Below are 60,948 nucleotides of genomic sequence, written 5' to 3'. Positions count from 1 at the left end.
TTTGGCTTGTGTTGGGTCCGACTTGGCCCGGGAGGTCAAAATCAACTTTAAACACACAGATCTATCTTCAAATGTGTTTACATCTATAAATTAGTATTAAATCTACCTATATACCACTTTATAATGTCACGGTACATCGTATTTAAAGAAAACAAGGTGCTCAAAGTGAAACATTTTTACTGTATTTTCTTAAGAAAATCTGTGTCAGAAGTGTTCGGTCCGACTTGGCCCAGGCTGTCAAAATCAACTTAAACCTCACAGATGTATCATCAAATGGATTCACATCTATAGATTAGTATTATGTCTACCTAAATACCACTTTATAGTGTCTCAGATCGCTGTACTTAAAGAAAAGAAGGTGCTCAAAGTGAAGCCCTTTTCCCTCTACACTCGGTCCCCATTGATCCGAAAACGTCAATTACGGACATAATGTCTTTAATCCGAAAGTTTGTCGATTCGCCAAGGAACGGAACTGCTCCACGTTTCGCTGTACCGGGTAAAACAAAATGAACATTATCTTGTTTGTGGGGATTCCGGGGCAGAGAAGGCCCCATGTTCCATGTACACGTGACACTGTTTGTCTGAGCCCCCATCATTACATTTTTTGTGCTTCTGTGTGAGAGAGCGGATTTTTTTGGCAGAATAGGCTGTGGGGCAAAGGTGGTGTAAAACGTTAAAAAAAAATTACATAAAACGTCTAAGACCTGCATCACTTCTGGCTTTCCTCGTGATATAATATATGATATATTCACTACTACGATTTGGTCTAAATCTACCCCTGGGGATATTGTTGAAAGCAACGCCAAGCAAACGCACTCAGACACAGCCCTCCCCCAGCAACACATGCTTGTCGTAAGAGCGGATCGAGACTAGATAGATTGGGAGGTCGACTCGGTTGATTGTGTGTCATCGTAAACCCAGGGGGACGTTCATCATGACATCAATCCCTGGTTTGTCTTGCCCAGAATCGATTATTTACAGCCCGCCGTGATGTAACTGTCGGACAAAAAAAAGTATACACCCATGTTGGATGGTGACTTAAAGCAAATAAACAAGAAATGGTAATTCGATGGTGAAGTATTTTACGGAAGCCTTTTAGGGCCATTTGTTTTTTCTTGTTTTTTCGTGAAATTTTATGATGTTATGTTGACGTTTCAAGATACTAACTTGAAATTTCAAGATACATACTAAGTTGAAATTCCAAGATAATGATCTTGAAATATAAAAATACTAACTTGAAATTACAAGATGTAATGTTGAAATTTCAATATACATACTAACTTGAAATTTCAAGATAATAACTTGAAATTGAATATCTTGAATATATGGGGAATCGAACCCATTTCTTTTGCGTGACGAACAAACACTTTAACAATTAAGCTATTTAAGTTACATTATTGGATTAGCTGGTACGTCTCTTTCAACGTTCAAACAGAAAGATGTTATTCCAGAATGAGTCGTCTTGTCTCAGGAATGTATTTAAGGAGATACATACGCGATGAGAGAATCTGTCAACCCGTCTTAAAACCCAGGATAACACAAGCCAAGTATTATGTGTCTCCTCACATCGACACAACACAGTTATAATGATTGGCCCAGCAGTGAGCAGATCTGTCTTGGGGCCAACATGTCTATAAACAGTCATGTGTGGAGTTTAAAGCACATTAACACGTCACAGGTCACCCCAGAAGGCAAAACGATACACAAATCAAGGACAAAGGTCTTTCAGAGAGGGAATGATAAACTATTAGTTATTGTATCACATCAAAGAAACTAACTCTTTCCAAAGAAGAGATTTACTTCATGTAGTTTCTGTTTCTAATCTTACGAACTCGTGACCTAAATTGTGATACTTTATTTTATGTTCGACAAATACACTTATGTAGAATTACGAGTCATTGAAACGTTTTATCAACAGTCACATTTACGAGTCCCGCCATGCATAAGCCTTTTATATGATTAAACGTTCTCCCTGTCTGTGTAGGCTTTGTTAGACTACCTACAGTTTGGCATACAGGGATTTCTATTTCCACGTCAATTGGTCGTCAGAATTAAGCGAATGAAATTATGACTCCCAGTTATGAGACGTGTCCAATACGATGTCAACGTCACTATATATACACAATCAACACGCTGCATCTATACCTTTTATCCAGGGTTGTGTTTTATTGCTTGGGGTGCAGATCAAAATTTAATAAATGTTGAATAGAATTAAATATTTAATATGTTAGCTCACAAGGGCTGGGAGGCCGTGCGTTGTCCGCCTGACTTCTACGAACCGGTGAATAGATGTGAAAATTCAGGAGGAGATGCCACACTTGTTGCTGGCGTCATAGTAAACTTACTAATAACGGGTTTTTTCTACGACTACTACTACTGCTGCTACTACAACTACCACTGACCCGTGAAGATCCGGGACAGAATAAGTCTTCAGCAACCCATGCTTGCCGTAAAAAGCGACTATGCTTGTCGTAAGAGGCGACTTACGGGATCGGGTAGTCAGGCTCGCTGACTTGGTTGATGCATGTCATCGTATCCCAATTGCGTGGATCGATGCTCATGACAGCCATCACTGGCTTGTCTGGTCCAGACTCGACGATTTACAGACCGCCGTCAAATAGCTGGAATATTGCTGAGAACGGCGTTAAACAACAAACAAAACCAAATAAAACTTCCACCTCTACAAGTTTTTCTTCTTCTAATACCACAACACTGTTTTTACTTATACCAATCGTTATTTCTACTACTTCTGATGCTGCTACTACTACTACAACTACTACTACTACTACCACTACCCCCACCACTACCACTACTACTACCAGCACTACCACTACCAATACTACTACCATTTTTGCTAATACCACTACCATTACTACTACTACTACTATTGCTACTACTACCACTACTACTACTACTACTACTACTACTACTACTACTACTACTGCTGCTTCGTCTTCTGCTTCTTCTAATGTCACTACCGCCATCACTATTCTAGTGGTCCCCCACGGAGACATGGGGATTCTGACTCACCTCCTAATTACTGTTGAATATTCCTCAACTCCCAAACATGACATCACTTTTCAAAAATAAAATAATACTTTCCCGTGGTTATAAAAAATAAGGTCAAGGCGTGATGTGGCGACACAAAGAAATGATGTGACCAACGCTTATCCCAAAATAACTCACAACTATTTCGAAAAGAGCTTCCTGGAAGTAGACGTGACTTTAACTCCGCTTTAATGTCACACAAAATCATACAAAGATATCAGTTTCTACCCATAAACCGCTGGCATAATGTTAAGATTACTGCGGGATATACGATAGTACTGTAGACTCGTAAATTTGGGAAGGGTAATAAATATTGCACTGAGATCATTACTCCCTTGAAGGCTTCTCCAGAACTGTTCGTTATATTAATGGGTCCTGTATAACAAAGATATGCTACTTTTCCAGTCAAGGGCATATTTGGGTAATTCAATACTATTTTGATGTATGTTATGAGGTGAAATGGGGTTTAACGTCGCGTTCTAGATTATTGCACTAAAAAAGCGACGTGTGTGTGTATGTGCGTGCGTGCGTGCGTGCGTGCGTGCGTGCGTGCGTGTACTGTTACGGACTCATGCAGGTTTCATAGTGCTAACCCACTGAGATACCACGCAACAGTCTTAACGGCACTCTGACACCATAATTCCTTTATCCCCTTAACTCCAAACGTCAGACAAGTACAATCTTCTACCGTCTTTTGCTGTGACGCGGCCGGGGATCGAACCACCGAACTCCGAACACCTATTCGTGCAGTGTATATAAACGGGGGCGGTGGGGTAGCCTAGTCTTTAAAGCGTTCTTGTTACGATGAAAATCCGGGTTCAATTCCCCATCTGGGTACAATGTGTGAAGCTCATTCTTGGTGGGTGGGGTGCTGGGATTTTGTATCGAGATAGGATATGTTTTCAGCTTCAGTTACAAAACCAGAGGGCGGTCGGAGAGCCTAGTGGTTAAAGCGTTCGCTCGTCACGCCGAAGACCCGGGTTAGATTCCCGACATGGGTACAATATGTGAAGCCCATTTGTGGTGTCCCCCGTCGTGATATTGCTGGAATATTGCTAAAGGCGACGTAAAACCTCACTCGCTCACTCACTCACTCACTCACTCACTACAAAACCAGACATTGTTTTATTTCAAACTACGAGCCTGAATCGTTTTTAAAAAAAGAAAAACACCTTGCAGCAATGATGTAATTTTCGTTTTCAACAGTCTGAAGCATTTTTATTTTTTTCGATAAATCTCACACAAAATATCGTTTACATCTTAACAATAAGTAAAATAATGAAGCCATGTTAAGTTCCGTCAATTCGTGTAAAAATAAAGTGCACGCAAACAAGTGCACTAACTGAACGTTGCCATGGACCAGTACTTGTGCGTTGGGGTTGCGCTTTTGGGATTAATGTTTCATGTTTAATCTATAAGATGTCTTCTCTCGTTTCGTAAATTAGAATCGTGCCTGTATGAAAACATCTTTGAAATATTTCACCCGGCGTGAGAAAAACGTTATCGTTAATAATCGAGGGCGTTAAACATGTAAGCCCAGTTTACCTGTGAAAACTCTGTGTACAAACCACCGACGACCGTTTTGTTACTTTGTAAATATTTATGAAAGTGGTCTTTATCATATTAGCAATGACGCTCCATAAAGTTTTGGTGGAAGCATAATGGTATATGATATCTCTCCAGGACACAGCTCATTACAAATTCTAAATCACGCTTGGCAAGAATAGAATTATTGACCCCAGATGTGTCACTCTGTTTGTTAGCTCATCGTTAACGCAGAGGGCTGCTCCTATACACAATGTATTCTCAGTGGCAATTATTCCTAAATGTTAGTTTAACCCTCCCCTCTCGCTGCTGTTTACCGGGTGGGCAGTATGGGGTGGGTATTATTTGACCCCTATGATGGACATATCACGTTGCAGTTGATTATCTGTAGGACCCCGGGCCTCGTTCCACAAAGCGATCTTAGCTCCACGACTATAGTCAGAGTATGGACTGTGTTAAGGGGTGTCAGGCGTACGCTAACATCCCTTGAAAAAGACCCTGGAGAAGGAAACGTGAGCGTATTGTGATCTTAAAGGGGGAGCCTAGGCTTCGGTTCGACAATTACCAGGCTTTGTTTCCTCACCACGTTAGGTAGTAGTGTCAAGTTTTAACTTTACGGGTCGCGGGTAGCTGAGTCGTCCAGAGTTGCGTCCCTTATGCGTGCCTTGATCGTGTAATAAATTGTTCAAATACTTGATGCACCCGCATGTGATTTCACCAAAGTGGTAAATGTCTAAGACTGCAACACCTCAGGCTTAAAGTTCCCCCAACAATCTGACAGGCCCTGGTTCGCCCTGATTAGCTGAATACTGTTCAAAGAACTCATTCACTCTGAACATTACTGTAAAATTCCTTTTGTGGTCCGATTGTGTTTCTTCAGAGATTCATAAACAGACAATATACTCCTAAGGACGTGTTTTGTATAAGCAAAGGTGTTAAATGGTTTTAGTAGTTATTTGATGTCATGTAATCCTATAATGTGAGAAGAAACTCAAATCTTTTCACTGCGGTGTTACCTACCAGCTCGGCGAGCTCCGCGACAGTCGAATCACACAATCACAATCAGCGGATCCTGTCATTTAAAGGAAGTAACTCTGCACAGAAAACTGAAGTACTATTCTTGTCACAGTGCATAATATTGCTTACGTCATCAATGGCTATTTATATCCACAGTGTATTCCAGGTTTTCTTCTGAATAAGTTATGTGAGATATATACTGACGGAAATAAATAAGGTAACGGATATATAGGTAAGCATGCATTTGACCCGTATGTACCCCAAAGAAAAGAGCTGTGAACAGGGACTATTTGGAAATGATATATGATGGTAGAGTGGCCATCTCTTTACACATTGTGAGTTAGTGAGTATGGTTTTACGCCGCTTTTAGCAATATTCCAGCAATATTACGGCGGGGGACACCAGAAATGGGCTTCACACATTGTACCCATGTCGGGAATCGAACCCGGGTCTTCGGCGTGACGAGCGAACGCTTTAACCACTAGGCTACCCGACCGCCCCTTTACACATTGTGGGGACTCGAACCCGATCCTTCGGCGTGAAGAGCATCCCGTTGCCTACTAAGCTACCCCACCGCCACCTCACTCGGGAAGAGCGAATATTGTAGATAAGAGAATGTGGTGGTTTTTTTCCCCAATGACTGCTCTTTTTGTAAAAAGGAAATCCAGTTTTAAGTTTCCGCTTCACTGATGACCTCGTACAAATTCCGATATCTGACCTCGCCCATTTAAATGCCCTCCTGTGTCGGGTGGGAAAGGTTCCCTTCACGAGGTTCAAAGATTCATCTGGTTTTTTTAACATAGGCACTCAACATCTCCCCTAAACGGTTACGCCATAGCGGGCGACTTTGAAGTTCTTTCATGTCACGTGACATTCCTTGATCTCCATCTAGGTTAAACATTTGGAAGCGTCTAACGGCATATTCCTTGTGGGGACCATAAAGGGATGTCATGATCGCTTGTTCTCAGTGCAGAATGTGTTAGATCATGAAAGAGGGATTGGCAAGTACCCTTGAAGGCCTGTGATAGGCGCGTGGGGGATTTGAATTGAAGCATATACATTGATGGTTTTATATTGTTTATTGAGATGCGTCACCTTGAATACTCAATGTACTGTTTCTCTTACAACAACCCACTGCCATGGAACGTATAGTTGTCAATAGTTTTTTTTCTAGTCTCCCTACTTTTGATGTCTTTCTGTGTGGGAGGAAACGTCGACAGTTTGACATCGCACACCAAGCGGGTTTCCTTGTCTGGTTAAGGACGAGGAATGATAAGTCCATTTTTTTTAAAACTTACGAATCACCCAACTCCAAAAAGAGTGATATGTGAAAAGGGCGTTGCTTTGTTTATTCCGCCGTCCAGAAATAAGTAGTAATATGTTTCTGACAAAATTATTTTTCTAAAAAACTATTACATTATATTTAGAGTACATTTATTACTCTCTGTTAAAAGTTAAAAATGTATCTCAAACGCTTCAAACACAAAATCCGTCCATTCCAACACATTAAGGAGGGCTGACAAAAGTAAAACAAGTGGCCCAGATTGTCATTACGTAGATACAATAAGGAGGGCTGACAAAAGTAAAACCTGTGCCCCAGATTGTCATTACGTAGATACATTAAGGAGGGCTGACAAAAGTAAAACAAGTGGCCCAGATAGTCATTACGTAGATACATTAAGGAGGGCTGACAAAAGTAAAACATGTGCCCCAGATTGTCATTACGTAGATACATTAAGGAGGGCTGACAAAAGTAAAACAAGTGCCCCAGATTGTCATTTCGAATCGTAGATATATAAAGGAGGGCTGACAAAAGTAAAACAAGTGCCCCAGATAGTCATAACGTAGATACATTAAGGAGGGCTGACAAAAGTAAAACAAGTGCCCCAGATAGTCATTACGTAGATACATTAAGGAGGGCTGACAAAAGCAAAACCTGTGCCCCAGATTGTCATTACGTAGATACATTAAGGAGGGCTGACAAAAGTAAAACAAGTGGCCCAGATTGTCATTTCGTAGATACATTAAGGAGGGCTGACAAAAGTAAAAGAAGTGCCCCAAATTGTCATTACGTAGATATATAAAGGAGGGGTGACAAAAGTAAAACAAGTGCCCCAGATTGTCATAACGTAGATACATTAAGGAGGGGTGACAAAAGTAAAACAAGTGGCCCAGATTGTCATTACGTAGATACATTAAGGAGGGCTGACAAAAGTAAAACAAGTGCCCCAGATTGTCATTACGTAGATACATTAAGGAGGGCTGACAAAAGTAAAACAAATGCCCCAGATTATCATTACGTAGATACATTAAGGAGGGCTGACAAAAGTAAAACAAGTGCCCCAGTTTGTCATTACATAGATACATTAAGGAGGGCTGACAAAAGTAAAACAAGTGCCCCAGATAGCAATTTCGTAGATACATAAAGGAGGGCTGTAAAAAGTAAAACATGTGCCCCAGATTGTCATTACGTAGATACATTAAGGAGGGCTGACAAAAGTAAAACAAGTGCCCCAGATAGTCATTACGTAGATACAATAAGGTGGGGTGACAAAAGTAAAACAAGTGGCCCAGATTTTCATTCCGTAGATACATTAAGGAGGACTGACAAAAATAAAAACAAGTGCCCCAGATAGTCATTACGTAGATACATTAAGGAGGGCTGACATAAGTAAAACAAGTGCCCCAGATTGTCATTACGTACATATATTAAGGAGGGCTGACAAAAGTAAAACAAGTGCCCCAGATTGTCATTACGTAGATACATTAAGGAGGGCTGACAAAAGTTAAACAAGTGCCCCAGATTGTCATTACGTTGATATATTAAGGAGGGCTGACAAAAGTAAAACAAGTGCCCCAGATTGTCATAACGTAGATACATTAAGGAGGGCTGACAAAAGTAAAACAAGTGCCCCAGATTGTCATTTTGTAGATACATTAAGGAGGGGTGACGAAAGTAAAACAAGGTCCCCAGATGTCATTTCGTTGATACATTTAGGAGGGGTGACGAAAGTAAAACAAGGTCCCCAGATTGTCATTTCGTTGATACATTTAGGAGGGGGGACAAAAGTAAAACAAGTGGCCCAGATTGTCATTTCGTAGATACATTAAGGAGGGGTGACGAAAGTAAAACAAGATCCCCAGATTGTCATTACGTTGATACATTTAGGAGGGGTGACAAAAGTAAAACAAGTGCCCCAGATTGTCATTACGTAGATACATTAAGGAGGGCTGACAAAAGTAAAACAAGTGCCCAAGATAGTCACTTCTAAAATTCCGGGCAAAAGACGTTTGATACCAATTTTTGATGTTGGTTAAAAATGAAACAAACAAAAAACGGTTGTTCGATGGTGATGTATGTGCTACGGGAATCATAGTTGTTTTTGACCTTACCTTTGCAGTGTTTCGGCGACTGTTTTCGGCCTAGGAAGGTTTTGGTCACGTTCTTTGGTCAAATCCAATTTTCAAGTGTATACTTTCTTTTGCCCGGTAGTTTACATTCCAGTCAGATGACCAGAAAGAATGTAGAGATCATTGAGATATTCCTGTTTCAGACAATGAGAAATGCCAATAGACTTGACAACGCGATCAAGAGGCTAGGATGTTTAAAAGGTCCACAGACCTCACAAGCCTTTTGATTCATTGAGCTAAATGAGACGTAAGACACAAAATGTCCATTAACATCTGGAGAAGACCATGCACATACCTTCTGGTCAGAATATCAAAGGTCGGGATATTTCATGCGTGAAACAGCTTCCATTTAATATGCATCATATACTTCATAGCTGCGCATGGTCAGGCCCAAGAACACTCGGGTTCCCTCGGCTTTTTCCGGGACCTTCACAATCGACCCGTGAAGATCCGGGTAGAGATTAGGTCATCAGCCACCCAGACAGACAGACAGATTGTTTATTACAGTCTCACCTCTGTTTACATATTAAGATAAATGACATAGTTAAATAAACATCACAGAGCCACCTGTCTATGGGGTATGAGAGACTATTAAGATAAATGTGCGAATTGCATAAAACTATTTACTGAAAAGGTGCATAAAACATTACATAAACCAACACACATTCGCAAACAGGCAACAATAATTTACACACCATGATAAAAAATAGATTTGCGTTGTTGTAATAGAAGTTTGCAGGTCTTGGCATCTGGATTGGGCAGCATAAAAGACACTTTTTCAACATCAGAATAATAATTGAAAATATCACAGACTTGAGTACATCTTCTTAATAATGACGCTCTAATTTCATCATAAAGGGGGCAGTGTGACAAGAAATGACATTCATGCTCTACACACTCTTTACAATTAAAACACACTCTTTCTTCCAAAGGTTTTCGTATGTTCCTTTTTTCTACTCTTAAAGGCGCCACACCACAACGCAGTTGAGCCAGTGAATTTCTTTGCGACCAGGGGAAGGAACTCTGCACGTACTACTCAGCTCTATAGGTGAATCTAAAATGTTGATAGATCCTCAGTTTATTTCTAACGTTGCCACGTTGACTCTGCGGCTGCTGCAGTTTAATTTTCCAGTCCTGCACGTAGATTTGCATCAGTTTGACAGCTACTTCGGATACAATAAATTTGAAATTAAAACAGTTGTCCAATGGAATGAAGTGTTCTAATGAGAGGTTTGTCAGCTTGGCATGAACACGGAAATTCCAGTTACGTCTGTTTCTGTTTGCGTGACAGTCCGCCATTTGAAAATTCTGAAGGTGACGGAAGTTGGTTCTTTACCACACAGTTTCTTGTAGAACCTCGTCGCACCTTTCCATTGTCTACAGGCTATTGGTTTCCATCCCATGTCACCGCTGACTGCACTATTAGGAGCAATGTACCCTAATCCTCGAAAATAGCGCATAGCCCGATTATGAACGGTGGTTATGGCTGGGATATGATGAGTTCCCCATATTGGTGCACCGTGTTCTCATGTTAACCAGACCATGGAGTCGTTGAACTTCGTGAATCTTCCACATGGTAGACCTCCTAGCATTTTACTTTTCGATATCAGGAGACCAAGAGCTCTACTGGCCGACCTCGCCGTCGCCTTTCCCATCTTCGCGTAATCCAAGCGTTCTGGAAGCAAACGCCCTAAATCGTCAGCAACGTCGATATTGGTAGCGCCGACAGAAAGGGGTTCTGAAATGAACTACCTTTGATTTGGATGGGTTAACAATCATCTTGTATCTGGAACACCAGCTGTTTAGACAATCCAACAAGATGTTAAGATCCTTCTCATTTTCTGCTAGAAGAATAATATCATCAGCGTAGGTACCATCCATGTGAATTCCATCATTGTGCAGCTTCAATGATTCTATTAAGTCATCAATATACATATTAAATACAATTGGCGACAGCAAACAGCCCTGTCGACGTCCACTCCTGACATCAAACCATGGTGTACACATTCCATTAAGTCTAACACATGACTGGACGGATTTATACAAGGGTACTATGGCGTTGAATATCTTCCCCTTTATTCCCTGACTTTGGAGTTTTTCCCACAGCTGATCTCTATCAATACAATCTTACGCTTTCTTGAAGTCAATATAGGCTGTGAATGTTTGTTTTCTCATGCCTATCCTGGTTTCAATGACAGAAGTAACACTTGAGGTGTGGTCAAGGGTTGATCTCTTCTTTCGATATCCGTTTTGTCCCTTACACAAAAGACGGTTGCTCTCTACATGCTCAGTCAAGTGTAATGTTTAATACAGAACAGAACAGTTTATCGGACGAACTTGCAAGTGTTATTCCCCTGTTGCTCAAAGGGTCACGTGGGTTCTCCTTATTTGATTTTAGAATTGGATTTACGATGCCTTTCGACCAATCACCTGGTATGATTCCACGTTTAAAACACATATTAAACAGTCCGTGCAAAAAGAAAAGACAGTTATCATTCTTTAATACCTCAACTGGTGTACCCTGATTACCAGGTGCTTCACCATTCTTAGCTTGTATTAGTAAGTGAGTGAGTGAGTTTAACGCCGCTTTTAACACTACTCCAGTTATATCGCGGCGTCTTAGCTTGTATTAACACACATCGTACCTTCTCAATAGATAAATGTTCACTTGAGGGAGAGTCCCTTATCGCCTGACTGTCACTATGCACTGTCCTACTTTCTCCAGCGTTGCTGTTCTGCAGAGTTGAATATGCATTTGCCCACGTTTCCATGACAACACCTCTGTCCCTAGAGATAGTTCCATCCTCTTGAAGTTCTTCCATGGGAATCTCTTTTATCCTCTCAACCAACATCTATACTTTTTCCAGAAATCTTTACTTCCGGATTCACATGTGGCTTCTAAATCTACTAGGAGTTTAGCCTTGTCCTGTCGTTTTGCGAACTTGACGTCTTTGTCAAAAGCACAGCACGATGATGAACGTAGACTGATCGTAGACGTACACGTAGAACACCAGGTTGCCTGCATCACTTGCATTCCGCAACACACATATCATTCCACAAAGCTGTCATTTCACCATGGTTTTGTAGTTTTTCGTGTGTTTGTTTTGTGATTTCTGGATGAGTTGTTGACGATTCGCCTTGTTGGTAACGTTGAGTGCATCTCTGTTGTCACTGCATCTTTAAAACACATAAAAGCACTATCGATATCACAATGTCCCTGAGAAGATGTTTCTAGTTTTAAAATGACATCGTTGTGAGCATCACAACATTGAGACGTACTTATGAAATTACCTGGTTTCATCTTTGTATTGCATCTAACATCGTAATGGCCTTGAAGGTGTGGCTGTTCCACATTCGTATTGCTGATATAAGAGTCAAATGTTGTTGACCAGGTAAGTATTGAGTGGTCAAGCTTACTGACTGCTACTGCTTCTTGGACACCGACCATCCAAGCGTTTTCTACAAAGGAGTTAGGACGTAAAACTTGAAATTCTGAAATAATTGCATTTAACGCTTCACAACAACATAAACAATAATCATCAGCCCGTAAGAGGCGACTAACGGGATCGGGTTGTCAGGCTCGCTGACTTGGTTGATGGATGTCATCGTATCCCAATTGCCTAGATCTATGCACGTGATGGCAATCACTGGATTGTCTGGTCCAGACTCAATTATTTGCAGACCTCCGTCATACAGCTGTAATATTGTTGAGTGCGGCGTTAAACAACAAACAAACAAACCTTCACCATGTCGAGTCCAGTGACCCGAGAAGCTCGTGGTATTTCATCAGTTGATGGACACATCCCGGCTTCCACCCAACCCCACATTTGCAAGGTGCTATTCTTATAAAATATTAAGACTCATAGTTTTAATTAAAATAATTTCTGGTCTTGCAGCTGTAACTTAAAAAGTCAGTATACTATGTGTGAGTTATTCATGTTAAACTACGGCATGGCATCTCAGTGGGCTAGCACTATAAATCGGCCTTAGTCAGGACTAGTACATACAGCCATACACACAGATGCATGCACGTTGCTACATAAGGGCAATAATCTTGAATGCGACGTTAAACCCAATATCACCCCCCCCCCCCCCCAAACCCACACACCGAATAGCAAATGGTCAGTCTCTAACACCGCTTTTAAAAGTATTTCAGTTATATCAGCTTGATGTGAGAGTGAGTGAGTATAGTTTTACGCCGCGTTTAGCAATATTCAAGCAATATCAGAAATGGGCTTTACACATTGTAATTGTAAACGGACCCTTGGATTGACGAGCGAGCGCCCTAATCACTAGGCTATCCCTCCGCCCCTCTTGGGAACTTCTGCAGGTTTACCACTTTGGAGAAAAGCAAGACTATGAGTACGGTGCTGACATACTAGAAACGTACTTAGGGCTAACCGGGATTCGAACCCACGAATATGTTTCTTGCAAGACTAAGGCACGCAATTCTGTGCAGTGAATTACGGCGCCTCGGACGATCGCGACTGAGCCACCCGTGCCCCCTTTTACGTTCGGCGTGGTGGATTTAACGCTGTTTGTTCACTGGTGACTCACTGTACTTAAAACATGTATCGCCGTTCATTGCCAGTCAAAATAATAGTGATGTATTACAACCTCAAATCAAAGAGTTACTCAGCAGGTGTGAACGAGTAGCCTCACAATCAGCTTGAAATCTGAAAATGCTCCCATAATCAACAAACCAAGGCTGTCGCAGTCAACCTGTTGCCATGACGTCCATGGTTACATTGTGTCATGTGCCTCGGGGGCTACGAAGGGTCAGTAGGGCTACTCTGAGGGTCACACGCCATAATTCCACTTGTCCCTCCCCCTGTGGTATGTCATTACAGTCACCACAACAAGCCTTAAATCGATGAAACCATATCAAAAATGATAAAGCTCACACCTTGACGCGGCTTGAAGCGATGCCTTACTAAGCGGTGCTCACGTCGACAGTGGGGGCTTATAAGAAGCTAATGAGCTTTTATTAAAGTTATATACCGCCGCAATGACACAAGGTTATATCTTTAAAGAAATTTAAATCGTAAACCAAATAACTCGAACGTGAGTTCTGATTTCCCACGCTCTCCCCGTGCCCCGCTCGTCGAGGTGTTTTGGTGTGTCGGGTATCTGCGTTCCTGGCCACATATATCCCCCAGGTAGAGGGTAGGGGGGACAAGGTGACGTCTACCTGCCCGCGAGGTGGGGGCGGGGTTTTCCCACACTCCTTCTCAAGCCTGGTCGCGTGCCTTCATTACCATATCAACAATTTGCCTGGCCGACGGGCGTGTTCAGGCATGCGCCAAGGCGTGGTGCTGCTCGCGACGTTATTTCAGCCAATGGTTGCACATAACGCCACGAGTTGGGCGGAGCGAATTTGAAACGTGATTGACACGCGAGTTGAGACGGTGTAACGTTCCCGTGTGTCTGTGCCTGTCACACGAAGCGCACGGTGTAGGTATTTTATCGATATACGCGCGTGCTAGGCAACATTCCGCCACAGAAGGGACACGATCTGAACTCGTGGTTCACAACACAGCCATGCGATCTGAGAAGTCAACGTCGGCGAGGGACAATCGCAGGGTATATATAATAACATCTTTCACTGTCAGATTGCTGATATTTATATATATAAATATGTATGTGTAATAACAGAATATTGGTGGAAGAATATATTCTTCTTTTCTTCTTTTCAGACCAACAAACCGATGATGGAAAAACGAAGACGGGCGAGAATTAACGCCAGTTTGTCGGAGTTGAAGTCTTTACTGTTAGATGCCGTCAACAAAGAGGTAAATATTTTGAACGTTTTTTATTACCGGGATATAACTTTAAAATATTGTTGAATAAAACACTGTCTGTCACATCTGTCGCGGCACGGGCTGAGCAGGTCGTAAAGCGTAGTTGATGAGGTTACAATTGTAGCCCAAAATGGGCAGTACTTGAGGGATACATCGTTGTTTTGTGTCGTCACTGATGTCGTGGGTCAAGCAATGGAACGATGCAGGCTGTTGTATGACTAATCACTGTCATCGACAACAGGTCACTCACTCACTCACTCACTCACGCACTCTCACTCAACCAATGTGATATCATGAAGCTTTGTGGGAATAGCGGTTACCCCTGAAGTTGTTCGTCAGAATCAGCATGTGTTGTCCTTAGCATACAGTAGACATCAATACAGAGCTTGTACAAGAGAGTGCTACACAAATGCTCACAAGTACTAACCTCGTGGTTTGCGAAACATTTACAAACTGTTTGTGATGCCACACTCGTACGGTACGATAATTCCACGAACATATTCCGCTTTTATTCTACAATAGTACCCTTTTTCCGCAAACGGAGGGCATTAAATCCTCAAAGGCAGCGCGTTAGTTGCACGATTGGTGTTATTTTCGCATGAGTACCGTGTTACTTCCGCAAACATACCGCGGTACCTCTGCAGAACGCTTTGTGGAATTACCGCGGAACGTTTCCGGAACTGCACCATGATAAAGAGGTGAGTAATTGTGAGCAGTAGTGTAGTGTCGGTTCGCAGTAGTGTAGTGTCGGTTCGCAGTAGTGTAGTGTCGGTTCGCAGTAGAGTAGTGTCGGTTCGCAGTAGTGTAGTGTCGGTTCGCAGTAGTGTAGTGTCGGTTCGCAGTAGTGTAGTGTAGTGTCGGTTCGCAGTAGTGTAGTGTAGTGTCGGTTCGCAGTAGAGTAGTGTCGGTTCGCAGTAGTGTAGTGTCGGTTCGCAGTAGTGTAGTGTCGGTTCGCAGTAGTGTAGTGTCGGTTCGCAGTAGAGTAGTGTCGGTTCTTAAAAGAACACGGTGAAAAGGTAACAACACCTCGCGTCCAGGTCGATACATACAACCCAACTTCAGATAGGGACACTGCGTCTGTTTATGTTATTTAAATATACAGGAAGGAAATTACACGTTTGACATATCCCCGAATAACATGAATAACCATTTCAAGGGTTGTGTTGTGTTGTTTTCTCATACGTTTCCATCATGTAACTCGGTAATGTTTAATGCGTTCCTGCTTGTCGTTCACGGACTGTCAAAAGATATGGATGTCTTTGAACTAGGCTATTACAAATCCAGCTAATGGAGATATACCGAGATCACAGGTCAGGCTCGCCGTTTGAACGCGAGGCAACGGGAAAGCTTTCGTTTCGTGTTAAAGCCTTTGCACTCTTTATTTGACACGAGTAGTGCGCTGTGAATTATTGCGAAACAAGTAAACGTTATTGTTGTATTTCATAAATTGGCATTTTTTGCCATTATTGACACATTTGGGTATTTTGAGTGAGTGAGTGAGTATGGTTTTACGCCGCTTTTGGCAATATTCCAGCAATATCACGACGGGGGACACCAGAAATGGGCTTCACACATTGTACCCATGTCGGGAATCGAACCCGGGTCTTCGGCGTGACGATCGAACGTTTTAACCACTAGGCTACCCGACCGCCCCTTTTGGGTATTTTGAAGGGCGGTGGGGTAGCTCGTCGCACCGAAATGCCGGGTTCCGTTCTCGACACGGGACAATGTGTGAAGCCCGATTGTAGTGTCCCTTTTGTGATGTTGCTGGAATATTGCGTAAAGTGTCTCATACCTCACTCACTCACTCGTTATTTGGAGAACCTACATAGACATAGTCATTAATAACAGGTTGGATGAATATTGGTTGATGGATAACAGACTCAATTCCTCATAGGTCATTGGCTCGAATCTGGAGACGACCCACTCTTTGAATAACAGTAGAATCGGTTAATCCTATAATCATCATCCTCAGCATATAAACGTGAAAGATTTTCAGTTTTGAGAAGACACTAACGTACTCGAAGGAACGCAACGAAATTTCGTCACAAAGTTTCCTCGTTGATTTACATTTGTATGACTGAACGTATGACGGCACAGTGTAGATGATAAGGGTGAATACAATTTGGCATGAGAACCATGGTGGGCGACAAACAACCACGACATGGTTGAAATCACACTGCAGGAACAGCCAAATATTACCCCACAGAGAATGTAACATATGGACAACTTTGAACCTCTAAAAATGACAGTGGGGATCACATTAATTCATTTAACCGCGTTACTAATTACAAGTCGAGGTATTTGGCTTCCCAAGGCCAGACCCTGTGTCGGTAGATAATTCCAAAAAGAAAATTCCAATGTCAACTATTGTTAATTTTGATTTCCTCAAAATGTTCATAAGGTGGGGGAAAAGGCTTTTACTCAAAGTATTTAAAACAATTTATTTATATTAGTCACCGTAATGGAGATGTTTTAGCATTTTTTTCCTTTATTTCTGAAAGTAAACCCTCTGCTTTTCATTTCATTCTCTCTTTTGTTTTCACATTCAACGTGTGTGATTCGGATGATAGTAAGTCACAGTTACAGATTTTGTAATGCAGTTAGTGTTCAAGTGATGTGCAGAGTTGCGATCCTTAGATGTGCTGTTCGTGGGTGCGTGTGAGTTGTCACGATCACAGGTCACTGTACCTAACAGTGTATAATCAAAAATGTAACTCAATCTGTGGTTTAACAGAGTGGGCGTCACAACAAGATGGAAAAGGCGGACATTCTTGAGATGACAGTGAAACACATGAGAGAGGTTCAACACTCCAACACACCACACTCGTTAACAGGTGAGACATTGAAACGCCCCATCGCACTAGCATACCTGTCCTGAAGCCACCTGCCAGAGGCCCGACCCTACATGCTTCACATTGTAATGTAAATAACAATATCTTATATAGCATTAGAGTTACAGGTGAGTGACCGAAGTCTCCCCTTACCTGTAGCATATAGCCTTGATTGACAGGTGACATTGTACACCCGACACTGTACCCGCCTTCGTCTATGCAGTAACCTGCACTTGTCACTATCAGCCAGCTACATTCTCTTGCCCTGGATGACTTGGGTTGAGTCTCATGGCGTAGGCGTTCACCACTTTGTTGAAACCCAAGGGTATGAAACCCATTGGCACGGGACTGAAACCCATGGACACGGGTATGAAACCCATCTGCACGGGTATGAAACCCATTGGTATGGGTATGAAACCCATTGGCACGAGAATGAAACCCATGGACACGGGTATGAAACCCATTGGCACGGGACTGAAACCCATGGACACAGGTATGAAACCCATTGGTATGGGTATAAAATACATGGGAATGAAGCCACGGAGAGCGAGTATGTGTGTGTGTGTGTGTGTGGGGGGGGGGGGGGGGGGGGGGCGTTGGAAGGGGTGTTGGTGAAGATGTTTATTACATACATAACTCCGGGATAATCTTGGTTATGTATATACAAGGCAGCGAACTTAGCAGTGAAACTGTCGTATTTCATATTTTATCGTAGACGTTTTACCGTAAGCGCTGTATCCGCTTTATGAAACAGGGTCCTTTTTGAGTAACGAATTTTTCTAAATTTAATTTTTTCAATTATTTCAGATTTAGCATCAGAAGATCTTCCCAGCAACAGTTCAACCAAACACCGCCGCGGTTACAATGAATGTAAACAGGAGGTCAGCAAATACCTCGATACTGTCGCCGGATGTGACGTAGAACTCAAAGCACGTGTTTTGGACCACCTGGCATCTAAGACAATGACGTCGCCTCCAAATGAACCAATGCCTTTTGTCACGGGAGGCAGGGAGATCGCGTCGCCGGTAATATCCCATGACCAGAAACTGCCTTCCAATACAGAGTTACCGAAGAATGCCGTTGCCATAGATATCAACAACAATGTTTCGAGCGTGACGTCATTAGCTCCGACGGAAACTACGAAAGTATTTAGTGCGATGCAAGTCATTCCGACGAAACTCTCTACTGGAGAAGTAGCTTTTGTTGTGCCTACGAACATCGTCAACAATGGTCAGGTGTCGAACTATGCTGTACCGGTCAGTCTTCAGAATACGCCATCTTTGTCTTTCACCAATCAGGTTTTGTCAGGGTCGCCCGTGACGTCAGTAGCTGCAACTCAAATTCTAACTCTTCCGCAATCCTCAACAGTGTATCCGATGACACAAGTCTCGGGGAACATCGCCATCATCCCGTGTTCGGGCATCACTGAGACATGTTTGCTTCCACCAGCCACAGAACATTCCAAACTGCCCCTGCAGCACGTGCAGCATGCGCCTCACGCGTCGCACGCGCAAGCTCATGCACCAAACCTGAATGACAATCGTGGTAGCCATTTTGAAAGCAGAGATCATTTGGAAGGGAGAAAAGGATCTGTCTGGAGGCCTTGGTCGCAGATTTAAGACGTTTCTGTTCAGAGAATGTCGGACGTTTTCCTGTCTTCGATGTGATCTTCATGGGTTATGTTCCTTACCTCTGCCGGATACGCTTATTTGGGGTTCTAAACTCCGATTCGCTCAGATAATGATCCTGAATTTGTCAGCACTTGCTTCAGTTAATGTGCTGGGATAAACAACTAGATCTGAAGTACAGCGATATCTTGAAAGACTGTGATATAGCGAACCTGTTGATTCATAAAAAAACATTATGTATTTTATTCATATTTTTGCATACTTAATCGGTTACAAATATACCATAGTGCTATGCATTTTAGAAGTGTGTTGTTGTTTTTCCTGAACTATTCGCTCATAATTTGCCAGTGGTCCCCTCGGAATCCAAGTTTCCTCCTGATACTGAAGCTTGGTGAGCCAGCACAATGCTCGTGCTAGTTGATTTCACCAAAGTGGTAAATGTCTACGACCTGCCTAAATTTAGGTCTTTGTTCACACATTCAGCTGGAACTTGGGCGGTCGGGTAGCCCAGTGCTTAAAGCGTTCGCTCGTCACGCCAAAGACCCGGGTTCGATTCCCGATATGGGTACAATGTGTGAAGCCCATTTCTGGTGTCCCCCGCCGTGATGTTGCTGGAATATTGCTAAAAGCGGCGTAAAACCATACTCACTCACTCACTCAGCTGGAACTAGCAAAAACACTACTCCTCGTTTGCTCTTCAGCCAGGGTTCCGGGATAGCCAATCCTTTACTGAAGGTACTCTGTGGGTATGTTTTTGACATAACATAGCAAGATCGCTTTTATTTCTCTGAAGTGGTAAACATTTGCGACCTGCGTTTTTCTTCCACATTTCTGTCAAAATTTTAACTGAAATCTGCTGTTCACAGCGGCGATAAAAAAAACATTGTCATGAAATCCAGGGTACGCTTTGACCAAAATAAGAGTTATGTCACGGCGAGTCCACGCCGATAATACTCAGTACACCTCCTTGTGTCGAACTTGGATATGTCGAATTCCCTTCCCTGCTGGGTGTTATATCAAGTATTCAAATAAAGCATAACATTCCCCGGGCGGTCGGGTAGCCTAGTGGTTAAAGCGTGCTGCCGTCACGCCGAAGACCCGGGTTCGATTCCCGACATGGGTTCAATGTATGAAGCCCATTTCTGTTGTCCCCCGCCGTGATATTGCTGGAATATTGCTAAAACGGCGTAAAACCACACTCACCCACTCATAACATTCCCCTGATGTCTCAAACTCCGGATAACTCGAACTCTTCTCAGGTCCACACAACGAGGATTCGACTGCTGCCCAATACGTAACAGTATTATGGGATTTAAACCTACGACCCCTGAAAATTTATTGCAGTAAGTTATCATTTGGTTACCCTTGCCCCAAGGTACTTACACCGGACTCAGCACATATATCTTACTTAAACGTCCCCCCCCCCCCCTTCCTCCCCCTCCAAAGCGATTGTCGTTGGAGGCGACTAAACAGATCGGGTGGTCAGGCTCAGTAATGTTAGTTGATTGATAGCGTGTCATGGTTCCCTAAATAGTTGGGATAATAATATCAAGGACTGGATTGTCCGGTCCAGATTTAATCATATATTTACAGTTTGAATATTACCGAGTGGGGCGTATAATAACGAAATGACATGATCAGGTAACGTCGCTGCCGGAGTTGTCAAAAGTCTTGTGGCTACTTTGAATAACCCCTCTTATTGAGGACCATTAAACCATAATGTCAATTCATGTGAAGTAAATTATACCCGTAGTTGTAACCTGATTATAGACATATATACCATATAGAAATGACAATAGCAGTGCCTTCCAGCACTGCTGCCCTTTTACGTCAATTGCCATAGTGAACGATTTCACAATACATAAAGTATATTGTCATAGTAATGGACCCAAATGGCATGAAAAAAATCGGCCAATAAAAACCCATCATAAGGAATGTTTACTCTGCACTACACAATACAGCAATTGAACATCCGATGAGATTCGTGTACTTGTTTTGCATTGAACCAGTGGAAAATGCTTGCTGCGATGGCCTCCGGGCTAAATAATTCAAAACGTACATTTCAAGTCTCCAGATCGCATGATATGCTTCACCACATACGGACGGTTTGAGTGAGTCAGACTTGCAATAACTTCTACCTGACCCCGGAATTTATAGCACAATGTTCAGTCAAGATGTGACCCATCTCATGATGGATTTGTACACCGTCTGTACATGCATGGACGATGAGAATAGTCTTCATCGCCCTTCAGATCGTGCTAGTCACTGAGGAATGAATACATCAACACGAATACCTAACATGTCGTGTCTAGTCTGTTTATTTGCTGTTGCAAACGCAGAAGTAGGATTATTTTGTGAAGTTTAATATTGCATCTGTACAAAGCACATTGCAGAGCCTAAACGTGAATGTGGGCGCTTCGTGTTTATGTTCAATGGGGACGGTTGCGAAGCTAACTGGTGAAAGCGTTCGCTCGTCACAAGGAAGACCCTGGTTCAATTCCACACATGGGTACAATGTGTGAAGCCCATTTCTGATGTCCCCCCGCCGTAATATTGACAAAATGCGGCATACAACTATACTCATCCATTTAAGTATCAATGGTGAGCATTGGAACGGTAAATAGGCAACCAGCTGCTCGTAGACCAGTCAGCCATGACATCCACCCAAGACTGTTTCCAACATTAATTTTAAATAATGTAATATGTTTCCTCGTTCCTGGTGTGTTCTGAATGTATTTTATACCCTGACAACAGTCTCTAATTAATTTTAACCTTTCAGTAAAAATATTTCTTATTCGCCACGATACTGTTTCAAGGTTTGCCAGCATCGTAGTGGTAAAAGTCTTTGACTGTATGAAGCATCCCTCCGTGCTTCCCCCACATCAAGTTGACACGCCGTGATGTGGGAAATCATTGGTGCAAAGGCGTGCAACCAACTCACTCACTCAACAAGTGATGCCGGACGTAGACGGGTATCACTTACCGGTGAAATCCGCGAGAACGGAGATGGTGTTGGCAAGACAAGGATCATTATCGGAGCGGATGCCGGGTATAACAAAAAGTTTCCTCTCAGTTTATTGCACCTTCAACTCACCGTTTATTATATGAAATATGTATTTTCATAAAAAAATTAATAATTACAATTTTCGTCTTGTTATGACACCCGTGTCCGCGATGGGTATGAGGACGTCCTGCACCTGGTGTGGTCGGGGTCTTTATTTCCTGGTTCGTTCCCTCTCATGTCCCCAGTTAATATAATGAACTACATTATATGTAGGAAGCGGTTGGCAATATACCTGAGATATAAATATCTTCAAAAGAGCTGCTAGCTCGCAAATGTCGAAAATTGTACCTCTGACATAACAAAAGGGGACACCATGGGAGCCTGGTCACTGTGACTGAGTGAGTGAGTGAGTGAGTGAGTGAGTGAGTGGCCTGTAAATAGTCCGAATCAGTTGCTACCCATATTTTGTTTCATATTTAGAAATATTGTTTAAAGTTACCTCTTTATATATGGGCATATTCGCATCACATAATTTGGACAGCGTCTGGTCAGTATTATAGTAGTTAACAATCATACAACCAAAGCATTATAATACCAGTTAACAGCACAACACAATCAACAACACAACAAATAATTATATAGAATCTGATATATTTATGCAAAAGTTTATGAACATCCTTATTGCCCTGTGAAGATCCGGGTTAGAATCGGCGACCTGGTTTATGAATGTCATCGTGTCGCAATTTTTTTTATCGATGCTCATGAATTTATCACTGGATTGTATGGTCCAGGTTGCTGAACGCGACGTCAAACAACAAACAAACAAACAAACACAAAAGAACACGTTACCTCGATAGGGATTACAGGAGGCACGAGGTGTCCAGCAACCTATGCTGATCTTACGAGGCGACTAAATGGATCTGGTGGTCAGTCTCGGTCACTTCTCAGCGTACCGTTGCTCATGATATCAATTCACTGATTTGTGTGGTCCAGAGTCGATATATTTACAACCCGCGTTCATATAGATGGAATATTTCCTTGGATAGTTAATGAAGACGGTAAAGACCTCATAACATACACGAGATGTTAGGCAGTACATGACATGAGAGATTTCATCTGAAGATCCTTTTACAACAGGACTTGGACAAGAAAGGCTTGACGGATGTCTCGGTGTTTCTTCTCGGTGTTTCTTCTCGCTGTTTCTCCTCGGTGTTTCTCCTCGCTGTTTCTTCTCGCTGTTTCTTCTCGCTGTTTCCTGTCGGTGTTAATGTGTCTGAGTGGGGTATTCATGTTAAACTGCGGCATGGTATATCAGTGAGCTAGCACTATAAATCGGCATCAGTCCGGACTAGTACAAGCAGTCACACAAACACACACACGTGCATGCACGTCGCTATATAAGTGCAATAATCTTGGAATCGACGTTAAACCCCATTTCACCCTCATCCTTACTTCAAGTATGAAATACTGTGATCTTTTTGCATGATTTCACCGTAAACCGCGTTACGCCTGATCCCTCCCGATGCAGTTCCTATAACATGGCACCCGTTTTTGAAGACATGTTACTCCTGTGCTACATAGAATTTCGGTAAACTCTTAGAAATGAAGACAAATGAAATGAAATGAAATGGAACAATTTGACGGTTCTCGGTTGTTGTCAGGTGATGTTGTGTCACGTGATAGTCACGTGCACGAAACTAGTTCCAATATGGATTCCTGCCAGTGCGGGCCGAGGTTGAAGTGGACCGAGACAAGCAGAATGCCAAAACCACATGCACATATTTCAACGCCCCTTTACGAACCTGTATGTTACATGCAAACCTTAATAATTGGCCGTCTGACCACTGGTCAGTGTCTGCTGACTGTACAATGGCCAGGCGGGCCAGCCAATTACCCCCACTGTATATCGGGCGTTGAATGAGATACCTCCACAAAGACCGCTGACCACACTAGAGGGGATCTCATCACAACCCTGGTTATAGATCGGCGGGGAACAGACAACATGCGGAGTTAAAAGCAGGTTCACAATGGTTGCGGATTTGGGGACAATATTCTGGAAATTTATCAATCCAACACGGAATGGACGCTAGGAAGGACAATAGGGTGTAAGCATAGCAAGGGCGGAGATAAGTATGTGTTAAATTGGATGGGGAATCATGTTGCGTCTTGAGAAACTGACCTTTAACCTCAGGTCCAGGGCAGGTGCGTGGCATGCGTCCGGTATTTCTTGGACCGACTTTGGTCCGCGAGTGTTTGAAGCCTTTTTAATGTTACTTTGGGTTTGGTTTGATTGTTTGTTGTTTAACGCCGCATTCAGCAATATTCCAGCTATACGACGACAGTCTGTTAATCATCGAGTGTGGACCAAAGTGGTAACCGTCTGAGACCTGAACCTCTTCGGATTTCCCCCCACATTGAGCTGACACACCGTGACATGACCCGATCACTGTTCAAACCGGCGTTTAACCCAACTCACATAACATCTCTATGTACGAAAGTGTGCAAAATAAATATTATGTCAAGAAAAAGATTTCATTAACATTTTATGTACTTCAAATCATACTCCATTATAAACATCTTGCATTTCACAATTTGTTTTATCTTTTCCAACTTCTAAGCAGATGACTGGTATACAACAGTCATAACAGAACTAGTTGATGTAAATTTGTTATAAATTATTAATGGTACCATTTCCACGGAAGTATTCATTATGTATACACTTCATTAACTTCAATGTTTAATATTCACACTATTGTCCATTATATGAAAATGCTTATGGGAAGGGCGTTGTACGTTGGAAAATAAATTTGCCCAATCCATTTGACTTTTTTATGCCAAGAAAATATGTTTAATAAAATTGTTGTTTTGTAGCTACAGGTAATTTATTACAGCCATGGAGCTTGGTATAGGCGCACAATATTCTGTCGTAATAAAATATGGCCAATATTCATAGATCGTTGATTTAGCTATATCTGCATGCCGTGCTTTTGTGTTTCACCAAACGACTAAACCCTGTATCATTTCGGGATTTCCTCCCACATCGGATAGACATCCCGTGATATAACTAGAATAATTTACAAACTCGCTTACTCATGGTCATAAATGACTTTATTGCAGTGTGATTGTATAAGGCAACATAACTAGTTTATCAAATTAAGAAAGTAGACACGGATCAAGTCTACTTTCCCATGAGACACACAGGCTCTTGTCCATTCAGCTGACGACACTGACCATTGTCCAGCGTCCATCATGCAGACGGGCGTGTCGGGTTGGGGCAAGTGTGGCTGACCTCCTGACCACACGCTCCCCCCTACCCCAGAGTGTCGGTCATATTATATTCTCCGGGGCGTAATTCCACAAGGGCTATTGTTACGGTCTGTTGTATGTATGATAACGAAGGGGAATTCTCACCTATTAAGTTCCAATTTGTCTGAATAGGATGGTGGTTTTAGTTATTTGCGCTTCCAATATAGGAGGTGGTGTATGCCTCGTGCAGCATACTGAACTTGACATATACAGGGTTTGCTGAAGGCATTTAGTGTGGCTCGCCCTCCCATAGAGTTAACGTTTATCCTTGGAGTAAACCGTGTTAAAAGTAACTGACAATTATTGGCTGAAGTGTTTGTTTGGTTGTTGTTTAACGCCGCACCCAGCAATGTTCCAGCTACATGAAGGCAGTCTATAAATAATCCAGTCTGGACCAGACAATCTAGCTAGTGATTGACATCATGAGCATCGACCTACGCATCGACCTTTTTCAGCCATTTCATGAAATGAATATTTGTTTCTTAGACAAATTCTTTCTCTAGTCATTTCATGAATTACTGAAATTCATTACCAGACACTTCATGAAATAATTGACCCGCTTCCACAAGGAATAAATCAGTAAATCAATAACAAAATCCCATTCACATATATTTTTACTCATTTATACACGGGTGGACCAGTCGTCTAAGGTGCCGCGATTCGCTGTGCAGAGTTGCGTCCCTTGGGCACACCAGAAACCTATGATTGTGGGTTCGAATCCCGTTTTGCCCCAATTATGTTTCTAGGTTTGTCAGCACCATTCCCGTGCTCGTGGGTTTCACCGAAGTTTAGAAGTCTGAGACCTGCATCACTTCGGCCTTTCCTCTCACATTAAGCTGGAAACTGGAATAATGTTAAAAGCGGTGTTAAACCAAACACACTCACTCACTCATATAACAGGAGTTTTACAGTGATGTTTTCTTGCTTCTTGTCAGTTGGAATGCATAATGAATACACACATATCTCCCAGTTAGACACAATTATGTCACTGGCTGATTGTCTCTCACAAAGCTGATTATGTGTTGTGGTAATTTAAATTATGGTGACAACGGCTGTTTGACTTAGCATACACTAAAAACGCAATTACCTTCTGACATAAAATTATATCAGCACGCAGATTTTTCTATTTTTTATATAATGATGTATTAAATGCGGCGGCCTTTCCATTAAAACAAAGAAGTATGTATGCCTTTGTGGCATAACTTGTGGTTTGAAGTGGAATCCTTTCAGCATGTGGTGGGATGGTGATCTCATGGCCTGGGGTATTTCGGGTAGTGTGCAGAAATTTGGAGATTTTAATATAACAGTCAAATAGAAAGAAAGAAAAGACTTCAAGTGTTCTTCATCTATCAAGTAATTAATGCAAATGTGTACATTAATATTTTTGACTTACGATTCAAACTGAAGTTCCGATTCCATGGTTGAATAAAAGACAAGTGATCCTTTATCTGTCTGGCTAGATATATTTATTTGTATGCTGTATGGACTGATCGTGTTCTAGGGCTACATATATAAAGAATAATAGTATCCATTTTAGATATGAAATTGGATACACTTGGTTAATACAAGTCGTCAGTTATCCACAAATGTTCTTATATGAGTTTAAGTGAGTGAGTATTGTTTTACGCCGCTTTTAGCAATATTCCAGCAATATCAAGGCGGGACACACCAGAAATGGTCTTCACACATTTTACTCACGTCGAGAATCGAACCCGGGTCTTCAGCGTGACGAGCGAACGCTTTAACCACTAGGCTACCCGACCGCTCAATATGAGTTTAATAGGAATGAGGTGCCAGTTTAACGCAAAATCTAAACTTCGATCATACTCACTCCTCATATCGACTTCTTAAAAGCAGGTATACTTCAAGTATATTGATTTAAATCGTTTTTCAGGTCCTTATCCGATTCCGCAGCAGCTGTCGCAGTCTGATGACAGAAACGGAAAGAACTGACGAAGACAGTTTTGTAAATCTATTGTTTTCAAACGCCATGATTAAACTTTCTAAGTATGTGCATTATGCCTTGGCGCTTCGTTAATGTCACGTTATATTTAAATTCTCTGTTTTTATACATATTTAAAATTTTGCATTATTCGTTATATTATGTTGTATGGGCCAATGGCCTTGCACTATGAATAAAATCAGTTCATCAAACTTACTCGGTTGTTTTAGTTCATTATGGTCGCATGTGCCCTGAATGTATTTACTCCGTTGTTTTAGTTCATTATGGTTGTATGTGCCCTGAACGTACTTACTCGGTTGTTTTAGTTCATTATGGTCGCATGTGCCCTGAATGTACTTACTCGGTTGTTTTAGTTCATTATGGTTGCATGTGCCCTGAATGTATTTACTCCGTTGTTTTAGTTCATTATGGTTGTATGTGCCCTGAATGTACTTACTCGGTTGTTTTAGTTCATTATGGTTGTATGTGCCCTGAACGTACTTACTCGGTTGTTTTAGTTCATTATGGTTGTATGTGCCCTGAATGTACTTACTCGGTTGTTTTAGTTCATTATGGTTGTATGTGCCCTGAATGTACTTACTCGGTTGTTTTAGTTCATTATGGTTGTATGTGCCCTGAACGTACTTACTCGGTTGTTTTAGTTCATTATGGTCGCATGTGCCCTGAATGTATTTACTCCGTTGTTTTAGTTCATTATGGTTGTATGTGCCCTGAATGTACTTACTCGGTTGTTTTAGTTCATTATGGTTGTATGTGCCCTGAATGTACTTACTCGGTTGTTTTAGTTCATTATGGTCGCATGTGCCCTGAATGTATTTACTCCGTTGTTTTAGTTCATTATGGTTGTATGTGCCCTGAATGTACTTACTCGGTTGGTTTAGTTCATTATGGTTGTATGTGCCCTGAATGTACGTACTCGGTTGTTTTAGTTCATTATGGTCGCATGTGCCCTGAATGTACTTACTCGGTTGTTTTAGTTCATTATGGTTGTATGTGCCCTGAATGTATTTACTCGGTTGTTTTAGTTCATTATGGTTGTATGTGCCCTGAATGTACGTACTCGGTTGTTTTAGTTCATTATGGTTTTATGTGCCCTGAATGTACGTACTCGGTTGTTTAAGTTCATTATGGTTGTATGTGCCCTGAATGTACGTACTCGGTTGTTTTAGTTCATTATGGTTGTATGTGCCCTGAATGTACGTACTCGGTTGTTTTAGTTCATTATGGTTGCATGTGCCCTGAATGTACGTACTCGGTTGTTTTAGTTCATTATGGTCGCATGTGCCTTGAATGTACGTACTCGGTTGTTTTAGTTCATTATGGTCGCATGTGCCCTGAATGTACGTACTCGGTTGTTTTAGTTCATTATGGTCGCATGTGCCCTGAATGTATTTACTCCGTTGTTTTAGTTCATTATGGTTGTATGTGCCCTGAATGTACGTACTCGGTTGTTTTAGTTCATTATGGTCGCATGTGCCCTGAATGTACGTACTCGGTTGTTTTAGTTCATTATGGTTGTATGTGCCCTGAATGTACGTACTCGGTTGTTTTAGTTCATTATGGTCGCATGTGCCTTGAATGTACGTACTCGGTTGTTTTAGTTCATTATGGTCGCATGTGCCCTGAATGTACGTACTCGGTTGTTTTAGTTCATTATGGTTGCATGTGCCCTGAATGTACGTACTCGGTTGTTTTAGTTCATTATGGTTGTATGTGCCCTGAATGTACGTACTCGGTTGTTTTAGTTCATTATGGTTGTATGTGCCCTGAATGTACGTACTCGGTTGTTTTAGTTCATTATGGTCGCATGTGCCTTGAATATACGTACTCGGTTGTTTTAGTTCATTATGGTCGCATGTGCCCTGAATGTACGTACTCGGTTGTTTTAGTTCATTATGGTCGCATGTGCCCTGAATGTACTTTCTCGGTTGTTTTAGTTCATTATGGTCGCATGTGCCCTGAATGTATTTACTCCGTTGTTTTAGTTCATTATGGTCGCATGTGCCCTGAATGTACGTACTCGGTTGTTTTAGTTCATTATGGTTGCATGTGCCCTGAATGTACGTACTCGGTTGTTTTAGTTCATTATGGTCGCATGTGCCCTGAATGTACTTCCGATTTAAAATATTCGGTCAGTAAAGGTACTTCGGTGCAATAAATATTAATCGTTGCTTTTCAAAAGCTTCGCAGCGGAATTTTTTTCAAGGAATTCGTCAGCAGAGAGATACACAGGGGTCGCAGTCGCAGTCTTTCATCTACCCCTCTCAATAGGGAGGATGTGATTCGAGGATCGGGACCAGACATGTCACGTCCTATGCACGCTGTCGGTCCTGTACGCGAACACCCCCACGTTATCCACTCAGCCGTGAAGTGGACACGTTTATCTGGAATATAATGCAACGTCTTTCGTAAGCAGTAATTTTCATTTAGGAAATTTACCTCTATTGACGAAACCCACCTGTCGCCCGTGCCTCGCCACACCGGGTCTCTGTGATTCTTGGAAGAGCCACCCTCCCCCACCCTCGGCCCCCGTCAATCAGTTCCATCACTCTGGGTAACTGAATACCAAATTGTAATGTATGCTTCTCTTCACAATGGCTTATACGTGTTGATGCTGCATCTACTGTGAAATGGGTGTCATTGAGGTCCGGGGTGTATTGATTCAAAACAATTTGACTTGATTCATAAACATACTTGATGATCTCAACAAGATGTCTTTGGCGCACTGTTAGTTGAGGTGAACTGCGTGTATATGCGTCAAGACATGTACTTCTGAGCGTGCTCTTGAAATCCGTGGGATTTGTTGCATGACGCGGTTTTAGCGTTACAACTATATTCCCGTCACTGTAGAAACCGGCCGTTATCGTAGACCACAAACCCCTTTAAACGATAGAATTGGCACATATGGTTTCAGTATTTGTAATGTCCTTACTGTTGAAGATGAGAGCACTTAATTTCATGGCTTTTTTCACTTAAGAGACAACTTTTTATCAAATGCATGCAATTTTGTTCCCAATTTTAACACCCATAACGAGAGTGAAACGTTAATATATTTATACAGTTTAGTTAACATTTTTTTCTATGTAATTGTTATGCATGTATAAAAAGAAAACTTTCTTTTATGTCATAATTGTATATCGCAACTATTGATTTTTGTCTTCATACACTGATTGTAAGGTTTAATTTATAATACTGTGGCAGTATTTTATTTAAAAGATCACACAGTTGTATAATATTTGTATTGTATTTATGTACTATCTTATTTTGTATTGATGTTGTTACCGTGTCACATTAGTATTAAGCCTGGGCGTTACTTATATATGAAACCAACCCATTGTATTATCAATTAAGAGAACTGTGACGCGCGATACGTAAATCTCTCTCTCTCTCCCTCTCTCTCTGTGTGTGTCTCTCTCTCTCCCCCCCCCCCCCCTCTCTCTCTCTCTCTCTCTCTCTCTCTCTCTCTCTCTCTCTGTATATAATATATTGTTTGCTGATGAACGCCGCAACATTTCAGTACAGTGTAATATGATGCCAGTAAGATAACCCGGATTCCATCATTCATGGAGCCTGACCATCCGATCCATTTTTCGCCCCTTACGACCCGCACAGAATGCAGGGGACCTACTTACACCGGAATCCCAATAGGGCTGTCCACTTTCGTAAAACAGCGTGTATTCTGTTTGATAATAGTGAAGTTCGTAAATCATATATTTTTTTTATTTATTAAGTCATAGACCAATAGATGGGTTATTCCAACAAACACTGCTTACCTAAGCTACAAAACAGCAAACTGTTCAATATTTTGTCATGCCACCTCTTTTCCTCGTACATGCTTTATACTGTTCCAATATCTAATCACATGCATTTTTAATTGTTTTTTATTCCTATTGTCCTTCATGATTCTCCAAATATTTTCAATTGGGGTCCCGACTGTAGCTGGGCCATTCCGGAAGTGTAACATTTTGCTCGTTAAACCATTCCTGAGAATGCTTGGCTCTATGTTTTGGATTAATGTCTTGCCGGAATACCCGCCCGTCACCATACAAAACCTGTTGGAAGGACATGTCCCTGAGAGTATCAGTGGACACTGCACTGGTCATGTTACCTTCAAATACACGACACCCCACCCCACACATAAAATATAGAACTGTACTTTGGCCGCTGGTAAATTGTTTTTTCTCTACCATTGGTCCACATTTTTTTTATGCAGTTTGGATATAGCCACATTGAACAGATCAGAGAACATAACATTACCCCAATTCAAATTTCTCTGCTCCAAACACCAGTTCAAACGTCGTTCTTGATGTTCAGTTGTTAGGAGTCGTGGTGGAATATCACGTGTGCCAATCCATGTTTATCGTCGCATCCAAGATTATTGCACTTATTTTGCGACGTGCATGTGTGTGTGTGTGTGTGTGTGTGTGCTTGTTCTAGTCCGGACTGATATCGATTTATAGTGCTAACTCACCGAGATACCATGCCGCAGTTTAACATGAATACCCCACTCAGACACAGTGTACTGACTCCGAGTCGACCGGTCCTTGTTTTAGCCCCTTATTGCCGAGCGCCAGGGTAACACCAAGAACCACCTTTTAACGTCTTTTGGTATGACGCGGTCGGGGATCGAACCCCGGACCTTCCGCTCTCCGGGCGGACGCTCTACCACTAGACCACGGAGGCGGTTTATATAGAAATGCGTTCTTATTGTCTCTTTAGCAGCGTGAAATCTTCCTTTATTAATCATTTCATGCCTAATATTTTCTATGCTCACGTGCCTAGACGCCAATCTACCAAGTCGCCTTCTGTAACCAACATTCAATTTCTTAAGCCTACCTGCTCCCTTCTTGTGCTCAATTCCATCTCCACACTCGAAACTTTCTACACGGTACACAGTTGATAGTGGAAAGTCTGTTCTCTCTGTAATGACCTGTGCTGATCTGATTCCTTGATTGCATAATTCAGAAATAATCTTTCTTTTCCCCCAAAGCTGTCATTAGCAGAGTGGCCTCGTTTGCGGTCTGCGAGCGTGTTTACCAAGGGAGACAACTCTGATCATGCTTTACAAATATTACACGCGGAGTTGTATCCCTTGAATCAAAATCCTCAGTTCTACATATACTTTGTTATGGTTAACAGTGATGACCAAAATGGTATGAAAAGTGCCCGAGTCAAGAAATTCTGGTCAAACTGTACATGGAGATAAACACACATAAACACACGGGCAAAATAACGTTTATACCCACGACTGGTGGCGGCTAAACATAAAACAAACCAGAAAGTGGTTATTCGATGGCGGTGCATTTACGAGTATCATTTTTTGTGTTTTGGACCTCAAGTTTGCAGTTTTCGGCGGTTGGTTTCAGCCTTGTAACGTTTTGATAACATTTGTTTTCAAGTGAGTACTTTCTTTTGCCCGTCAGTTTTTGTCGACAATCAAGTTGGTCCATTATAAACCTTATTCCAATGCAATAAGATTTACTTATTTTGTCTGTAAAGCATAAATTCCTCAACATCTTACATCAAGCACCTGTTCGGGAGTTCAGAAACAGTTTAGCCGTCACATAACTACACTTCCAGGGCTCCTCTTGACGAGGTACCACGCAATAAGTCTTCTCTTAATAGACACAACACCCATTAAACCCTAATTTAAATCTTAACTGTCCGTTTAAACGATTTTGTTCCTGCATACTCTACTGAAGTGATTCCATGAAATATGTTTTGGTTTTAAAAAAAATAAAAGTTGCACTGAAATTCCTTCGCTATAATAATAAAAGGTTGGCTCTGAATAAGCATTAACATTGGTGATGGAACTATCGAAAACTTGTCTTTCTGACAGTTAACAGTGTATCTTTATTCCACCGGCATATTCGCACACGTGTTCCTGTTTAATTTTACATTTAGCAACGATATAGGCTTAGATACTTTAACTGCAACAGCTTAACGACGCGAACATTAACGTTAAATGGGCTTGAATATAAATATCTCCTCTTTCTTGAAATTTCCCTTTAAACTGTATTCTTCCCAATTTCAATTACACTCCAAGTTAACAGTTGTTGATCTGCTCTAGTTACTAGATACATTTATGAGAGAAAGGCAACAAGTTATGTCCAAGCATATTTGAAATGCTCCTGAATATGTTTTGTTCAAGAACATTAAATACATTTAAGAGAATCACCATCTTCACATCTGTACCACACAGCTGTGTTCGGTAAATGCGCTGACAAATTCCTCCTCATATATGATTAATAGCCAAACCAAACCATGTAATTCTGATTTTTTCAAAAAGATTCACCTAAGTACTTAACGAAAGCGGTTTGAACGGGGTTGCTTTGAAATAAATTTCAAATAAGTGGTTCAAACTCTAAAACCTTTCTCAAGAACGTTTTTGCAATTGTCATCTTCACAAAAATATTTTCTAAGGAAGTCATCCACCGTGTCACCTTGCTTTGCAGAGCGTGAAATTCGTAACACGTGAATGAACCACACTGACAGGAGAGTGACACGTGTGTATTTCATCTATCTGCGAGCGATTCTAGGGTGAGGTGAGGTGAAATGGGGTTTAACGTCGTGTCCAAGATTATTGCACGTATGTAGCGACGTGCATGCACGTGTGTGTGTGGCTGCTTGTACTAGTCCGGACCGATTTATATTGCTAGCCCACTGAGATACCATGCCGCAGTTTAACATAAATACCCCACTCAGACACAGTATACTGACTTCGAGCCGACCAGTCCTTGTTTTAGCCCCGTAATGCCGAGCGCCAGGGTAACAACAAGTGCCATCTTTTAACCTTTTTTGGTGTGACGTGGCCGGGGATCGGACCCCGGACCTTCCGCTCTCCGGGTGGACGGTTGACGGTCGCGATCCGAGGGTCGTTACAGTGTTTGTAGAGTGTCTTTTTTCGCTATATACACGCACATACGAACTCTTGTTATATATTCTACTAGAAATATACATGCGCAGAAGAATGCTTGTTAAAAGGCCTTCGATATCATTCTGTGTGCTTTTCTTTCCGATGCTGTATTGGATGTGCTCACACAAACACATACATACATACATACATACATACATACATACATACATACATACATACATACATACATACAAACATTGTGTTCATTGGTGATTTTTGTGTCGCTACTATCTGATAACAACGAGGGGGGATGAGTTTTGAAAGGCATATATATAATATTATATATATATATCCTTATACTTAATGATTTGAACTAAATCTAAATCATGCACTGAAGCGCTTACGGACACAATCGTTGCAGTGTTTACATCCGACACTCAATAATACGTTCAATATTTCTTACTTTTATATTTCGTGTCATCTGGCGCGATAGCGTCGAAAACAATGTGCAAAACGGCATTATTGCTCCAAACCAGTGCAATTTTGTGTCAGCTTTGGGATTTGTATCAATGTAATGCCCTTGTGTGATGAACATATTCTGAGATGTATCACGAAACACGAGTTGGCTGCATGAACAACTTTAAGGTCGTTGGAATGATACCGTTGATATCATACAGTCCGGGAAGTTGGTATAAGAAGTTACATTGCGTAGGACAGATTTAAACAGCAGTGATATAAACTGATATATTGATGAAAGCATTTTAGGACGTTTTGTTTTAGTGTATGTATTCCCTCATAGTATTTCAACTACCTTGTTTTGGTCGCCAGTAGCTTTAAACGTCCTCGTGTTGCTTTAGGCAATAACGGGGGCGGTCGGGTAGCCGAGTGATTAAAGCATTCGCTCGTCACGCCGAAGACCCGGGTTCGATTTCCGACGTGGGTACAATGTGTGAAGCCCATTTCTGGTGTCCCCCGCCGTGATATTGCGTGATATACGCACTCACTCAAGCAGTAACACATATTCGCTCTCTTGTTGAATAAAAGCGACAAAAAACATCTCTTCTAATTACAGTGTCCATTGTACGATTCCGACTACATGTATATTATATTTGTTTGTTTGTAGGTTGTCTAACGCCGCACTCAGCAATATTCAAGCTGAACATAAGTTCTAAAGTTATTCGTATGTAAATACTATAACAGTTGTGGTCCAGTTATTCCAATATCCCGACCGACTATATTATACGCCTTTGTAAATGAATCACTATCAAATAGGCGAGCATATCCTGTCCCATCGGTGGTACCCGTCGTAAACACATGCAAAGGCACGTCAAGTGTTCACCTGAAATAAATTGCATTGGACATTATTAGGTCTTTGAAAGGAAATTTAGAAGTGGTACACGTAAGGAAGAGAATATATGGATGTCATTTGTGTCACCAATGCGTCAAGTTTGGAAATATCCTCTGCCATAAGATTTTGTGAAAGCTTTGCTGAGGTTTTGAGTGTTGTAACCTTGATCAAACAACTTTAGAGCAAGCGTTGTGTGTCCCTCTTCGTAGAAAGAGCATGCTCGACTGTATGTTCCTCATAAGTTGAATAGTAGACACCAACTGCTGGATCTGCTCGGATAATTGATAAAAGGAGAGTTGAAGCCACCCCTCTTGTCATACAGTCATGGATCAAGGAATGAAGTTTTTTTTCTTAGATTTTCATGTGGGATGTTTAAGTGGGAAAGTTGAAAAATCAAAATGTTTTGACATAATTGAACTTGCTTTTTTCAGTTTTTGAGAATCCACGTGGTACTGATTCCGCTTGGTGGTGTCTCCAGACTCCTGCCTCCGTAAACACACTGGCCTTACCCTAACCAGTACGTGACATAATTTGATGCGTCACTTATACCAAGTTCTTTCAGGCGTCTTCAGGACCAATTTAACATAATTCATTTTCTTTCAGAACCACAGACATCGAGGTAACTGATTCGTCATGTGTGACACTTAACACAGGCCCCTTACCTTTTAACACCCACGTAGAAAAGAAACATATTTAATCTGGGATTTAATCTCATGTCTAAATATGGCCATACTGCATATGAAAAGAATTCACTGAAATCAGTAACAACAATGAACAATGACAACTATCATTTTTAGAATTATAAACACCCAGGACATGGTGTCATTTTTGGCCTGTCGACTGTCTGAGAACTAGGAACAAGGTGTAAACGAGGTTTTGTCAAACTCCAGCTACCGCGACAGTCAGCTTATACAAAACAATCAGCATCAAGACAGTGTTAAACCAACTCGTACAGTTTTTGGTTTTGTTAAAATAGCCCAATAAAGCTAGAATTGACACACAAGTGTGCTGGTATGGGGTAATTATGCCGTTTATACAATGATAAGGACCTTGTTTTCGACTCGTCACTGTCGCGCCAGATGACACCAAAAGTTAAGTAAGAAATATTGAACTTATTATTGAATGTCGTATGTAAATACTGTAACGATTGTGGTCCGGAAGCCCTACGGAGCATGTTATAAGCTAGATTTAGTTCAAATTATTAAGTAAAAGGGTCGAAAACACGCCTAAACCATGCACCATGTCATCGGCTGGAATCAAAAGTTTTACCAGCCAGCGGTTTGGCATGGACAATAACACCCGCAGATCTCTAACACATAATGTTTGTACGTCTCCTGAATGGTTTCGGGAAACACGTAATTCATTGATATACATTGAGTTAGATTGGTGGTGTTATCTTTTCTCTTTTTTAATAGTCGATGAATTCGATCCACAACTGCACTAAATATTTTTTCAGTGGGTTACATGTTCAGTGTGTAGTCAGTTAGACACAGTTTCTGACAATGCGCCAGGAGAAAGACTCATGATTCTTACTGTAACCTTAAGTAAGGTCATTATAAACTCTACCTCAAAGCAATAGGATTTACTTCTTTGTGTTAATAAAATAAATTCGACTGCATGTTTAAACAAGCACCTGCAATCAGTTTGTTCGGGGATTTCGAACCGGTTTGGCTGTTGCTGTCAGATATCAGTGACGGGCCCCCTGTGGTCGAACGTAGATTGTCGATTGATTCTCCCTGCGCGCCTGTCCATCACGCTTGTATATTTCCCCGAGTTGTACAAACGCGTTCGTACATGCCAGCATTCCTAGCTCGCGACAGCTGGTTGGGATGGGGTCAATGGGGTGGGGGTGGTTGTATACTGGTAAGTAATATCGCCACGAGACTGGAGACGCTGTAGACAGAGGCACACGGAGCGGGGGTCTTGATTTGGGTTTAACTGGTTTCGTGTCTAGGCACGCTTCTGACGTGTGCGACTGAAGACTGGGTTGAGAATACTGGCCGGGCTGTATGGCTGTAGTTGGATAGAAAGATCGAGGGATACACAGACAAACCGATGGATGAATGTAATACTGATCCTATGCTTTTAATATAAAAAAAACCACATTTGATTCGACAACCTTAATACGTTTTCGTCGTGAAATAGCATCAAAACACTCGCTGCTTGAAGTACATTTCACTCAAACATTAGAAAGAAAACAGTCCCACCCGGGCGAAACAACTTTCTTTTCGTTTAAAGTAGGTATGTACAATCAACAAATAATTTTGAAAGTTGACAAGAATTGACTGTTTTCCTTCCAAACAAGTTAGGGCAGCTTGATTGTGAGACCTATTTACATAGACAGATAGGCTCAACCTTTTCTAGCTAAATATATTTTGCTCATTTTATTTTCGAAAAAAATTGTTTAATTACATAACCGAGATGGAATCAGTGAGTGTCAAAGGCACTTGTCGTTTCGTCTTCTATCGCAAGCAATGTCCATTAAACTTCAGACTACTTTTAAATGTCTATTTAAATAAAGAAAAAAACACTCTAATTTGCAGTGGAAAGTGGTTGCCTAGACTGTCCTCCGGATAGATTACTTCAAACGTTTATCATATCATTTTATTTGTTGTTTAAAGAAAAATACATCATATGAAATATATATCAACACGAGTTTAGAATATTATTTTGTGATAGACTACAACAGTCTTCCATGCACATTAAATATATGAAAATTCCGAAAAGGAAACTGAATCCAGTCTATGGGTGATAGGGCAGCCAAGGTAGCTGCAGAAAGTTCTCACCCAAACGTTGGACGATTTTATTAGACACACAGGTAGTGAGGGTCGGGGTAGGCCTAGTTGATAAATAACTATCCACCACATAGTGTTGACATTTCCCATGCACCGAGTAGACTGGGGCTACACGAGCTTTCATGGCCTGTCAAGTCGCACAGGGTTGTTTGAAGGAGAAACGATTTAGATATAGTGTACTCGATATGCTCCGTGACATTTTACTTAAATTCTGAGTGCTCGGAGAACGCTTCAGCTGTTATGCAATGTGGCTGTATTTTTTCACCGCGCTAACAAATTAATTCTATTGCATATAACGGTTAAAGTTAATAATATACTTGAAAAAAACAACAGTTTTATTTTATATCGGAAATTTGATTATAGCTGTATTTGCCTTTGCAATCAGTTTGCACTCGTTAACACGTTTTGGTTTTCGGTTCTTATCTCTTTTTTATTATAATTTAAACATGAACAAGTGATTAATTTAAATCATGTTCACGTTGAGTTTGTGATGTTTTTGTTGTTTTTTGTGATCGTAACACTCATTCCAGTCGAGAAAAAAATTGCAACAGCAAGCAGATAATTTTTCAATGAATTTTAATTTGGCATTTCTTGATCAAGTCTTAAAGTAACCGTGCTCCGTACAAAGAGAAACTTTGTCTTGTGTTTGCTAGATCCATGATTTACCGCTGCATAATACCCCCGAGTCACCTGCTATAGATTGTTGGCACTATTTCAAATGCTAGAAATCACATAGGCCACTATAAAGCATTCCCCTCTATCGATTTCTTTTCATTAGGAAAAAAATATCCGATAGCCAAACATGTATGCTCCTTAAACGTGTTCTTTCCTAAATGTGTACGTTTTCGCTTCCTGTTGGAGAGAGACTGCACTTGGGCAGCCTTGTGTGTGATGCGTTTGAGAACAAACATTCCTTTCCAAACATGGGTGAGTATGTACTCACTCACTCAAGTTCTATCCTGTCAGAGAGATAACGCTGACAAAAGCAATTCCATTTTGGAATAAACGTCCTTGAACGTTTTTGGAGGGAACGGGTGGCACAGTCGTCTATGGCGCTGCAATTCGCTGTGGAAAGCTGCGTCCCCAGGTCACGCCAGAAACCTATGTTTTTGGGTTCGAATCCCGGTTAGTCTCGATTGTTTCAAGGTTTGTTATTACCAAACCTGTGCTCATGGTCTCACCAATGTGGTAAACGCCTCATCACTTCGGGTTTCCTCCCACATTAAGCTGCCACGCTGTGATATAACCGGAATACCGTTCAAAGCGGCATTTCACCCAACTCACTATCTCAAGGTTTGAGTTGCCCGTGGAGAGCATTGGCTTTCCACCTCGTAAAAGGATGTTTGTTTCTTTACATGCATACATGAATAATATGTCCAACCATAAAAAAACAGTTCCTGAAGATCCGGGGTAGAATAGGTCTTAAGTAACCCATGCTTGCCATAAAAGGCGACTATGCTTGTTGTAAGAAGCGACTAACGGGATCGGGTGGTCCGGCTCGCTGACTTGGTTGATGCATGTCATCGTATCCCAATTGCGTGGATCGATGCTCATGATGTCAATCACTGGATTGTCTGATCTAGACTCGAATAGTTACAGATCTCCGTCATATTGCTGGAATATTTGTCAGTGCGGCGTTAAACAACAAACAAAACAATAACGAAAATTACAAAAAGAGAGTTTTATTTAACGCCACTTTGAACAGAATATCCGTTACGTCACAGGGGGCACGGGTGGCCAAGTCGTCTAAGGCGCCGCGATTCGCTGTGCAGAGTTGCGTCCCTTGGGCACGCCAAAACCTATGATTGTGGGTTCGAATCCCGGTTCGCCCCGATTATGTTTCTAGGTTTGTCAGCACCATACCCTGCTCGTACAACTTCACCGAAGTGGTAAACGTCTGAGACCTGCATCACTTCGGGCTTTCCTCCCACATGAAGCTGACACGCCGCGATATAACTAGAATACAGCGTGACACCTTGACGTTGAAGTGAGTGAGCATGGTTTTACGCAATATCCCAGCATCATCATAGCGAGGGAAATAGGTTCACACATTGAACCCATGAAGGGAACTGATCCCTGGCCGTCAGCTTGACGAGCGAATGCTTTAACCACAAGGCTACCCAGCACCCCCTTAACTCTGGAATACATCGGACTAATCCCTCAAGCATCGGTCTGGTGCAGACAAACGTAGAAACATAATCAGGGCAAATCTCAGATTCGAACCCACGATTTGGGACGCAACTCTGCACAGCTAATTTCAACGACTTGTCCGGCAACATGCATGCCTTATCATGCTCTTCTTTCCGTAATTCTGATAAACGTCATTACACTTATCGGGTTACTCAAGATAAGAAAAAAGTGATTTATGACATTTAAACTAGTGGTAGAAGGATCACAGACATAAATTCAGGAGCAAATTAGAAATGCAAAATTTAACAGGTTGTGTATTTTATGTCCCCCTTTATCCTGACATCGGTCGTAAATATCACTTCACACTAAGCTGAGTGCAACACGTGGAGAATGTTAGGAATTTGATTTGACCAAAAAACAGTCCGTTCTCATGCAGAAACATATCATAAATCAAATGTATTCAAACATAAAACAGATTTGCTGAAATATAACCATTCTGGGTGTCGGCGCGTTTCTATGAAGGGAGACTACTCTCGTTTTGTCATTTAAAATCCGGAAAGAACGTGTCAGCTGTTGTGATCCGGACCAAGCCTCGCACATCAATAAGGAAGTCGTCAAGGATGTACATGACGTCACTTGTTTTTTAACACGACCAGGCACTATATCACCAAGTACATGTCACAGAGACAGTGGTCGGTGATAAGAAGCAGTTTTTGATATCCTGAAATTACAGTAGAATCACATTAGGCCTAATCTTTGAGTGGCATTTGGAAGTTGAATTTGTAACTAATGACAAGATAATATTTTAGTTAAACATTTTTTACGTTTGTTATGCCATGCCATCTTCTTTTCATTGCCTTCATTCACACCGTTTAGAAATACATCAGAAAACGTGTATTCGAATTGTTAGAATTGAATGAACTATTCAATATGTATCTTGCAATCCCAAATTTCATATTATCATATTAATATTTATCATACCTCCCCCACACCGCACACAAACACTCTCCACATACCACCCCCACACTGCACACATCACCAACACACTCCACATACCACCCCCACACTGCGCACATCACCAACACTCTCTACATACCACCCCCACACTGCACATATCACCAACACACTCCACATACCACACACACACACACACACTGCTCACATCACCAACACTCTCCACATACCACACCCACACTGCACATATCACCAACACACTCCACATACCACACTGCACATCACCCACACTCTCCACATACCACCCCCCCCCCCCCCCCCCCCCCACACACACACACACTGCACACATCACCCCCACTCTCCACATACCACCCCCACACTGCACACATCACCAACACACTCCACATACCACCCCCACACTGCACACATCACCCCCACTCTCCACATACCACCCCCACACTGCACACATCACCAACACACTCCACATACCACCCCCACACTGCACACATCACCAACACTCTCCACATACCACCCCCACACCACATCGCCAACACTCTCCACATACCACCCCCACACTGCTCACATCACCAACGCTCTCCACATACCACCCCACCCCACCCCCCCCACCCCCACACACACACACACACACAAACTGCTCACATCACCAACACTCTCCACATACCACCCCCACACTGCTCACATCACCAACACTCTCCACATACCACCCCCACACTGCACACATCACCAACACTGCCACATACCACACTGCACACATCACCCACACACTCTCCACATACCACCCCCACACTGCACACATCACCAACACACTCAACATACCACCCCCACACTGCACACACCATCCCCACACTCCACATACCACCCCACACTGCACACATCGCCAACACTCTCCACATACCACCCCCACACTGCACACATCACCCACGCTCTCCACATACCACCCCACACTGCACACATCACCAACGCTCTCCACATACCACCCCCACACTGCACACATCACCAACACTCTCCACATACCACCCCCACACTGCACACACCATCCCCACACTCCACATACCACCCCCACACTGCACACATCACAAACACTCTCCACATACCACCCCCACACTGCACACATCACCCACGCTCTCCACATACCACCCCCTCACTGCTCACATCACCCACACTCTCCATAACCACCCACACACTGCACACATCACCAACACTCTCCACATACCACACCCACACTGCACACATCACCAACACTCTCCACATACCACCCCCACACTGCACACATCACCAACACTTTCCACATACAGCCCCACACCACACATCGCCAACACTCTCCACATACTACCCCCACACCGCACACATCACCAACACTCTCCACATACCACCCCCACACTGCACACATCACCCACACTCTCCACATACCACCCCCACACTGCACACATCACCAACACACTCCACGTACCACCCCGACGCTCCACACACCCCTCTAACAATACCAACATGTCCGCTATAGTCTCGCATCTTATCTGAAGCATCACTCCAGTTCTAACATTTTAATTTTGCCAAGACACGGGGAAACTTTGTTGTTCCTGACATGATCTCGTATGTCGAGAGATTTTCCACGGCGTATCTTCTTAATGCTGACGAGTTTGATTACACCAGATCATCTAGCTTAATGTGACTGTCACGCTCCCTCTAGTCGCTGTTTCACTTCCTACAGAGACCTCTACCACATTTCCATCTTTCCAAGGGCATGGTCGATAAAGCAATCAATATAAAAAATGAAACGTTTCCTAATTGCTCAAAAGAAATATTACAGCCGCTTTGCAATGTAGAACTAATCCATCATTATGAACATGCTACACGCACAGACAGACAGACAGACACACACACACACAGACATATAGACACAGACAGACACACAGAAACAGACAGACACACACAGAGACAGACAGACACACACAGACACGCACACAGACACACACAGATACACACATACACCACACAGACACACACACAGAGACACACATACACCACACAGGCAGCAGACACACAAACACACACCTAATCACCGTTATCACCCACCGCTTGCAATCCTGGACCTCCACCCCATTCACGTTATCCCCCCATCCATCACCCGAACCCAACAGCATCCCTTACGTCAATTCCCAAACACATCCACCCCACCCACCCGTCTCGCCACCAGCATTTCTCACTGACACTTCACTGACACCGATACGAGATGGACATCGCGCTGCAATCTCAACTTCACTAACTGACTTTCACAGTGGTGGGTCACCCACAAAAGAACAGTGAGACACCTGATGAAAAGAACCAATTTCTCTCAATATGTACACCCTAAATGCTTCTTCTGTATTTGCCAATCTGGAGGTGACACTTTACCACTTACGTGTAAATACAAGCGACAGTCACTTAAAGATCGCATTGTCAGCCGAAACAGTGAAGAAACCACTCTCTTCTTTTTCACTGTCGTGACGTTATTTTTACCATAAAAAGAGCTCTTACACCGGGTCACACCCAATATAACGCTGTCTAATTTGCTTTCATATTAGCATCTTGCCTTTAGCTCAATATTCATTTCGCTATTTAGGCTTAAGAGCCGTGCCTCCTCTGAACTCATGTCTCGAGTACGTGTCGGCCCTGCGCCAGCACCCGCACCCTCTAATCTATTGGCCTATATTTAACACTTGCCAGTGCAGATATATAGTACACTGTTTACCTTTTCTTTTTATTACTTATTGAAACTGGCTTTCATGTCACGTGGCTAAACTCTCACTTGGTTACTTATATACACTGACCTTGTTTGAAGCACACAAAGACGTACCCAGGAGAGGGATCGACATGAAAAAGAAGATTGTATTTCTAAAAACATCAGTTTATCACTTAATAATATTAATATTTTTATCACAATAATGGACTTCAATAATCAAAAAGAACGAAAGACTGTAATGGCCCTCTTGAGCAAGCTGGAATTGACACATTATAAACTGAGGAAACACTTAAACATGTTTTTTGTGTGCTTGTTTGTTTTATAACGCTGCACTCACCAATATTCTAGCTATATAAATAATAGTGTCTGGACCAGACAATCCAGTGATTGATATCTACACAATTGGGATAGGATGATATGAGACAATCAAAGGAAATATAAACTCACTGACTCACGGAATGAACATGACCTTAAACTTAGAAAAATGTTTTTATCTAAATACACCTAAAAATTCAGATTAGGTCAAAGATATCCTCATGTTCAAATATAAAATAAATGCTCCCTGAAAATATCTAAAATTAGCTCTCAGCCTCAACTACGACTAAAGTGTTGTTATAAGGCACGTATGCAAATTAACAGAAGGCTTGAAAACATAAGTGGTTTATCTTTTCCTAAACGAACGTCAAAACAAATTAATATTTTCATATACCTGTCATGATTTAATGTATGACCCTATGATTTTGTATTGCATGTTAATATTCCAACTTGTCACCTGACTCACGTTTGTCGCCCCGTCGACCTCTCCTCTCACGGGTCTGGCAACAAGTGCCCCATCACGCATGTCAACACGTCATAACGCGTGTGACGCTCGTGGGAACGTGGCCCAAACGTTCCTGGCAGTCCGCCAAAAGACAAAAGATTAAGTCCTCGCCTGCTGCGGGCGTATATACTTGCCCGACGTGTCGCAACAGGCAGAAAGTACGACACTTGTCGGGAACGAAGCGTACGATTATAAATCTGCTGAACAAAGTGTCTTGCAGCACGTTTTGCTTCTAAGTATGAAATAATATGTTTCAAGCCAGATATGTCGACGCTCTCGCGCACACGTACGTTCTTCTGCTTCGTGATGGTAAGCAGATATATTTTGCCAAACAAATGTAGTGAGTATGAATTGTGTTTCTTCACCATACATCACCTTTCGGATCTCTCGTCTGCAGTACATGTAGGACCTCGGCTAGCACTAGCAGGAATCCATATTGGAACTAATCTGTCCACGTGACGATCACATGACATGACATAACCAGAAGACATAAATGCACATAATGTGTATGTTCAGATTTTTTTCCATTAACTTTGCTTTTGTCTTCAAACTGCCCCGAAGTCTTGTAGGTAGAGCGTCTTCCCGGGGAGCAGAAGGTCTGTGATTCGATCCCCGGCGGCGTCATACCAAAAGACGTAAAAAGATAAATACTTGTTGTTACCCAGCGGAGTTAGTATCTGATTTGTCCATGACCACTACACGTACACTACGAAAGGGTTGCACCCCTTAGGCGTGCCAGGATCCTTTGATCATGCTTCAATTCCCGGATATGCCCTGATATGATTTTTGACTGTCAATATCATAACCGTGATCCATCTTCCTGAGGCAAGGGAGTAAACTGACTATAAATAAAAAAGTCCAATTATCACCCTTGCCGAACTAGGCTGGAATTTCGTGGCTAGATCGTAGCGCCACCGGTGGCCATTACAAGTAACGTCCCTCCTTCCGATCAAATAGATTCCACCTTCATATCACTTGCATTTGCTTCAAACAAAATGTCGGCGACCAGTCCAAACGATCTGATCGACAATCCATTGTTCCCGAAAAACATTATGCTTCAGACTGAAGAAAAAAAGAAATTACCTGCCACAAAAATTACACTGTTGCAAGGTATTTTTCTATTATTTAAAGTCAGGATCATAGTTTTAAATTTTTTTAAATCTGGTTTTGTAGCTGTAGCTGAAAACACATCTTATCTCGATACATAATCTCGGGACATAATCTCGGGACATAATCTCGATACATAATCTCGGGACATAATCTCGATTCATAATCTCGATACATAATCTCGGGACATGATGACATGCATCAACCAAGTCGGAGAACCTGAAAACCTAATCCAGCTGGTCGTCTATTGCGACAAGCATAGGTTCTTACCCGGATCTTCACGTGATTTCATAGGTTCTAACCCGGTTCTTCACGGGATTTCATAGGTTCTAACCCGGATCTTCACGGGATTTCATAGGTTCTAACCCGGATCTTCACGAGATTTCATAGGTTCTAACCCGGATCTTCACGGGATTTCATACGTTCTAACCCGGATCTTCACGGGATTTCATACGTTCTAACCTGGATCTTCACGGGATTTCATAGGTTCTAACCTGGATCTTCACGGGATTTCATACGTTCTAACCTGGATCTTCACGGGATTTCGTACGTTCTAACCCGGGTCTTCACGGGATTTCATAGGTTCTAACTTGGATCTTCACGGGATTTCATACGTTCTAACCCGGATCTTCACGGGATTTCATACATTCTAACCCGGATCTTCACGGGATTTCATAGGTCCTAACTTGGATCTTCACGGGATTTCATAGGTTCTAACTTTGATCTTCACGGGATTTCATAGGTTCTAACCTGGATCTTCAAGGGATTTCATAGGTTCTTACCTGGATCTTCACGGGATTTCATACGTTCTAACCTGGATCTTCACGGGATTTCATACGTTCTAACTTGGATCTTCACGGGATTTCGTATGTTCTAACCCGGGTCTTCACGGGATTTCATAGGTTCTAACTTTGATCTTCACGGGATTTCATAGGTTCTAACCTGGATCTTCACGGGATTTCATACGTTCTAACCTGGATCTTCACGGGATTTCATACGTTCTAACCTGGATCTTCACCGGATTTCATACATTCTAACCCGGGTCTTCACGGGATTTCATACGTTCTAACTTGGATCTTCACGGGATTTCATACGTTCTAACTTGGATCTTCACGGGATTTCATAGGTTCTTACCCGGATCTTCACGGGATTTCATAGGTTCTTACCCGGATCTTCACGGGATTTCATAGGTTCTAACCCGGATCTTCACGGGATTTCATAGGTTCTTACCCGGATCTTCACGGGATTTCATAGGTTCTAACTTGGATCTTCACTGGATTTCATAGGTTCTTACCTGGATCTTCACGGGATTTCATACGTTCTAACCCGGATCTTCACGGGATTTCATAGGTTCCAACTTGGATCTTCACGGGATTTCATACGTTCTAACCTGGATCTTCACGGGATTTCATAGGTTCTAACCCGGATCTTCACGGGATTTCATAGGTTCTAACTTGGATCTTCACGGGATTTCATAGGTTCTAACCTGGATCTTCACGGGATTTCATACGTTCTAACCCGGATCTTCACGGGATTTCATAGGTTCCAACTTGGATCTTCACGGGATTTCATACGTTCTAACCTGGATCTTCACGGGATTTCATAGGTTCTAACCCGGATCTTCACGGGATTTCATAGGTTCTAACTTGGATCTTCACGGGATTTCATAGGTTCTAACCTGGATCTTCACGGGATTTCATAGGTTCTAACTTGGATCTTCACGGGATTTCATACGTTCTAACACGGATCTTCACGGGATTTCATAGGTTCTAACCCGGATCTTCACGGGATTTCATAGGTTCTAACTTGGATCTTCACGGGATTTCATACGTTCTAACCCGGATCTTCACGGGATTTCATAGGTTCTAACCCGGATCTTCACGGGATTTCATAGGTTCTAACTTGGATCTCAACGGGATTTCATAGGTTCTTACCCGGATCTTCACGGGATTTCATACGTTCTAACCCGGATCTTCACTGGATTTCATAGGTTCTAACTTGGATCTTCACGGGATTTCATAGGTTCTAACTTTGATCTTCACGGGATTTCATACGTTCTAACCCGGATCTTCACTGGATTTCATAGGTTCTAACTTGGATCTTCACGGGTTTTCATAGGTTCTAACTTTGATCTTCACGGGATTTCATAGGTTCTAACCCGGATCTTCACGGGATTTCCTCGTATAATTTACTGACATGTAGTATACAACTGACCTTCTTACAAGGGTGTTTTAACACAGCTCATTCATAAAGGTCGTGCTCTGGTTTCGCTGGCCAACCCGAAGTACCGACTAAATTCCAACATGCATTTGTATTCTTACAATGTGAGAAACCCAATACCAGGATTGCACGTTTTTAAGCCCCTCGTTATTTTTTATGGGTAAAAAAAGGAAAAATAAAACGCTTTAAAGCCCATGGGCTAAAATTAAATTGAAACATTGATTGATCTTCCATACCAGGTGGTGCAGCACGCTTCTTTTTGGCCAATTAGCACCAATATTGAACCTAGCCTTAGCGCTGTTTGAGGCATAAACATTTACAGGTGAGGTGAGGTGAAATTGGGTTTAACGTCGCGTCCAAGATTATTGCACTTATATAGCGACGTGCATGTACGTGTATGTGTGTGTGGCTGCTTGTACTAGTCCGGACTGATGTCGATTTATAGTGCTAGCTAACTGAGATACCATGCCGCAGTTTAACATGAATACCCCACTCAGACACAGTATACTGACTCCGAGCCGACCAGTCCTTGTTTTGGCCCCTTAATGCCGAGCGCCAGACAGGGTAACAACAAGTACCATCTTTTAACGTCTTTTGGTATGACGCGGCCGGGGATCATAAACATTTACAAGCCACATTCGACCAAACGTAGGTGATATTCTGGATCCTCAGAATGACATTTTAAATGCATAGGGCAGACACGCATAGCTACGACATTGGTTTCTTGTTATTTTTTGACAGCTGTCATTTCAGTTTTGAACGTCTTCACGGCTCATAATTTTCAAATTGAAGAAGAAAATCATGTTTTATGTGAAGGTGTTGATCTCTCATTATATTTGTGAGTATTGTTTCATTAACCTTAGGATAATCATTCTTCCTATCATCCTTTTGTCATTTTCCGTTTTTAAGCCCTGGGCTTAAATTTGGATAAAGTATTAGTCAAACCAAATAGGCAAACTCCGTAATTAAACCCAGGGCTTAAAAACGTGCATTCCCGGAAGTTCTCAGAGCGGCAAAAATCATATTCACTCACTTCATAATATATCAGGGTTAATTTCTCAGAATTCCTGCCAGATCTGGTGGTGGGGCTCTGTGGCTTGGTTTATTGCCTGTCATCGTACCCTGACAATGTTGACCGTTTCTCATAATATCAACCACTGGTTTGTGTTGTCAAGATTCAAATTACACGTCGCCGTCATTTAGATGGAGGGGCGGTCGGGTAGCCTAGTGGTTGAAGCGTTCGCTCGTCACGCCGAAGACCCGGGTTCGATTCCCGACATTGGTACAATGTGTGAAGCCCATTTCTGGTGTCCCCCGCCGTGGTATTGCTGGAATATTGCTAAAAGCGTTAAAAAAGCAAGTGAACGAACGAATAACGCCACGAAGTCATTGTCAGAGATATATTTTGCTCTGTAAGACACGCGGCGATACGGGCACCCAAGCCGCGTTGTCCTGCATCTGTATCAAGTGTGATGCTTCTTTGAACCGATATCACCTTGAATTGTATTGTTCCTTAAACATTTTTAGCAAATATACACATTTTACCTTCATCATAAATCACCACCACAAAAAGGTAATTTTTTTCAGAAATGACTCCGAAGTACAAAGCTCTCTCGAGGACATAGACACGTGTGTTTTTATTTCCGGACGTTATTGTGTCAGGTGAGCGAGGGTTTATAAGCCATCTGTTTATGAGCATTCCAGTAATTTATAAACAACTTCCCTGATCAAACTCCCGGATTAGTTGTGTTGTTATCATGCTTCCCGCTGTGTGATTATCCTCTTATTCACTGTTAGGCTGTTAGTCGACAGGGGGCGATCTTATCTGTCTCCTCCTCCTCTCTGCTTATTGATCCCAACTCGGCCCCACCCCCTCCCCGTGCCTTTAGTGGACCACACAAGACGGTGTAATGCCATCAGTGTGATTACCAGCTTCCCGCGGTCCGGCGGAGTAGCTGGGATACTCTTACAAGCAAACACTTCACCCCACCCCACCCCGCGCCCCTACCCTCCCATAAAATAGCATTTTTCCTACATTCTTAACATTTTGAGAATTGTGAATCAGCAAGGCAATGGTTATAAATGACTTGATTTCCAAAAGAGAGATCATTTTGGATTCGGTTTAAACAACAGACGATTTATTTTCACAGACCTGCACGTTGAATATAAATAATTGTATTTTGTATATACTTTCTGAAAAAAAATAGATTAAAAGATATCAATTATCCAACATCAAAGAAGAAAGATTATATCAATTCAGAATAAGTGACTATGGTTTTACGCCGTTTTTAAGCAATATTCCAGCAATATCACGGCGCGGGACACCAGAAATGGGCTTCACACATTGTACCCATGTCAGGAATCGAACCCGGCTCTTCAGCGTGACGAGCGAACGCTTTAACCACGAGGCTACCCGACCGCCCCAAATTCAGAATAATTATATACATCACTATTTCATTCGGGAGCTGTTCAGGTTTACAGTTGTACGCGTAAAAAATGTTCTGTTGGAGGTTTTTTGGGATTTAATGAGGAATTTCTTTACGCTTGCGAATAAATTGAATCTGTGTCTGCCAATCCGAGAATAGGCAGCTGAAAAATGTTTTTGTTTCTCATCTCCGACCGACCCTATTTTCTAAAAACATATTTTCTGTTCCGGTAATATTCATTTTGAAGTTTCACGACGACCGATGACAGCGATAGAGATATTATAAGGCCCCATTAACATACTCCCTATTCTTTTGCAGTCTTTAATAGGCAAATAGAAGTTGGAAAAACATGAATTGATGACACGTCTTTATGGATAACAACTTCTTTTATTCTTTGTAACTTCAGCTCAACACCAATGTGGTAAACGTCCAATATATGCATCACTTCGGGCTTTCCCCCCACATTAAGATGACCCGCCGTGATATAACTGGAATACCCTAAAGCGGCGTTAAACCCAGCTCGTTCACTCACTCAACACATTGGGAACACAGCAGTATAATCAGTACTAACTATGAACGCATGCCCGTAAACGATCAAAAGTATGAACGGTGAGTGAGTATGTTTTTACGCCGCTTTTAGAAATGGTTCAGGAATATCACGGCTGAAATGGCCTTCACACGTATCAGGGATTCGACTCTGGCGTGACGAGCGAATGCATTAATTAACCACTTGGTAATAAAAGTAGCAATCCAATTAAGTTACTCTAATGAGCGAAACAAAATCTGTGCCGATTTCATGATGGGAGGGATTGAGAAAGTGACGTCACTTCCGAAACGAGGCTATAGTGATGAATTGGTACGAGTTATTTATCGATAGCTATCACGGGCCCTTTTTCCTCTTTCGAGGAACACTTTGTCACCAATATCTTGTGGATGCTCCCAAGAAAGAGAAGTGAGATGATCAGCAGACCAATCATACCAATCAAACAAATTAAATTGATGATAGAATATAATTTTAAAAGTACATAAATAGGTGATCAATGCCACAGTTTCAATATTCCACTATGCAGGAACAGATTTAAGCATTGCAACATTTGTCGTACTTTTGTGCCATACCCTACAGCCTCGAACCATTTGTATGGCTCATTTTTGCACGTGGCAGAATTTCTGCGTCGCAAAGTTTCAGATTCTGGAAATTTGTCAAAAAATAACCGTGAAATGACATGCAGAAAAAATAGATTCTTTGAAACACAATTTTTAGTTCGTATCCTTTATTTGGAATCAAAGTGAAAATATACCCCGTCGTACCACAGTACCATGTGAGCGATTTCAACATTATATTTCTAAACGAAGAAAGAAAGAAATCGATATTATTTCCTTGTTGTCTTTTGTAATGGACATTCCGTAGTATTTCATAAATCAACAACTGAATTGTTCATGCGAATGATGAATATAACAGGGCTGAAACGGGGTGGTTTAGACTAAAGAACATTTTGACTACCTAAAAAAGATAGCCATCGAGTCATGCTAATAGCCTGGAAGACCTAAAATACCACATGGTTTAACTTCGCCACGGCATCGGTATAACATCTTGACTTAACCTATTCCGGAAAACTTTATTCGCATAAATAGAGAAGGGCGGTTCGATGGTCCACAGTGAACAATGCGTGAAGCCCAGTTCTGTTGTCAACGACGTGACATTGCTGGAATATTGCTGACAGTGGCATAAAACCAAATCGGTTTTTGAAATGACCGATCGATGACTACCTTAAAGAAGTCCGATGGTTAGCCCACATGTGCTTCTCGGGGACGAATCTATGGTTCGAATCCATATCCAATTTGAAGACTGAAAGAATTAAAAGCAGCATTTTGTCAGATTTTAAACAATTTACGATTGGGAGACTTGTAGTGGCCATATATTTGGCTTAGGCAGCGATGTCTCTTGGATCCAACTCGTGTGATCTATGTGTAGCGTACAATGAAGTTATGTCACTGTCGGCAAAAAGAAAGTTGACACCCATGTTTGATGGTCGCTACAAATGAAACAAACAAAAAATGGTTATTCGATGGGGATGTATTTGATACGGGAATCATAGTTGTGTTTTGGACCATGAGTCTGCAATGTTTCAGCGACTGTTTTGTGACGGGGTCCACCGTGGAGCAGCATGCGCTCAACTTTGCGCAAACACCTGGTATCATTACTACTTGATAATGACCACATTGATGTCGGAATCGTACAACAGAATCTGCGTTTAGCAGATATTTCTTATGAATATGGAAAAGGTTTTGTGGCTTTTATTCAGCCTAGTTACGTTTTGAGAGCGTTTATAATTGCTTGATCAAATCCAAGTGAATACTTTCTTTTGCCCGGCAAGTAAGTTTAATAGGCAACCTATATCTGATACAACCATCATTTCAAACACATTTGGAAACAGGAATTCAAGATTTTGACCCAAAAAATATTTATTTGCTTCGAATTTAAGTGTGCCCACACGCACCTCAAAATATTCATTAACCAGTCAGTATTCATGTTTGCTGAATACACTCCAAGAATGCAAGGTCAAGTTTTAAATACAAGGCCATGAAGGGCGAAACAGAACGCTGGCATTTTTTTCTTATCAAGTGCGGTTGTGTATCAAATTACAAAGTTTAAATAGAAAATTATCCGAATTGTGTTAGGTGGCATAAAGTTACACCCTAGATAAAATATTCTAAATGGACACAACCAAAGCTGAAGCTTTTCCTAATCCTTGAATATTTAAAGTATCAGATAGCAGTCTAGAAGGTCGAGTCTCCGATACTTAAGTGTTTGCAGGATCCACTTTGAGGACCTGGACCTGGCTGAGAGGCTAATGTGGAGTATAGCCGAGACAACTATATGTTTGCAGAAGGATTGGACAAACACCCTGCATTATTTGTCAATACTAAACCTACCCAGAGTCTCTTGAACCAGGGGCCACGTTGAGGCTGTTTCTTTATGCAGCCATTAGGCTTAGTAATGTCGCGACTAGCTCCAACACAGACCATCTACATTTATTGTAGGTTCCTTTAAACTGCTTTCAGCTTCATCCAGGATAGCAAACAGAGTACAACGTTTAAAATGTAGGTGTAGGAAATGACATCGTGTGTTGGTTTGGGATTTTTTTTTCGGCCGGTGAACACTTGGCGCCGTCTTCAAACGTTCTTATGATTTAGTGCCGATTGATGCAGTATCTTATACTGAGGTTAATAGGATCACATTTGAAGCCATTATCACTGACCTCTAAGGGCGAAAGCTTTTGAACCCCCATTGAACGTTGAATATCGGCGGAATAAGACCTCCCTCCTTAAACCGTGAACTGATTAGACTCAGTGCTTGAGATTCTACTGATAACTTTATTTCACGATTGTATCTTGGAGCAGAATGGAGAGGCAACCTTGTGATTACGCTGACGGTAATGACCCGATGATTCGGACAGCACCACAATACTAGTAGGGATGTGTAAAAAGCTTTGAAGGTAACTGGAAGAAGTGTTGAAAGAGAAATATTATTTTCGAGTCAGGGCGCTGAAAGTAAATGTCAGTTTGGGGACTGGCGATAAGAGTAAGAGGGAATTTCTAAAATGACAAAGGATGTACATTCAGTGAAACGTTCGCTCCTTGTTTGGTTTTCAAGGAAATGATACGTGCCTCAGTAATACATACTTCTAGATAGTGTTCTTTAATGAACGAGTCATGTCGTCTTAGCCTCAATTCGCTGTGCACAAGTGTGCCACTTACTCGTTCCAGAAATCAATTACCGTGGGTTAGGATCCCACATGGGCCCTGATAATGATTCCTGGTTCCTCTGTATCATGGTCGTGAGGTTCACCAAAGTGGCAAATGTGTAAGACCCGCACCACTTCGGGCTTCCTTCCCACATCAGGCTGACGTCATTGATATAATTGATGTGCTGTTCAATGGGCCGTTAAATGCCCAAACTTGACTCGAGTTCAAATCACTTTTGATCACGCTAATATTTTCAAGTTCCTCTGAAATGTATATTCCAGAGTTTATCTTTAATTCCCTGCAAAAACAGCCAGACTGAGCGTTTAATTCGGGTTTTTTTGTAATTTCTTTTTAAGCTTTGTGTGTTATTTGATATGACGAAATTCGTGGAATGTCAAATGTCAGGAAACACAAGATTTGCATAGAAGTTGTCAGCGCGTCCTGACAGGACATCTTATCAACATATATCTGTCCCATACCCGCATCAGTTCCGTCTCAATGGGAGATAGACATTTATTATATACATTTCACTGTCATAAAAATAAAAACCAGTATTTTCATGGTCCTGGGATGACGGGACTACTTTCTTCCAAAGTTACCGCCTTTGAAAGTTGTCTCTCTTGGTTCGCCTGCGAGCATAAAAACGGGAAAAAACATGCTGCCTAACAACCCTTCACCTTGCGATTGTGACTACTTGAGGTCTTACAACGTTCATATTAAAAAATACAACCCACAAAAACACATTGCTGTCTGTCTGTGTGCTTGTTTGACTGTACTTCCACAAACGTGCGACGAGTGAGTGAGTGAGTATGGTTTTACGCCGCTTTTAGCAATATTCCAGCAATATCACGGCGGGGGACACCAGAAATGGGCTTCACACATTGTACCCATGTCGGGATTCGAACCCGGGTCTTCGGCGTGACGAGCGAACGCTTTAACCACTAGGCTACCCGACCGCCCCTAAACGTGCGACGAAGCGGGAAATTGATCTTTGCCATGATTGTCGCTTTGTTGTAGACATGTATTCCCACATGGTGCCCCACAAAACAGCTTTAATATAATTATTTAATGTTTTAATGAGGAACTATTTTGTGCACACACTGTCGATCACTGTAGTGATTGAGAAAGCTACTTGACCAGCTGTTGACAAATCTTCGGAACGGGGGCAGTTTGACATCACAATGTATATAATAAATATAAATATCAGTTGTCAGCAAGTACAAATGTAAAACGTCATCGCCAGAGAATAATCTGTCTCGATTATCTGACGAACAAAGATTCCATTTGGCGTAAAAGTCAAAATAGTGATGAAAATTATGCTCATGATGTCAATCACTTGATTGTCTGGTCCAGACTCGATTATTAACAGTCCGCCGTCATATAGCTGGAATATTGCTGAGTGCGGCGTTAAACAACAAACAAACCAAAATCAGTGATACCACCAGGCGAAAAGTGTAAGGCTGTCCCGCTCTACTGGCAGCACCCACCCCTGATATTTTGTATTGAAAAATTCCTTGCCCAACGCCTCACCCAGCAATACTCCTGTCATACCAAACCGGACCAAACATCCTCATGTAATTTTAAAACAGTGAAACCGAAGGAAAAGTTTAAACCTGATCTATTTTGACAGCGGCCTTTTCCTGGTATACGGTCACCATGGAAACCTGTTTTATCGGGTCTCCGGGGTGACCGGGTTTGAACAAGTAATCTGGCGGGCAAGAGGAAGTATACACCATGTTTGATAGTAGCTTAAAATAAAAGATACAGGACATGGTTATTCGATGGTGATGTAATTGATACGGGTATCATAGTTGTGTTTTGGACCTTAAGTGTGCAGTGTTTCGGGGACTGTTTTCATCCTGGTAACGTTTTGATAACGTTTATTATTGTTTTGTCAAATCCAAATTTGATGTCTATATAACGACAAACAACTGATGCTCTGTGTCAGTCATTATCGTCGCTTAGCTTTTTGCGATTTTGCGGTTTTTGCGATATCGTCTGTAGCGGGGCTTTTGATCTCACCCCCAACAGTGATAGAATATAATAGTTGAACCATGAATATGAAATATCAGTGGCTACACTATTGACATTTTATTCTGTTGGGATTTAGGGTATTGGGCGTGATGGTTATAGGCCTTTTATGTGGCTATTTGTAGTGATTTTATCAGCGAGGGTCGGGTTGGGAGTAGTCCTATTTATTTTAGAAAAGAGTTCCTAAGCTGCAATATACAAGTTGGGGGTCTGTGATACGTCGTGGGGATAATGAGGGTCCGTGAAAAATCGGCAATCTCCGGTCTTCAGTATTATGTACGTAAATACATACACCATGATGTGACTCGGGGAATCACTTGAGTGGAGACGTCTACACATTGTTCATTCGCCTCTGGTTGAAAGTACATCTTCACAGGATACATTGTCACCGAGCTAAATTGCCCATGACATTTTTATTACACCAAAAAATGCTTTTAGGTAAGTTTCTTAATTACAGAGTACAATATATTATCCCGTGTCGGATGAGGCCGGAACATTCGGCATGAAATCAAGCAGAATGGTTCGGCCCGATCCCTGCTGAGTGCTGTCGGGAAACCCATACTTAATCCTGGACTATCGCTTGACTTCGGTTAATTGTCTTACTTCTCTATTCATACAACGCTGCCGACATATTTGCAGAATAACGCTGAGGTTGATGGAATTACTGAGATTTATGGAATAGAATGAGTGAGTGAGGGGTAATTCGAGACGTCGGTGGTGGTGTCAGTTTCAAGTCGGTGGTCAATAGCGTGAGCACAAAACAACGTTGCCAGGCTATGACTGCACGTGTTCAGTTGACAGATGACAGTTATCTCCCTTGTGGTCAGTATTATTGATATCAACCATTAAGTGAGTGAGTTAGTGAGTGAGTAAGTGAGTGAGTATGGTTTTACGCCGCTTTTAGCAATATTCCAGCAATATCTCGGCGGGGGACACCAGAAATGGGCTTCACACATTGTACTCATGTCGGGAATCGAACCCGGGTCTTCGGCGTGACGAGCGAACGCTTTAACCACTAGGCTACCCGACCGCCCGATATTAGTTTAAGAATCTCTGGATTGTGACCATTAAGACGACACATATCTACTTTACACACGATGCCTTGTCGGTATCCCGAATATAACGAACTCTCGTGGACTCGAACTGTATTAAACAAAAGAAAGTATAGTATTACACAAATCTTTGATGTTGGGAAAAAAATGAAACAAACAAGAAATGGTTATTCGATGGTCATGTTTTGATACGGGTATTATTGTTGTGTTTTGAACCTCAAGTTTGCAGTGTTTCGGTGACTGTTTTCAGCCCAGTAACGGTTTCATAACGTTTGGTAACGTTTTTGTCACTTTTTGTAAACTTCTTGTTTACGAATTTTCTCTTTGTGTTGTTTCGTTATTGACTGTTGCTTTAAGTTATTAAAGTTGCACTTGACAGAAATATTTCTAAGTAATCATAATAAAGTTCCGGGCAAAAAGAGAATATACACTTGAAAATTGTGACGAAAATAATTACAAACGTTATCAAAATGTTGCTTGGCTGAGAATGGTCGCCGAAACGCTTCAAACCGAAGATCCAAAACACGACCAGGACACGCAAATATCGCACTGACAACACATCATGCATCCATATTACTTCGATGTGGAACATTCGTCCTTTTTCACTGCTCAAATTATTGCCAGATATATTGAAAAAATATTTTTATTGCTACACCGTCGATAACCAGGACACGAAGAGATGTCAGTTACGACGCCCATTGCACGAATGGCACTTGGCCGTTGCGTTTATGTGCTCTATTGACTTGTGTAAAGTGGTCGGAGACAATGTTCTACTGACACTTATACCAACTCTTTGATGTCCGTTTAGTAAAACACCTTACTGATGACAGATGTGATGTATGACTGAACAAAGAGGCCGCAAACTGACTAATGTATTGCACCTGCACTAAGATGTTCAGGTATAAAGTACATGCGTTAATATGTCCGCATCCACGGTGGTTTGTTGCCGAAGAGCATTTGGAATTTAACAGTGGGAAATATTGTAATAATATAAATAAAATAACGATGATGATGATGATGGTGATGGAATTAAGCAGAAACGTGTGTTAATAACCTTTTTTTATAGATGTCAGTAAACGTATCGTACCCCCAATCGTGCATGTCCTGGGCCCACTAGCCCATGTATGTATGTATCTATGTATAGACTGAGACAGCTTTGTGCAAGTTCCCCAGCTTTAATACTGATGGCTGCGAAGTAGAAGTTCCCTAACTCTCTCATACCGTGATAACATCGGAGAACACAATATTAAAAATATCGCGTGAGTGAGTGAGTGAGTGAGTGGGTGGGTGGGTGGTTGAGTGAGTGAGTGAGTGGGTTTGTTGGTTGGGTGAGTGGGCATCGTTTATCGAGCGAGCGAGCTAATTCACAGTGACAGCTTTACTACTCTTGTCAAAGAAAATGAAGCAGTGTCTCAAATGTTTCATATATTCTGTCACAAAATCATAATGATAAACAATATGACCACCCATGTTGTCCAAATATTACTAGATGGGTATTGAGGCGTGTACCACATCTACCCGTATTACCGAGACGGTGGGGCTTCTACCCGTATTACCGAGACGGTGGGGCTTCTACCCGTATTACCGAGACGGTGGGGCTTCTACCCGTATTAGCGAGACGGTGGGGCTTCTACCCGTATTAGCGAGACGGTGGGGCTCCTACTCGTATTAGCGAGACGGTGGGGCTCCTACCCGTATTACCGAGACGGTGGGGCTCCTACCCGTATTAGCGAGACGGTGGGGCTTCTACCCGTATTAGCGAGACGGTGGGGCTTCTACCCGTATTAGCGAGACGGTGGGGCTTCTACTCGTATTAGCGAGACGGTGGGGCTTCTACCCGTATTAGCGAGACGGTGGGGCTCCTACCCGTATTACCGAGACGGTGGGGCTCCTACCCGTATTACCGAGACGGTGGGGCTTCTACTCGTATTAGCGAGACGGTGGGGCTTCTACTCGTATTAGCGAGACGGTGGGGCTCCTACTCGTATTACCGAGACGGTGTGGCTTCTACCCGTATTAGCGAGACGGTGGGGCTTCTACTCGTATTAGCGAGACGGTGGGGCTCCTACTCGTATTAGCGAGACGGTGGGGCTTCTACTCGTATTACCGAGACGGTGGGGCTTCTACTCGTATTAGCGAGACGGTGGGGCTTCTACTCGTATTAGCGAGACGGTGGGGCTTCTACTCGTATTAGCGAGACGGTGGGGCTTCTACCCGTATTACCGAGACGGTGGGGCTCCTACTCGTATTAGCGAGACGGTGGGGCTTCTACTCGTATTAGCGAGACGGTGGGGCTTCTACTCGTATTAGCGAGACGGTGGGGCTTCTACTCGTATTACCGAGACGGTGGGGCTCCTACTCGTATTAGCGAGACGGTGGGGCTTCTACTCGTATTACCGAGACGGTGGGGCTTCTACTCGTATTACCGAGACGGTGGGGCTTCTACCCGTATTAGCGAGACGGTGGGGCTTCTACTCGTATTACCGAGACGGTGGAGCTTCTCCTTGTGCATCCATTCAAAGAATACTTGCCTGATCGTGTTAGACCACATCGACCATACAGCAAATAATCAATTGCTTACTCTCTTTAGTCTATCTCTCAAGTTTCAGACAAACTCACTTCAAAGAAAATATTCATTTGTCGGCATGCATTTAACGAACAATGAGACAGCAGCTAGTTAAACTTTAACTCAGTTAATCCAAGTCCAGTGCTCCTTTCAACATAGATTTTTTGTTTGTATTAATAATTGCCTGTAGAATCTAAAATTAAAATGAATTCAACTGAATCACAATGCAAATAATTGTAATATGTACTAATCGTTTTGTCGTATTTACTTTGAAATTCAATACTTTCTCTTTTGAACCATGTCGTCAGGACGATGGTATGTGACCACGTGTAATCTCGGTTACCTGCCCTTGGTACGACAGTCGCGCGAGAAGAGAGGGAAGGTGTGACCTTGGCGTGTCGTTACTGCACGATGCTTCCGGTCCTTTGGGTTGGGCAATATAAACGTATGACACGACATTTGTGATTGGAATGTCCAGAGAATGCAAATTAAGCTTCACTTGTCACAAGAATTCATGTAGCTGTGGCAGGAGAATGTATGTAGAGTTACCCACCCTTGTTCGAGTGTGAATATCCGCGACGAGTTGACTGGAAACAAGA

The 60,948-nt window shown here is 42.1% G+C and overlaps 1 protein-coding gene across 2 annotated transcripts; it reads left to right on the top strand.

Annotated features, from left to right (window-relative positions):
- The first annotated feature begins 14,442 nt into the window (after positions 1–14,442).
- On the top strand, positions 14,443–19,585 carry LOC124115464 (transcription factor HES-1-B-like). Of its 2 annotated transcripts, XM_046476469.2 has the most exons (4): positions 14,443–14,604; positions 14,718–14,813; positions 17,560–17,659; positions 18,464–19,585. In XM_046476469.2, exons 1-4 carry the CDS (start codon positions 14,563–14,565, stop codon positions 19,273–19,275), a joined length of 1,050 nt encoding a protein of 349 aa, XP_046332425.2. In that variant the 5' UTR covers positions 14,443–14,562; the 3' UTR covers positions 19,276–19,585. The 2 variants fall into 2 exon arrangements, with proteins under 2 accessions (XP_046332425.2, XP_046332426.2); XM_046476470.2 differs by lacking the exons at positions 14,443–14,604; positions 14,718–14,813; positions 17,560–17,659 and adding an exon at positions 17,941–18,149.
- Positions 19,586–60,948: the final 41,363 nt, after the last annotated feature.

The sequence above is a fragment of the Haliotis rufescens genome, unplaced genomic scaffold (assembly GCF_023055435.1).
Source record: "Haliotis rufescens isolate VD_foot unplaced genomic scaffold, xgHalRufe1.0.p SCAF_13, whole genome shotgun sequence".
Classification (NCBI taxonomy): Eukaryota; Metazoa; Mollusca; class Gastropoda; order Lepetellida; family Haliotidae; genus Haliotis; species Haliotis rufescens.
Note: the sequence above shows the minus strand (reverse complement) of the source record. Positions and strands in the feature narration are given on the sequence as shown.

What these genes read in the sequence shown, in the direction of transcription:
- LOC124115464 (XM_046476469.2), top strand. Translation starts at nt 14,563, where the DNA reads ATGCGATCTGAGAAGTCAACGTCGGCGAGGGACAATCGCAGG. An exon ending in TAGATGCCGTCAACAAAGAG is followed by an intron (nt 14,814 to 17,559) that starts GTAAATATTTTG and finishes GTGGTTTAACAG; the next exon opens with AGTGGGCGTCACAACAAGAT. An exon ending in CACACCACACTCGTTAACAG is followed by an intron (nt 17,660 to 18,463) that starts GTGAGACATTGA and finishes CAATTATTTCAG; the next exon opens with ATTTAGCATCAGAAGATCTT.